Source organism: Cupressus sempervirens, chromosome 6, assembly GCF_028749045.1.
Source record: "Cupressus sempervirens isolate cs-2001-9-10 chromosome 6, ASM2874904v1, whole genome shotgun sequence".
In the NCBI taxonomy this organism is placed as follows: domain Eukaryota; kingdom Viridiplantae; phylum Streptophyta; class Pinopsida; order Cupressales; family Cupressaceae; genus Cupressus; species Cupressus sempervirens.
Genome location: NC_143123.1, coordinates 549,967,110 through 550,039,198, shown reverse-complemented (window position 1 = coordinate 550,039,198; position 72,089 = coordinate 549,967,110).

Sequence of the window (72,089 nt, the reverse complement as noted above, 5' to 3'; positions counted from 1 at the left end):
AGAATGCTTGGTGTGAATTGCAAGGCTCAGTGTAAACTGCTTAAGTGATGAATGTACAAGGTAACCATTGAATGCTTGGTATACATTGTAGACTAAGTGATGAGCTTGGTAGCTATGCTGATATAGATAAGTGTTGTCACTAATGGCAATAATAACTTAATGCCAACAATCTCCCCCTTTGGCATTAGTGACAAAACACTTATAACTCAAAACATATGTACACAGCCTGACTGAATGAATTTAGGTTTTTCAAAATTGGTCTTTGTAGAACTACTGCATATACAAATATACTTATGTACACATGCAATATTTATTGTGTGCTAACTCCCCCTATCACTTATAGTGATACCTCTCCTTATTTATTATGTTGAATCTCTGAATCTCTGAATCTCTCCCCCTTTTTGAGAATAATGCCAAAGGATTGCATATATACAATTTATATGGCTACACCAAAGTGAGATAGAAATTCTTGATGTACCTTAAGAATGGTTGCAAAAAGTACTATCCCAAGTCTACTGCAAAATTTGACAACTAGAGAGAGCAATTTGAACTTCTACTGATAATTGGATCAAGTGATCAACCACTGAGAAGTTCTGATCTTGGACCAATGTTTTGCAATGTACAAGATGTTTTTGCATTGTGTCCATGATAGGAAGGATCATTTTCTAGATGTCTATGAGTTGTGACCTAATCCTAGCTTCCTCCCTCAATAATTCTGCCTGAACATCTACCAAATATCTAATATTGGTGTGATGGGAGGTTGTGGAGGAGGAGTCCACCTTTAGCTTGGAGGCACTTGATTGCATATCAATGTCAATCTTATTTAACTTATCCTTTATTTCTTTAGTAAATCCAGAAACATCACAAAGTTTAGCAAAAAGTGATGCTGCATTATTAAAAGAATTTTCAAAATTTCCCAAAAATGTTGATAATTCAACTTGCTTTATTGCTATCTTTTGAGCAATATACTCTAGCAACTTATTATCAAATTTCTTTTCAACTTTCTCAATAATTTTTTCTTGTCTAGAAGAATCCTCGTTAGATTTCTTTACAACCTCTTCTAACTAAATCAAAATGTGTTGAGTAGAATCTACTTCAACACCTATAGCATCTGTAATTATATTTTTGGCACTCTCAATTATTCTATATTCCTTATCCCTTTTAGACCTTAACTGCTTCTGCCTAGCTTTCATCTCTATGAGTTGACTAGCTAACCTCATCTCTTCAATGGTAGCATTTTCATAGTCAATCTTTGGAATTACTATCTCTGTGTCTAAGTCAATATCTTCTGTAATTTCCTTTCTAGTGATCAGAAGTTTTAATGGATGCTTTTGTTTGACTTCTATGATGATTGGTTTGACCTTAGGAATAGACACAATAGTGGAGATGGAAGGGCTAGCAGTAAAAACTGGGATAGGACTTGAGGATTGAATGCAAATAGAAGTATTAACTGGATCAAAAATTGGAATACTTCCGCAAAATGATAATATACTCAGTATAGCAGTATCTGAACTATTTGGATTTAAAGTAGATGTAGATAATGCTGACAAAACTATATAACTTTTTGAAATCAAAATTGTGGAACTTATTGGTACACTTATTATTGATGGAGGAGCTAAGGAGGCTAGCTTGGTAGCTGAAGAAGTAATAGTCAGCTCGGTAGATGAAGTGCTTGGCACATCTATTTTAGACACTTGGAGCTGGGAGGTGGCCGGTGAAGATTGAGCAATTGATGTGGCAATTGTGCTCACAATCTCACTTGTAGAAGTTGTCTCCATAGTGGATGTAACAATCTTTGGTGGAGAGTCAAGAAGGGATGCAATCACTTTTGCTGCAATTTTAACCGGATCTTCTTCTTCCTCCTTGTCTTCTTCCTCTTTTTCTTCCATAAGTGCATGCAACTCTCCTAGAGTAACTGTGATGGATGGAGTGCTATCAAAATCATCATTGTCACTACTATCATCATCCTTGATCTCAACTGGATCTTCACTGGGCTTTTGCAGATGATAGATGTTCTTCCACATGTTTGTTGCATCATTTCCAACATGCTCAATGTCTTTGATTAAAATCAAACATGTGTGAAATCTAATCATCATTTTACCTTCATGTTTCTTCATTGTAGCCTTTATTTCCACTCTAGTGAGACTTGGTAGAAGATTCCTCAGAGATTGCTCATATATGTCTTTAGCCATTTGGGTGACTGATTCCCATCTCAGTTGCAATCTCTCCAACAATTCTTTGAAGATTTGAAAGGCAAGCTGGTCCAGGGAGTATTTCCATTTACCCATCTTATTGAGTACCAGTTCCTCAATCTACATTTTTGCAACATCAGTTCTTGTTTCAAATTTCAATGCCTTGAAATTTGTGATGCTAGCTCCCTCTTCCAATTGTTTAAGTCTTTGCTTGAATGTGGGTGGAGGCTTGACCAGTATAGGTTCCTCCTTGCCTTTTCTGGTTCTTTTGGGGAATACTGCAGTAGGCTTTATTTTAGGTTTGGTAATAATTACTTTACCTTTCTTCTTTGGCTGTTCCTCTTCAAATTCATGTTCTTCTTTTTATTCTTCTCCTTCTTCTTCTTTATGATCTTCTTCATCCTCACCTTTTCCCTTGGTAAGCATAAGAGGACCTATTGTAGTTTTCAATTTGGCTATCTTCCTCTTCCCTTTGCTTATGGCCTAGGGTAGCTTGATTTCAAGCTCAATTCTGGCCTTTGCCTCATCATATGTCCAAAAATTGGTTGCTTTAGGTCTGCTAGCTCATTCACTAGTGCTTCTATAATGTCCCTGACCTCATCAATATTTACCTCATAAGGAAGAGGTTTTACCGATGCAACTCAGGATCTAACTGCCTGAATGTATACCTTATCACAGTCAACCATAAAGCATACATCATCTCTGTAATCTTCAACCAATTTTGGAGGAATTCAAAACCTATTGTTCATCCTTTCCTTGAAATCTTCAAAATAATTATCCAGGATGCTATTAAAATTTTCACCCATTTCTTATACAAACTCATTTATCTGATACAAAATTGGAATGTCTTTTCTCCATACAACTGTTCTTTTTGATGGAAATAATTTTTGAACATAGAAAAATAAATAGATCAATATAAAGCTAAATTTGCAAGGATTATTCTTCAAAGTCCTTATACTCTCCATATTCTTGTTTAATTGTTTCAATAGTAATTCAAATAAGTCAAATTCAAGGTTCTTCTTTAAAATTTTGAAGGCCAAATCCACAGCCTCACAAGGTACACTATTCAGTTGACTAGAGCTATAGATTTTGTGGGCAATGACATGAATGCCAAATCTTAGTTTGACATATGATAAAGTGTTAAACTTCAAACCTCTACCATCCCACTCGGCTAGGGTTACCTTCTACAACTCATCTCATCCTAGGGTTTTGGTGATTTTTGCTTTGCTGAGCATAGGGAGACCCATGATTTTGTAAATCATCTTCTTTGTAATTAACACTGGCTGCTCTATCCATAGTTGCCCATTGTGCACCAAACTCAAAATATACCTAATCCACTTGGTTTGGAAATTTCTTGGCATATACGAGATATGAGTCAAGCCTTTGGTTTCAAGATGCTTGTATTCGGGTTTTAGAGAGCCATCTACACTCATTTCTCCTATGGTATTATCCATCTCTAGGTTTCCAATTTCTTGAATAGAACATCTAAAATGAGTACAAATATCATTGATAAGAAGTACCTTAGGTGGAATTTGCGATTGAGCTCCATTCATGTCAAGTGATTCTGCGATTGCTGGAGCTAGCTTGAAATTTGGTGCCTTCCACTCCACACCTTTGACTAGCATTTTTGAACCTCTTTTTGCCTTGGCGTCACTGCTACTCCTGGATGCCATTACTACTCAGTAAGTGTAAGAAAATTTTGAACAGATTTTTCACTTTAAAAATCACTTGAATTTGCTTGGAGTCGCTTGGAATTTGCTTGAAATTTCTTAGCTCTGATATCATGATGAAGAATGAAATCAAATTTTGCCCTTTTGATGAAAATTTTGCCATAAATGCTTGGTATGAAGGTAGCTGAGATGACATAGTGTTTGATAGGCTATCATTCACTTGCTTGATAGAAGCTTAGAACACAGTGGTTGAATAAAACTTTTGTTGCTCCCAACCTAGCTCGATAAGGTCTATAACTGACTTTCCTTGGTAGATGCAACTCGGCAAAAGATATGCTTTCTTTGATTCTTTGTGTATCTAGAATACTAATTTGATCATTTTTCTTTCTTGCATTTGGAACTGCTCTAGATATAGCTTGATGATACAGTTCCAGATCCTTTATGAATCTAATTGGAAATGATGGAGTCACCCACTTCTTGAGTGACATTACCATCACTTGAACTATCTTGCTTGGTAGATTTTGGAATCCACTGATGCCTCATTTGCTTTTGAATGTCTTTAGCTTTAGCTTTCTTTTCATCTTCAACTCTTCCTATATTCATGCAATTTTTAGCTATATGACCGAGTTCAGTGCATGTATAACATCTTACTATTGTGTCTCTTTTCCTCAAGTGATGCCTTGAGTAGTCTTTACCAATGTGTCCATATTCTCCACAATAATGACATCTACACCAGGTATTGTAATCCCATCCAAAGATTGCTTTAACAAGTTGTTCAGCTAGGTTGAATGATTTGGATCTGCATTGGAATGCCTTGTGACCATGCTTCTTGCACTTGTGACAATTGCCTTCAAATTTTGGTTTTTCCTTGCATTTATTAGCTTTATGACCATGCTAACTGCAATTGTAGCATTTACCATTGAATTTACCTTTTCCATTGCTCCAACACTTGTTTGATGTGTGACCTAGCTTACCATAGTGATTATAAGTAGGTCTTTGATTCCTTTGGGCACCTTGTTTGGAGGTTTCACCTTCTTCCTTGTAACCAAGTCTAGCTTTGCCTTTTTGTCTATGAAGATTTTGCTCACTTTTCTGATTTAATTGAGTCATGTTTGCTTGAGATTTCATCATTCTCTCATTGATTTTCTTTTCAGTGATCAAGTCTTTTTCTAAACTTTTGTTGAGTTGTCTTTCAGATCTCAAGTCATTTTTTAAGCTTTCATTGATTTGTCTTTCAGTGATTAGATCATTCCTCAAGCTTTCATTTTAAAATCTCAAGTTCATAATTTATTCATCTACATTAGATAGTTGATCTACAAGATCTTCATGCTGAAGGGATTGATTATTTCTCACCTCTAAGTCTTCATTTGCCTTGTTTCTTTGTTCCAAGAATTCACATAGCCTGATTGATTGGATTTCTTGTTCTCTTTTAAGCTTTCTTACTTCTTCCTATAGAGAACCATTCTTTGCTAGAGTTCCTTAATAGCCTTATTAGCTTCATCTAAACTGTTTGATGGTAAAAGGTCTTCTATCTTTTCTTCAACATACTGATGATCATTCATTTGTCTTGCAAGTTCCTTCCTTATTTTCAGGGATTGAGGAAGATGCTCCTTTGCTTCTTTGAGTTGAGTCAAGGCCATTTCCAGATCTAGCTTTTCATTTTCAATAGCTTTGTCAAGTTTGAATATCTCCATTGTCCTTGATCTTTGCTCAAGCTATCAAGCTTTGTCTTGAGAACCAAAATGCTCTAATACTAATTGTTGGAAATATTCAAGATATGATAGGTTGCTAAGAGGGGAGGGGTGAATCAGTAACATCAAAACTTTGAACAATTCAACATTTTAACTATTCACCATTCATTCATCTAATCTACTACATATATGAGAAATCAAACATCCATAACACATGTACACAGTGATTTGGTGACCAAGAAACCTTCCAAATAGAAAGTAAAACTGGGGTGGGGATGATACCCAAAAAACTTCATTACTATAGTATGAAGTTGGCCTGTTAAGGCTTACATTGGCCACTTCTAGTGATCTTCCCTGTTAGGAGCATAAAGGACTGCTAGGTCCACCTTGTTAGAGGATTTACAAACATACACTGAAGTATGCACTATGTTAGGAGATTTATAGAAAGATTTTTAACTCTACCCTGTTAAAGGATTTACAAAATTGATCCACCTATTAGGATGAAATAGTAGATCTACTTACAAACTTGATTTTCTAATTAGATCTTTGAAGTATAGATCACCTCTTGTGATTGATTGTAGACCTTGCTGAATATTCTACTCTTCTACTGATTCACATTTATACTTTTCAAAACATTACATATCTCGGATCCATATCACATTCATCTTGCAAATGATATAATACATTACATATATACCATTCTAATAATTACAATTTCAAGGTCGACTAAAATACAAGTGAACAAAATATTACTGAGTTGTCCAAATAGTAAATAACTTGGGTTCACTGAACTAACTCGGTGACCTTCTGATACTCGGCATCCATTGCATTACTCGACATTGTCATGCACTCGGGAGAAGTGAAGGCTCGGTCCATACTAATCACCTAACATAGTTCTAAACTTAGCAACCATTGGAGACTCTGTGGATATAGTATCACTCAGTAAAAATTGAACCCTTCATTTACCTTGCTTTCGCTTGGTAAACATTATACTTTCATTACTTGGTAAACATTGTGCTTGCATCACTCGGTAAATACTGTGCTTCCATCACTCAGTAGGCACTATGCTTCCATCACTCGATAAACACTGCAAAGCTAGGTGAACACTGTAAAATTGGTAGACACTGCTGGATTGCACATTCACTCAGTAGCTATACTCATCTCGGTTAACACTAGAATGCTTGGTGTGAACTGCGAGGCTCGGTGTAAACTGCTTAAGTGATGAATTTACAAGGTAACTATTGAATGCTTGGTATACATTATAGACTAAGTGATGAGCTTGGTAGTTATATTGATACAGATAAGTGTTGTCACTAATGGCAATAATAACTTAATGCCAACACTTGTGTTATCATAGTAAATGATAACAGGTTCTATGAATGCAATTCCAATATCCTTCATCATCTACTTCATCCATGTGACTTGATTATAGTTTTTTGCTACTAGAACATACTCTACCTCTACAATACTTTGTGAGGTACAATTTTACTTCTTGCTGAGCCAAGAAACTAGTCTTCCTCCAAGGAAAAATGCTCCTCCACTAGTACTTTTTATGTCATCCCTATCTCCAGCCCAATCAACATCTATATAAGTACAAAGAGTAAAATCATTATTTCTATCATACCAAATGTCATAGTCCAATGTTCCTTTCAGATATTTGAATATCCTTTTTACCGCTACTGTGATATTGCTTAGGATCAACTTGAAATTTGGCCACAATTTTGATTGCATTAGCTATATCTGGTCTACTATGAGTCAAATACTACAATCCTCTAATCATAGATCTATACTTCTTTTGTTCAACAATAGGTGTCTCATCCTTGCTTGATAACTTGTGATGAGTTACCATAGGAGTTCAAACAGGTTTATAATTTTCTAGACCAAATCTTTTCAGAAAGTCTTTTAAGTACTTGGTCTAAGAGATAAAAATACCTTCTTTGTTCTAAACAATCTGCAATCCTAAGAAGAATTTCATTTCTCCTATCATGCTCATCTCAAATTCATTCTTCATGTCTTCTAAGAATTTGTTACTGGCTTCATCATTTTCACAAAAAATTATGTCATCAACAAATACAATGATTATTAGCAAATCATCTCCTATTTTCTTCAAGTAGAAGCTACAATCTATTGTTCCTTTAGCAAATCCAAGCTTTGCTAAGTATTTTTCCAACCTTGCATACTAGGTTCTTGGTGCTTACTTTAATCCATACAATGCTTTATTTAGTCTCCAAGCCATATCCTTCTCTTTTGTTAAAAGAAAACCCTCTAGTTGTTTAATGTAAACTTCTTCTTCTAGTTCTCTATTCAAGAATGTTGACTTAACATCCATCTGATATACTTTTAAATTCTTGTTTGCTGCTGTGTGCTAGAAAATGTGACCTATTAGGAGCATGAGTTAACAAGAAAACATTAGTTAAAAACCTTGAAAGTGCATCAAAGATTCATCAACATGAAAAGAACAAACATTAACTAATGCTTTCTTAGGTTTTGCAACCCTAAGCAACTAACAAACCCAATCTTCCAGCCATCTTTACAGCTTAACAAAGGCACCCATAAGAGGCCTTTTTGGTGTGTTAAGATGGGGGTATGTTTGGTGTGCTCTCCCAAACACAAGAATAAATAAATCTCTTGAGTGATGTGAGTGCAAGTGAGAATGCAAATGTGAATGAAAATGCACTAAGATCCTAAGCTATGTGGGATGAAGAACACTTCAAGAAATGGCTATGGAGAAAGCCATTCTTGAAAGCATTCAATAATTAAGATGATATGCAATAAAGGAAACTAACTAAGAATATAAGCTATGGAATGGAAATGCAAATGTATGAAGAAAACTAAATGAACAATGCAAGATGCAAACTAAATCATCTATTGAATGATTAGTATGATCTTTAGAAATCTCTATACAAATCAAGCTACAATGCAAAACTCTAAGCATGAAAACTCAAAACTCAAAATGGCATGGTAACAATGCAATAATGGGAGATGCCAATGCTTGAGACAATCCCTCTATTTATAGGCTCAAGAAAGGGCTTGGTGAGGTGGCATCCATGTAGATGCCACATAAGGTGACATGCAAGCCATGCAAATGGTCAAGAATTCAAAGTTTTCTCACACATGTGTGAGCAAACTTGAGAAGAAGAGTGGGAGACAAGAGTGTGTAGGCATGCCATCTCACACATGTGTGAGCACACTCTTAAGCTAATGAGGGGGATTAGGGAGATGATTAGGAATGATTAAGTGAGATTAGAGAAGAACTAGGCTTAAGAGGATGAAAATGATGGTTATAGGCTAGGCTCTAGGTTAGGCTTAAGATTAAATTAAATGAAATTTAATTTAATCATGGGTTTAGAGGAATTAATGGGATGTGAGGGTTTAAATAAATAAAATTTATTTAAAAATGGGGAAACATGGAGGATCATGTGTTAAATTAATTTAACACATTAAGGCTAGAAGTATTTAAATTAGATTTAAATACTTAAGAGAATGAAATCATTTAATTAAATAAGTAGAAGAATGTGAGCAATATAATTAATTAATTACAAAGTCACAAGAAATATTAAAATTAATTTAGTGTTTAGGGATGATTTTAAGGTCTACAACTGCATATGCTAGGAACATTCTAACTACTTCCATCCTTGCTATAGGTACATATTTTTCCTCATAATAAATTCCTTCTTGCTGAGAGTAGCCTTTGCATACAAGTCTTTCTTTATTCCTTATTACTTCTCCTTGTTCATTCATTTTATTTCTGAATACCAATTTTGTGCCAATCACATTTTTGTCCTTAGGTCTACGAACTAATTCCCATGCATCATTTTTAATTATATGTTGAAGTTCTTCCTCCATTGCTCTTATCCAATGATCATCTTTGATTGCTTCATCTGTGCTTCTTGGTTCTACTTGAGATATTAGACAAAGTTCTTCGTTAGTTTTGCTCCTTGTCATTACTCCCTTTTCTTTACTTCCTATTATCTGGTTAGTAGGATGATGTCTTATCATGTTCCTATTTGGAGTAGGAGTTGTTGCTTCAACTCTTATTTCAAGCACTATGCTCTGTTCTTCTCTTACATCTTTAATTTGCACATTATTCTACAAGTCATTGTTAGTCTTGAGAAATAATTCATTACTTTTGTTAGTCATTCCACAATAATCATCTCCATTAAAGTTATATCCATTATCCTTTCCTTGGTGCCAAATTTTTCATCAATTTTAACATTTGCACTCTCTATTATAGTTTTTGTTCTATAGTTGAAACGTCTGTAAGCTTTACTTTTTAATGAATAGCCAAGAAATATACCTTCATCACTTCTTTGATCAAACTTACCGATATCATCATCTCTTTTGATGTAACATTTGCTTCCAAATATCCTGAAATACTTGACTAATGGTGAGTGACCAAAACATAACTCATAATATGTTTTGTCCATACCTTTCCTAATCTATACTTTTTTCAATGTGTATACTATTGTATTAACTGCTTCTCTCCAGAAGGTCTTTGGTACATCATTCTCAAACAACATAGCCCTTGCTACTTCAATGATTGATTTATTTCTTCTTTTAGCAATTTCATTCTTCTCAAGTGTATGGTGAAGATAATTGTCTCCTGATACCATGCTCTTCATAATAGATATTGAATTCTCTAGAGGTGAATTCTCCTCCTCTATCTAACCTTAAGCTTTTCATTTTGACTCCAAATTTATTCTCAACTTTATTCTTAAATATCTTGAATTTCTCAAATGCTTCTGATTTTTTTTAAAGAAAAGCCACCCACATCATTCTAGTTAAATCATCAACAAAAATCATAAAGTACATTTCTCCATAGTATCCTCTTGTTCTTGTAGGAGCACTCAAATCTGTATGAATCAGTTCCAACTTTTGTATAGTACAAAACTACTTGCTAAGAAATGAAACTCTCGTCTGCTTAAGCCAAAATATATTCCTTACAAATAGTATCAATGGGCTTAGTGATCTTAGGTAAATATCTTACAGAAAGTGTATTACTGGCCTTCACAATGTTATCAAAGTTAATGTGACAAAATATTTTATGCCATAGCCAACTAATGTCAATCTTAGCTACCAAACATGTTATATCAGTGGAGTTTAATTGAAATAAATTACCACTAGTTCTTGTGCCACTACCAAGAATTTTTCCTTCCTTTTTTTTGATAATGCATGTGTTATTACCAAATTGTAGTTGGTAACCTTTGTCCATAAGCTATCCAACACTCAACAGGTTATGCTTCAATCCATCAACAAAGTAAACATCATTAGTGTATGTTTTACCATCAAGTGTGATAGATGATATTCATGTAATATGACAGGCTACATTATTCTCTACTCTAATAATTCCTCCATCATGGCTTTTGAATTTGACAAATTTACTCATATCACTAGTCATGTGATGTGAAAAACCACTATCAATGATCCAATCTTTCTTTTCAACTTGTGAGATTACTGCACTTTCTTCTTTGATTTCTCTATCAAGAACATCCTCCTTTATAGCTATGAATCCTAATACATCTTCACTCATGTTTTTATCAAATTCCTCTTCTTCTTCTTCATTAGCATATAAACAATTTCTAGGTCTTCTAGACTTAAACCTTCCCTTATACTTTCTTTCTCTTTTAGGACACTTTGATGCATAATGACCATACTCATTACATGTCCAACATTTCAAGATGTTCTTACCATCATTTTCTCTTTCCACAAGAAGAGCTACTCCCTCTTGGATCTTTTCTTCAATGGACTTGTTTCTGCTAGCAATGTCTCCCTTTTCTTTTGTGCTCCATGCTAAACCAAGCTTGATGTTTAGTGTAGTGAATGCTGTCTCAACTTTTACCAATTCTCCAAACTATTTTAGATCAAATTCTATAGCTTCCAATCTACCAAGAAATGTCTCTTTGGTGAAATTAATAGAATAGGGTATCATCAATTGAATCATTTGTGCTAATGTCTTGAAAGGTGGTGTCAAAATTTTCAAAATCTTCCATATTTCTTCATCGTTGGATTTCTTTCCATCAAGAGATGTGATTCCTGCAACAATCTTAGATATTCTCCCAATATAGCTTCTTGCAGATTTATCATCCATCATTCTAGCTTCTTGGAAAGAACAATACAAATTTTGAAATCTTACCCTTTTTGCATGTGTATCACCCTCATAATTAGCCTCTAAAATTTTCCAAATTTCGTGAGATGTTTTGAGTAGTTTTACCTAACTGTACTCACTTTTAGGTAACACTGATAGTATTGCTTCTCTTGCCCTTGGGTTGCACATAAACACTTCTCTATGTTCCTCAGTACAGGTTTCAAGATTGTCTTCTTTTACAATATTTTTAGATGTCTTGGTTACAAGCCAATATCCTAGACCCATGCACAAGAGATGAGTCTTCATCTTATCCTTCTAGTTGTTGTAGTTTGTGCCATCAAATCTAAGACTTTCCTTTCCAAATAGATTTTCCATGGATCTCCCAAAGTTGTTAAACTTCCCTTCAAGGGCCTGAAGCTTTGATACCAATTGTTAGAAATAGTAAACCACCAATATAACTAAGAGTGGGGGGGTTAATTAGTTATATATTAATCTTGAGCAATTCTTAAGTATTCAACCAAGTAAACAACAATCCTAAAGAAATGCACATACACAATAACACTAGATATGTTGACTAGGGAAACCCTTGATCAAAGGGAAAATCTTGGTGGGAATGATGCCCACAAAATAATGTACTAATCTGAGTATTCCTTATTAGAGGATGGACCCTATTAGGTGTCTATTATAGAACTTAGTACAAAGAGTCCTTGTTAGGAGACTTTTAATCCTTGTTAGAAGATTCCAACCATGTTAGGAGTTATAGAAAGTAGCTAAACCTATTGTCCAAATAACTTCAGGATCAAATCAATGAACCCACTGTCCAATTGATCTAGGTACTATTCCTTTGAGAATAATAGATGTGAAATAATCTTTAGCCTCTTCCTCTTTCTAGTACATCAAACTTTTTCACCTTCAGATCATGCAATCAGATCTAGAACTCCAAACCCATTAATAGTAACCCTTGAGGGCACACATTAGTAGATTACTTTACTCTACTTCATAATTTTCAAGTCTTCTACTTCTTGATCTCCAATATGATATCGAAAAATCAAAAAAAACTTTCCTTTATACCAAAATCAATATTAATTCCTTGAGTCAGCTAACCAATCTTAATATTAACTCCTTAAGTCAGCTCCATACTTTATTATACATTAATTAAATGAAATACATATTTAATTAATGTTGTCAACTCATAGTTATACATAATCCTTCACATGTGCAGCTTCCATACCTGTGCACTCACTGACATCATTAGTGGTCAATGTACTACCTTAAGTTAACTACACAACCCTTCATTCCAAATACAATGTGCTATATCAATCATATAATATAAATTGTTTTTCCAATACTCTATTTCCCTATGGTTCTCTGTAAATCATTAATAACTTTCATATGCTATCAATTCAGGTTCTATGTACTTTGTTAGTTTGTGGTGACTAATCAGGGAAGTACTATAAATACTTCATAAATTCTTTAGGGTTTGGGGCCATGGCCAATGTTGTGGCTGATGTTGTGGCCGACATATGATTGAAAAGTTGTAGCCTTAAAGTAGCATAAAATTACTTGTATAAAAGGGCTTAGGGTTAGTTATTTTTATTATGTGGTGATTCAAAATTAGTTCTTATGGCAATATTGAGCTATAAGGGATTATAGATTGTAATCAGGTTGTAATTACTGGATCATAATAATATTAGACTTACTATTTGGTGGACGTAGCCTAGGGATTAAGTGAACCACATTAAATCTTGGTGTCTTCCATTCTTTTTTGTGTGTTCTATTATTTTATGTTATTAGTTATATTTGCATGTAATTGTTATTTATGTCTGTGGTTTAATTCTAACAAGAGGTATCAAAGTGAGGTTGTTTTTTAGTTATCCTCTACAAGAAAGTCTCATGGTTGAGTGGGAGTAATGGTAGATGAAAGTAAGCTAAGGGTTGAAATGGTTTAATGGGGAGAACTTTCAGTTATGGAAGATGCAAATGGAAGACTATCTTTATCAAAAGGATTTATGAAAGCCATTGGAAGGTAAAACCAAGAATCAAGAATCTATGTCAAATAATGAATGGGATCTTTTAGATAGAAAGGCACTTGGAAGCACTTGATTATTCCTAGCACCATCAATGGCATTTAATATTACAAAAGCAAAGACAATAGAAGAGTTGATAAAAACACTAGTGACACTATATGAAAAGCCCCCTGCTTCAAACAAGGTATTTCTCATAAAGTGTTTATTTAATATGAAAATGGTAGAAGGTGGATCTATTCCAAATCATTTAAATGAGTTTAATACTATTACTAGTTAGTTATCTTCTATGGGTATCAATTTTGATGAAAAAATTAGGGCTCTATTGATTTTGTGTTCTTTGCCTAAAAGCTAGAATGGCTTGGTAATGGTTGTGAGTATTTTTTTTCTTGGATCTAATACCCTAAAATATGATGATGTGATTGGTGTTATTTTGAGTGAGAAAACTCGTAGGAAATCCTCAGGTGGATCTACATCAGGAAGTGCTTTGAACACACAAAGTTGAGGTAGAATTACTAAGAGAGGAAGTAATTTTGAAAATCATGGGAAATCAAGAGGAAAGTCAAAGGGGAGGAGGTCTCAATTGAGAGGACCAAATGACTGCTAGTACTATAGGAAACCAAGTCATAAAAAGAAATATTGTTGGAATAGAAAGAAAAATGAAGGAGATAGACCAAATGGAGATAAGGAGGAAAATGTGGTATGTAAAAAATTTGAAGAGGATGCTTTGCTTCTATCTTCAGAAAGTGTTGATGATTCATGGGTTTTAGATTCTGGTGCTTCATTTCATGCTACACCTTATAGAGGTTATGTCATTGATTATGTCCAAGGGGATTTTAGACTTATTTATTAGGGGGATAATGAACCTTTTCAAATTGTTGAAAGAGAAAAATTAAGATTAAGTTTCAGAATGGGAATCATTGGCTACTACATGAGGTAAGACATGTTCCAAGGCTAAGTAGGAATTTAATTTCAGCAGGGCAACACAGTGATGAGGGTTGTGTAGTTACTTTTAATGATAAAAATTGGAAGGATTCAAGAAGTTCCCTTGTAGTAGAAAAAGGTATGAAAGTAGGCACCTTATATCTTTGTACAAGTCATATTGTTCCTTCTGCTTTGATTGTTTCAGAGAAAAATGGATGTTCAAGAACAATTGTTGCAGTTGAGCAAGGAGAACAAATAGCTGCTCTAGATTTTGATACAGTGTTGTGGCACAACAGACTTGGGCACATGAGTGAGAAATTTATGAAAGTACTTCATTTAAAGAAAGTTTTATGAGGTCTAAAATGCATTAATATGGACTTTTGTGAAAGTTGTGTACATGGAAAATAAAAGAGAGTGAGTTTTGTGAAGATTGGGAAGGAAAACAAAAAGGAGAAATTAGAGCTTGTGTATACCAATGTATAGGGACCAGCTCAAGTATCTTCCCTTGGAGGCTCTCATTATTATGTTACATTTATTGATGATGCAACTAGAAAGGTATGGATTTATTTCCTTAGACAAAAATCTGATGTATTTCAAACTTTTAAGAAATGGAAATGCTTGGTTGAAAATGAGATTGGTAAGAAATTAAAATATCTTAGATCTGATAATGGTGGTGAGTATTACAGTCTTGAATTTTAAGATTATTGCTTTACTAATGGAATTCATAGATAGAAAACTATTCCAAGGACTCCATAGGAAAATGGAGTCTCTAAACACATGAATAGGACTATAATGGAGCATGTAAGGAGCATGAGGTTGCATGTTGGGTTGCCCTTATACATGTGGGAAGATGTTGTCAATACTATTTTATATTTGATTAATAGAGGTCCTTGTACTCCTTTGGGTTGTGGTATTCTAGAGGAAGCATGGACTAGTAAGAAGGTGAGTTATTCTTTTCTCAGAACCTTTGGTTGTGAAGCATTTGCTCATATAGATTCTAAAAATAGAACCAAGCTGGAAGCTAAGTCAAAGAAATGTGTATTTGTTGGATATGGCAATAATGAATTTGGTTATAGTCTTTGGGATTTTAAAAATCATAAAATTGAAAGAAGCAAGGATGTCATATTCAATGAGAAAGTTTTGTACAAAAATCTATTGCAGCAACATGAGAAGAAAGAAAATGGTTATGTAGTGTTGGATGATACTCCAAAAGATAATATTCTAGCCATTCCTCATGATGTGAAACAACCACAACAACAAATACCACACACACTAGTGAATGTTAGATGATCAACAAGACAAATTAGAGCTCAAGAAATATTTTCTCCCTCTTTGTATTCTATTTTATTAATAGATGCTGGTGAAACTAAATGTTATGATGAAGTTATGCAAGTGGATACTAAGATTCAGTGGGATTTGCAATGAAAGATGAAATGGACTCTTTGTTGAATTATAAGATATGAGATTTATGCAAGTTTCTTGCAGGTAAAAGAGCTTTACAGAGTAAGTGGGTTTATAGGTTAAAAGAAGAGGATGGAGGTGAGAAAAGATTTAAAGCTAGATTAGTTGTAAAAGGACTTACACAGAAAAAGGGCATCAATTTTGATGAGATATTTTCTCCTACTGTTAAAATAACTTCTATTCATACTATTTTAAGTCTTGTGACTATTAAAGATTTGCATTTAGAGTAGCTTGATGTTAAAACAACCTTCCTTCATGGTGATTTGGATGAAGATATATATATATAGCTCAGCCATAAGGATTTGAGGTCAAAGGTAAGGAGAACTTAGTGTGCAAATTGAAGAAAAGTTTATATGGCTTGAAGCAAGAACCTCGGCAATGGTATCTAAAATTTGACAATTTTATGCATGAGCATGGATACAATAGGTGTGGTTTAGATCACTATGTTTACTTTAAGAGGTTAGATGATGATAGCTACATTATTTTATGTTTATTTGTTGATGATATGCTTGTAGCTGGGTCTAACATGGATCACATTAAGGGGCTAAAATGCCAATTAGCACATGAATTTTCTATGAAGGATTTGGAAGTAGTAAAACAAATCCTTGGTATAAAGATTTGTAGAGATAAGAAGAATAAGAAATTGACATTATCTCAAGCTGATTATGTTGAGAAGGTGTTGCAATATTTCTCTATGGAGAATGCTAAAGTTGTTAGCACACCTTTAACTAGTCATTTGAAGTTGACTAAGGAGATGTGTCCCAAGACACAAGAAGAGGAGGATAAGATGTCCATGGTACCCTATGATTTAGCTGTAGGAAGCTTGATGTATGCTATGGTATGTACTAGGCCAGATATTGCACATGCAGTGGGAGTCATTAGCAAGTATATGAGTCATCTAGGAATTGAGCATTGGAATGCAATCAACTGGATTCTTAGATATTTAAAAGGAAGATCCAATAAGTGTTTACACTTTGGAAGCTGTATTACTATTCTATAGGGCTATGTATACTCAAATTTAGGAGGGGATATTGATACCATGTGGAGTACTATAGGTTATGTCTTTACTATTGGTGGGGTAGCTATGAGCTAGGTTTCTAGGTTATGGAACGTTAATCCTTTATCCACTATAGAGGTAGAGTATGTTGCTACTCCAGAGATAGCCAAGAAGATGATATGGCTTTAGTTCTTCTTGGAAGAATTTGGACATCCTCATAAGGATAATTATTCATTTACAGATAGTCAGAGTGTCATTCATCTTGTGAAGAATTCAGCTCTACATTCAAAGACAAACCACATACAGTTGTGGTACCATTTCATTCGATTAGTTTTGGAGGATGGAAAGTTAAAGTTGGAAAAGATACATACAAATGAAAATCCAATGAATATGTTTATAGTCTAGGGTGGTTTGATCCTTTGGGAGCCCCATGTGGTAGCAGTATTGCTACAAGATCAATCTCCAAGTGGGAGATTGTTGTCTAGTGTGGAGTTTGATTAGTCTCCAAGTGGGAGATTGTTAGTTTATCATGACTGATCAGGGAAGTACTATAAATACTTCATAAATTCTTTGGGGAAATACTAATGTTGTGGCCAATGTATAGCCAACACATGGTCGACATGTTGCAGCCCTAAAGCAACATAAAATTACTTGTATAAAAGGCCTTAGGGTTAGGTATTTTTATTATGTGGTGATACAAAATTGGTTCTTGTGAAAATATTGAGTTGTAAGGGATTACATATTGTAATTAGGTTTTAATTATTGGATCGTAATAATATCAGACTTGTTGTTTGGTGGACATAGCCTAGGGATTGGGTGAACCATGTTAAATCTTGGTGTCTTGTGTTCTTTTCTATGTGATCTATTTTTTTTTATTAGTTATATTTTCATGTAATTATTATTTCTATCTATGGTTTAATCCTAACACTCTTTCCCACATCTCTCATACATGCTATAGTATATGCTAGTAATTGCGCATGAGAAGATACACAATGTATTGTCCTTAGTACAAAAATCATAATCTGCTACTCTTCCAATTTTATTAACTTATTACTATGTTGTCATCAATTACAAACATAGTTATACATCATGTTAGTATTCTACAATAATCCCCCATAGCATCAACATACATGGTAACATCAAGTTCATCACACCAGGCATAAGATTCCTTTCTTCTATTGTCCATATCTTGATTGGATTCTTTAACTTTCTCAGAGTGAGTAACATTCTCTTTGTCCTTAGATGTATCATATATCTTGTTTAGATCCTTATTGACTTTAGGAGTATTAGGTTCTTTTCTCTAAATAGATTTCTTGGCAGATTGTCCAAGAAAGAATCCAAGTCCAATCTTGTAATAACTAGGTCTTTGTGCACATATTTGTTCTTCAATCTTATCATTGCTAGAATATAATTTCTCAAGTTGTTGTTTGGTTTGTACCAACTCACCTTTCAAAATAGTGTCATATTTATCTAATTATGCATGCTCTAACTTAATAGATTCCATTTCAAATGTTACCTTTCTTAACTAGGATCTCAGATCTGCATTTTCAACTTTAATTTCAGAGTCATTCTTTCCTCCATTTTTCTTAAGACTTAGCTTAAGTTCAACTATCTTTAACTCATGTTTTAGGATCTCATTTTCTTTCTTTAGATCTTTAATATCAGCATCAATAGTTTACTTACTAGATCCTTTTTTCTTCGGGTCATCTATTTTGTCCTTTAATTCACCAATGTAGGCTTTTACATCCTTCTATCTGTCTTTAAGGCCATCTCTTTCATCAGTAAGGAGATCAATCTATTCAAGTGCTTCTTCAAGATTCTTCTTCAATTGTTCCATATCCATAGAGATCTTATTCAAGTTGTTAAGCCTCTTCTAAATAACTTGGCTTTGATACCAATTGTTAGAAATAGATAATACTGAGGGGGGGGGGGGGGGGCGTGAATTGTTATTTTTAATTTTTTTACCCACAACTGAATTTTGTTAATTACTTTACCACATGCATGAAAGAGAATACCAATAGTGCTATAAAAAAATAATCAACCATACAAGAAGAGAACTCATAACACCATGTTTTGTTAACTAGGGAAACCTTGGCAAAGGGAAAACCCCAGTAGAGATTAAACCCATAAGATGATTCACTATATAAAGGATCTAGTTAAGGATATTGACCCTATTAGGAGTCTATGAATCATCTATAGTGTCTCAAGTCCCTGTTAGGAGACTAGGCCTGGTTAGAAGCCTCAACACTATTAGGAGTTGCTTCAAACTTTTTAGGAGTTGGTAAATCATATACAAATGTGTGCAAGAAGAGCTCACTGCCCTAACATGCAACTATACAGTAAGATCTTCAAGAAATAAGTATACATACAATATTGAGATACTTGTTGTACTTCACAAATCTTCTGACTAACAATTCTTCATACAAGAGCGACTGTGCACATATCAATCTACATCATATCCCGCATAACAATTCTTCATATCATAATATCACATTCACTTGTTACTCTCATTTCACAAGATCATATCAAGTTCACAATTAGTGATTACACTTTTTTGTACTTTTCTCATTTTCCACTCTAACTTCACAAATGAAGTCCTTTACTTATACCAATCATATTGATAAATTCTTCCTTAGTTAGCTCACATAACATCCTTAGAGTTGGCTCATTATTAAATAGTAATTAAAACAATAAATCAAGTTGTTTAACACATTCTGTTGATATGCTCTATTCTACAATGTATCATCATTTCATTACTAATTCCTTCATAACTTGGACTCAATTGATCGTATGGGCATGCACACTAATAGAAATCATCAGTATGATGTCATGCAACTTTGGTTAACTACACAAGAGAATATTCCACTATCATCAAAGCTGTCATGTTGCTATGATGTTGTCTAATACTTAGACAATTTTCCTTCAAAAATAAACATGACTAATCTACAAAACAAATATGTTTCCATAAATGAAAACCATATCACTTACCTTATTTGATTGATTAGACATATTGCCAACAAATTCATGATCAATATTCAAAGTTATAATGATATAATACTAACTAATATTTTGTAGTCTAATCTTTGTTGAGAAGGAGATTGGAACACACTCAAATATGGATCAATACACAATAATTGCTTTTAACAATATTGGACAATAAAATTAAACTATAACTAAGAAAGAGCATGTCACAAGAAATTACTTATAAAAGTTCAAGAGAGAGATAGTGAGAAAAAATATCACAAAAGAGATTAATCTTGTCTTACAAAAACATAATATGGTTGTAGGAGAAGATAAACGTCTACAAAATAAAGATTTTATTATAGCATAAGAATTGACAAGATAGAAAGGAAGGAGCCTCCTCATTACATCAATAGAGAGAGAATATACACACATAGATGAAAATAAAGATAAGACACATAAAGATACAATAATTTTTCCTTAGATAATTCTCCAAATTGAGGGGAAAAACCTAGCCACATTAAAAATATCTCTCTTTTATTAAATAATAGAGGTTTGAATATAATGCTTCTAACTGAACATCCTTCTTATCACACAAAGAAATCATTCGTATATATATGATTGAAAGACTCTTAATATCATAACTAAAAGTCTCTTATTTTTAAAAATGTGCGTCTCTTCATATTTCCAAATGCACGTCTCTTTGAATGTTGCATGTCTCTTCTTATAATAAAATCTCATATGTTTAGGACGAGATACCTAGCATAACATGAAAGCCACATTGTGTTCACTTGGTTAAATAAAACATACAAATGAATATGATGGAAATATCATCATAAATTTCTTCTATAGTAATATCACAAGAAAATATCTCCATCATAGCTATAATATTCAACGCTTTGGATTAAAAAAAGTGTAATCCCAAACTAACATGTGTATGATACCAACAAGACCTACCATTATTCATCAAATCATAAAAATGCACAAAATCATAAACAATTTTTTTATCTGCGAACTAGGAGCTTCTAAGTGAAAAATGACAAATGAGAAACCCTATTCTTTATATATTGTATTAAAATGGAATCAATTTCTTTTAAGACCTTTTATCCCTCCTTAGTGTGGTTTGGTACATAAGGACCTCCTACTACATTTAATTACTTAAATAAATATCATTTCTTCTTCGAAACTTATTCAAAACTCTATGTTGGCACTAATTTATATGATTGGCTTCTTAGTTATTCATCCATCCACACAAATCCTACTCTAGACACATTTCTCAATATTTTCCCCACATGTCATTATTTTAAAGTATGAAATCACTAGAAAATAATATTGGACCTCCTATTTGGTGGATGTAGCCTAGGGATTGAGTGAGCCATGATAAATCCTTGTGTCTTCTATTATATTATGTGTCTTTTATTCCTTTGTGATATTGATTATATTTTCAAGCAATTTTTATTTATGTCTCACTATTACTAACATAGGTATGAGGTTTTCCCTAATCTCCTAAGTCACCCTTATCTAGAGGAAAATAGTTATGGTGTAATTAAATATTACTAAGTATACTTTACTTAAGTTTATTTAGGATAATTCATTTGTGTATTAATTGTTATATAGACACCTAGGAGTTCACAATTTATTTGATAATGGGTTGTCTCACACCTCACTTTGTGTTCTTATCCTCTCATTATTATGCATACTTTCATTCACAATGGTGGATAATCCACCTTTGGTGGACATGTGCTTAGTTTTCATGATTATCACTTGCATTACTACTACTTATCTTGCACTGCCTATATATTAAGGAGCATCTATATGTTTTTGATAACAATTATTCAATTGTATATTGTTATTGATGTTAGAAAAATGTGATACTCTAACCGAGAATTACTAGTTGCAACCAAGCTCTAAAGACTCTTGTATCAGCCAAGCAGAAGATAAGTTTAGTAATCTAGTTGAAGCCAAGCTAGGTCAATCACCAAAGGAGTTTAGTTGTGATAGAGTCAGGTCGATTACCAAGGAACTCAATGGTAATTGGGTGACTTAGTTTTCAATTCAAGCCAACCTACATTAGAATAATTTTCTTTATTTATTTTGTTTATGCAAGCTAAATTAGTGGATGCTATTTTTTTAATTGTAAGGATATTCAAACTGACTTGACATTCTATTTCATCTATATGAAAGGTCAAGATGTGGATTGAATAGTGTAAAAGAATTAAAAAAGATAAGATGCAAATAGAGAAGGATATCTTATTAAAGGAAAAATATCCAAGGAGCTGCAAAGAATATTCTAATCAGGAAGGATCTAGAGGATAAGCCAAAATAGTTATCTAAATTTGTAATCTAGTTTCTTCATAAATTAGGTCAATCATTGTTACTCTCTAACAATCATAGCAGTGAAGAAATCTTTTAATAGAGTTAACTTAATAGTTAGTTTGTAAATCCTCTAATTAGGTAGCATTTCTAGATTGAAGTTTCTTAAGACCTCTGAAAAGGCCATTCCTAACAGGGTGATTTAAATACTTTAACAAGGTCACACCTAACAAAGTGTTTTGTAACCTTTAATAGGGTTGGCTCCTAATAGGGCTCACTTCATAAGAGTGAAAAGTTGTAACTAGTTGCATTGGTGGTTTTCCCAAATTGGGTTTCCATGTTAAATCTTGGTGTCGCATATGTTCATGTTATTTTATTATTGCTTTATCTTTCTACAACTAAATTACTAAAAGTTAATGCACATTAATATTTTAAGATTGCTTTGTTAATCAAGTTATAATGGATTTCTAGTTCTAACCAAATTGCATGTTTCAAGGAAGTTATTATTGACATCTAAGGGATTTAAAATTGTTTTAGTGGAAATTGATTCACCACCCCCCCCCCCCTCTTAGTTACTCCTCTTATATTTCGAAAAATTGGTATCAGAGTTGTTGGTGGTTAAAGAAAAGAGATTCCCAAGCTAAACAAAGATAGCTTCAAAGCATGGAAGGATCTCATGAAGCTACATTTGGGAACCATTGGAGACACACACCTAAAATTCCTAAACACCAAATATATGTCACTTCTTGATCATTTGACTGTGGACCAAATGGTAGAAAAGAAGAATAACAACACAATGATGATTGATGTTACTTCTACTCGAAATTATGTTTAATTTGATGAAGTCAAAGATTTTCCTACTGCTCATGAAATGTGGAACAAACTACAAAAGATCTATGGAGGAGATGACAATGTAAGGAGAGCCAAATAGAAATTTTAAGAGGTCAATTTGATTAGATGAAATGAGAGAAGATGAAAACATTGCAAACTATAGTGATCAAATCAACTCAAGTGTGAGTGCAATTAGAGCCTCAAGAGGAAAAATAGAATATTAAACTATAGTTACCAAGCTATTAAGAACTCTTCTTCCTATTTATGCAATCAAAGTTTCATCTATTCAAGAGATGAGATGTGATCCCAAAAATGATATAACTTTGGATGCACTAGTGGGAATGTTGACAATATTTGAGTTGGATAACTTTGATAACTATCATCCTGGATCTTGGAACATGGAATCAACTTTCAAAGCCAAACTAAACCTTGGCAGAAAGGGAGGAAGCTCTAAAGAAAAATAATATGACAATGAAGAAGAAGAAGAAGAATCTGATGATGATCTTGAAGCCATTGAAGGCCTACATACAAGGAGCTTACCAAAAGGTAAAGGTAAATATAAAGACAAGATTTCATTAAAAAAAAAATCTTGTGAAGAAGTTGGTCACATTATTGCAAGGTGTTCAAACAAGAAAAGTAAAGATGATAGAAAATCTAGTAAGTTAAAAGGCAAGAAAGATTTCAAAAGCTACAAAGACTACAAAGACAAAGGTAAGAAATGTTATTATATTGCTAAAGATTTTGACAATGATAATGAAGATGAAATGGTGTATATTGCTATTAAGGGTGAATCAAATGATGATGAATGAAATGATGGAACTTATTTCTCATGTAAGTGAGAATGACACATGGATAATAGATAGTTGTTGTTCTCATCACATGATTGATGATAAAACAAATTTTGAACACTTGGAGCACTATGATGGTGGAAGCGTCAAATTTGGAAACAATGAACCATGTTATGTCAAGGGAAAGGGCTGCATTGTGTTGACTGATGGAATTAGATGTGATAATTCCTAATGGGTTGAAGGACTGAGTCACAATATTCTATGTGTGACATAGTTGAACAACATTACATTCAAGGTAGAATTCATGAATGGGAAGGTCGGGCTTTTGGATGATAAAAAGGAAACCTAGTTGGAACTGGAAATTAGACAAAAGGTAATCTATTCTAACTTGATCTCTTTGAAGTTCATACTTCTTGGTACATACATTGGTTATGGCATAAAGGGATGTGTCATGTAAACTTTGATAATCTAGTTACTATAAGCAAAAAAAGAAGAGTAAGAGGTATTCCAAATTTGAAGAAACCTAAAATAGAAATATTCAAACAATGTTAGATTAGAAAGATGGGTAAAACTAGCTTCAAAAGTAAGAATTAAAATATTGAAGAAGTCTTGGAATTAGTTCATATAGATATTTGTGGACCAATAGATATAGAGAGCTACATTGGAGACAAATTTTTAATTTTTTTTTTAATGATTACTCCAGGATGACGATAGTAATGTACTTAAAGAATAAATTCAAAGCTTTTCAAGTGGTATCTGGCTAAAGTTGAGAAAGAAATGGGAAAGAAGTTAAAATTCCTAAGATCAAATAGAGGAGGAGAATGGATCTTCAACGAATTCAATAAATTTTGCAATAAAAGAGGAATCAAAAGACATGTATCTACACCTAGCACACCTTAGTAGAATGACATAGTAGAGAGAAGAAATATATCCATCATGAATTGTGCAAGGACACTGATGATAGAGAAAAGTGTTGCAACCAAATACTAGAAGGAAGTAATCAACACATCAGTTCATACCTCAAACTGAGTTCAACCGAGGAATGGTATAGATCAAACACATTATGAATTATGGTATGTCTATGAACTAAATGTTTTTTATTTTAAAGTATTTGGGAGAAAATTGTATATCTTAAAAGAATCAACGAAAGGAAAGTTTGATGTGAAAAGTGATGAAAGAATTTTCTTAGGATACTCCAACAAGAGAAAGCATAAAAATGTTTGAATCTTGCTACTCACAAGGTCATAGAAAGTGCACATGTAAAAATTGATGAGTTTGTACAAATAGATTGAAGAACAACATAATAAAGAACTTGAAGTTTACAGAATTTTTTTCTACTTTGAACATGATACAATACCCAAAATTCATTGGATTACCCCAACTGAGTCACCCAAGTCTGGAGTATCAATCGAGTTCCATCTAGTATGAATTGAGTTGTAGCCAGTGCAACCTAAATTGGAAACAATTCAAATCAAGTCTCAGACAGAGAAACCCAAGTGACAGTCTATGGGAACTAAGTCTCAGACAACAGAACATAATCTAGAAATTCATAGAAACATTGAACATGGTGAATCAAGTGAGTCTAGTCCAAATTCTAGATGTAAGATACCTATACTTGCTAGATATGCTAGAAGGCATCATGCACCTAAGCAAATAATTGGAGATCAGACAAAAGGCACAATGACAAGGAACAAACTAAAAGATACATGTTTTCTTACCAAATTTGAACCTAGAACTATTAATGATGCATTGAAAAATGAAATTTGGATAGAGTAAATGAATGAAGAGATTGAGAAAATTGAAAGAAACATTACTTGGACTCATGTTCCTAGACCCAAGGATAAAAATGTAATTGGTACAAAGTGGATATTTAGAAATAAATTGAATTAAAATGGAGAAGTCTCAAGGAATAAGGCAAGGCTAGTGTGCAAGGGATACACTCAATAAGAATGCATAGACTATGGAGAAACATTTTCTCATGTTGCTAGACTTGAAGGTGTAAGGGCACTATTTGCATATGCTACATTTAAAGGATTCAAAGTGTATCAAATGGATGTGAAATCATCTTTCTTGAATGAAATTCTAGAAGATGAAGTCTACATTGATCGACCCGAAGGTTCCATTGATCCAAACAAAAGAGACATGGTCTATAAGCTACACAAAGCTTTATATGGTCTAAAGAAAGCTCTTAGAGCATGGTAAGAGAGACTTCATAGATATCTGATAAAGATTAGTTTTCAAAGAAACAATGACAACAACAGTTTGTATAGTAAAGAGGGACCATAGAACACAATCTTGCTAGTAGAAATATTTGTGGATGATATCCTATTTACAGGTCATTATGACTTAGGCAAGTCATTCTCTAAAGAAATGAAGAAAAAGTTTGAAATGTCAATGTTTGGAGAAATAAAATCCTTTTTTGGTTTACAAGTTTATCAAATGAAGGATGGAATTTATATTACTTAGTCAAAATATATCGAGGAGATATTGAAGACCTTTGGAATGGAAGGTTCCAAACTAGTTGGAACACCTATGTCTACTAGACACAAGTTATCCAACGATGATGATTTAAAAAAGGTAAATTAGACTACCTATAGATATATGGTTGAAAAACTTCTGTATTTTGTTCACACAAGACCTAATATTGCATTAGTAGTTGGTATAGTTGCAAGGTTCTCTGTAAATCCCAAATAAAATCATATGATGACAATTAAAAGAATCATGAGATATCTAAAAGGTACTCAAGACTATGGTCTATGGTATAAGAAAGAAGGGAAATTTGAGTTGAAATCCTTTATTAATGTTGATTGGGCTGGAAGCATTGATGACAAAAAGAGCACTAGTGGAGGATCATTCTTTCTTGGAAAGAGTTTGTATCTTGGATAAGTAAGAAGAAAATTGCATTTCTCAGTCTACAGTAGAGGCTGAATAAGTTGTAGCAGTAGTTAATTGTTCCAACATAATGTGGTTCAAGAAAATATTATCAAGAATGAAGGAAGAAATCAAGAATCTATTGATTATATATTTTGATGAAACAAGTGCAATCAATATATCCAAAAATCCAATGATGCACACCAAGAAAAAACACATTGCAATCACGTATCATTTTCTGAGAGAATTGGTTCAAGATAAAGAGGTTAGAATGAAATATTTTAACACAAAAGAGAATGTTTCTAGCATATTTACTAAACCTTTACCTAAGGATTCATTTTAGTATCTAGGAGGAAAGCTAGGGGTCATTCCCCTATTTGGTGTTCACTAGGCTATATATTAGTGATGCATCAATCGAGCTTCATTGAATAACTATCAAATTGATGCAAGAAGTCATAGCTCATTGCATATGAATCAATACATTAGGTACATTGCAAAAACACTATGTCAAGTCTTTGGCATGTGATGTCAAAGAGGGAGAGATTGAGTCATGTCATATATTCATAAAGGGAGAGATTGATTAGAGGAAGTGTTCTACATATTAGAAAGAGAGAGATTTTGATCTGGTGGAGTCTGAAGATAAGATGGCAAAGGGAGAATCTTAGAGGGAGTTCTCATGGATAAATAGAGAATTAGAATGAAATTAAGAATATTATAAAATATTATAAATCATTTGATTTCTCTAAGTTTTCTTTGCATAATGACATGTTGTGTTGCCATCAATGCCAAAGAGGGAGATTGTTGATAACAATTCTTCAATTGTATATTGTCATTGATGTTACACAAATATTATACTCTAACTAAGCACTGCCAGTTGGAACTAAGCTCAAAAGACTCTTGTATCAGCCAAGAAGAAGACAAGTTTAGTAATATAGTTGAAGTCAAGCTAAGTCAATCACCAAAGGAGTTCAATTATGATCGAGTCAAATTAGTTACCAAGGAACTTAATGGTCACTGAGTGAATTAGTTTTCAGTTCAAGATGACCTGCATCAGAATACTTTTCTCTATTTATTTATTTTATGCAATCTAAATTAGTGGATGTTTTTTTTTTTAATTGTAAGGATATTCAAGCCAACTTGACATTATTTTTTATATATATGAAAGTTCAAGATGTGGATTGAATTGTGTTCAAGAATTGAAAAAGATAAGATGTAAATAGAGAAGGATATTTGATTAAGGGTTGAATATCCAAGAAGCTACAAAGTGTATTCTAATTAGGAAGGATCCAAAGGATGAGCCAAAATAGTGCTCTAAATCTAAAATCCAGTTGCTTCATAAATTAGGTCAATCATTGTTACTCTCTAACAATTATAGTAGTGAAGAAATCTCTTAATAGTGTTGACTTAACAACCATTTTTTAAATCCTCTAACCAAGTGAAATTTCTAGATTGAAGTGTCTTAAGACCTCTGAAAAGGCCACTCCTAATAGGGTGATTTAAATCCTTTAACAAAGTCACACCTAATAGTGTGTTTTGTAACCTTTAAAAAAGTTGGCTCCCAATAGATCTCACTTTAGAAGAGTGAAAAGTTGTAACTAATTGCATTGGTGGTTTTCCCAAATTGGGTTTCCACGTTAAATCTTGGTGTCTCATTTGTTCAAGTTATATTCTTATTGATTTATCTTTTTTAAACTAAGTTACTAAAAGTTAATGAACATTAATATGTGAAGATTTCTTTGTTAACTAAGTTATAGTGAATTTATAGTTCTAACCAAGTTGTGTGTTTCAAGGAAGTTATTATTGACATCTAAGACATTTGGAATTGTTTTAGTGGTAATTGATTCACCCCTCCCCTCTTAGTTACTCCTCTTATATTTCTATTACCCATTATTATTGTATATGATTTGTGCATCCATTACCCATTATTATTTTGATCATCAATGGATAGAGTCATTTGAGGATCATATCATTTTGTCTCTCTTGTGCTATCAATTAGGTTTTTTAGATCTTCAAATTTCCATTATTTTCCTTAGGAAAATTCTTACATGGTATTAGAGTTGAAGGATCATTCATTGGTTAGCCATTGGAGAGCATCTTTGTCTCACATTTTCAAGGTTTGTAATTTAGATCTAAGATATCTATAGTTATTAGGTTTAGGTGGTTGATTCCATGAATTTTGAACATAAATTTTTCCTATATTTGGCAAAAGTCTAAATCAAGGGAAAATCTGACTTGGAAGCTCAATTTCCCCATTTTGAAGATGCATCCATTTGTTTGAGGATTTATATTGATATTGAAGATTTTAAATGAGTGGAAATTGAAAGGTAGTATAACCAACTCTAGCCCACCCAACCACAAATTTTACACTCAGTAGTGCCAATACTCTTTGGCTCTTACTTGATCTAACTATTGGTTTACAAGACATGGACTAAATTTTACTATGCATCTAGTATTAATATGTCCCACCTTTGGCCCCTTATGTGATTCATTTTCTCTTAATCAAATTTATTGATTCATCCCTCATTCTTATGCTTCAAGCAAGATCTTCAATAGATTGTAATTCTAGCGATATCTAGCATACCTCTACAATCTTCCTATGACTTGCAACAACATCCAAGCTCTTAAATTTGATCCAAGTGTTAGCAATAGGAATTACTAAGGGGGGGTGAATTAGTAATTTACAAAATTTAGTCACCAACTGAATATTATTTATTACTTTGAACCATACATAAGAAAGTAAACAAGTAATGTTGAACAGTAATAGTAACCATGCACAAAGATAACTCATAACACCATATTTTGTTAACTAGGGAAACCTTGGCCAAGTGAAAACCCTAGTGGGGATGATACCCACTAGATAATATATTGATATATATGTTCCTTGTTAGAGGATGGACTCTATTAGGAGTCAATGAGAAAATTCTATATAGAGAGTCCTTGTTAGGAGACTTTGAATCCCTGTTAGGATATTCCAACCCTGTTAAGAGTTGTAGTACAGTAGATGCAAGATGATCCCACTACCCAAACATACACTTCCAATTACAAGAAGAGCTCACTACCCAAACAAGTAATTAGTATTTAGGTATATAGGTGTTGTAACTTCTTTCTTGATTGATCTTTGACCTTAGTTCAATCTCAAATTACAAAATCAACTTCACATATATCACTTTATAGAAAATTCACATATCACAATTGCACACTTAATACACACTTGAATTTGCAAGATGTCCTTTGCATAAATACCATGCCTCTTCAAAAAAAATCTCTACATCAACTAAGACCAGAACATACTTTTCCAACTTAAAGTAAACTTCTAGGATGTCAACCCTAATTGGTCAAGTAATTATTTTGTAAACAAAATAATTCCTTTCCTTTAATTTCATTGTTCTATTTCACTGGTAAAAAGTGATTCTCTTTTCTATATAGTCCATACTAATGTCTAAGGTTATACACATCATCATCAACATGTATAATATCTTTATCTAACTTCTCTAGTCATAATATGACGTCAGTAACAAGTTACATACAAAATAATACATTATTGTAAACCAATTTCATGCTTAGAAATGATATTCTTCATGTCCATTCTTCTTACAATATGCCTAAGTGGGAACTCCCTCTTGGATGATTTCCCCTTATTTTTTCCTTTCTATGAGGAGGTGGATTTCTCTTTCTCATGTTGCATCTTGTGTTTCCAATTGTTCTACTCCTTTTTTCCTTGATTCCATTAATACGTTACCATAGATACTCTCAATTTTTCCCCAAGCTTCCTTGTGGTGTTACAGGGTGTATGTGAGACAAAAGATATTGTGAGACCTCTTTTCTAATGATTCTGAAAGCCTTAGAGTTTTTATTTCTCAAATAATTTATATCTATACAATCTACATCAAGACACGAGTGAATTGAAATTGTTCTAATCACAAAGAGAATAAAACCTTTCTTCATTAACTAGGTCCATACCTTTTATTTCCATGTGGCATAGTTATGTGGAGCTAATTTTACAAATTAAAAAAAACTCATGGTGCAAAATTGAATAATAGTGGGCTTCTAATTTTGATGATTATAATAGAAAATATGAAGCTATAGGAGACTAAATAAAAGAAGACACAAGATATCTCAAGCATCTAATTAATTACATGTTCCAAAATGGGCCAAAATAGACAAAATATTGAAAGTACTATGTGCACTAACAATTGCTCCAAATTGATATCCTATTTGAATCAAACTTGATTATTGACTTTGATCTTCCTATCTCATCATCTTCTAACTTTTTCTTCTAAGATGTCTAATCCTTTTATGAATGCCTCATTGAGTTCGTATTGAAGTTCATTGACTACATTTCTTTGTTCCTCATTATCTTTCTTAGTTCCAAATTTATTCTCATGATTCCTTCTATCATTTTTGATGTTTCTTCCATCGTTCCTTCTATTTCTAAAATTTCTTCCATTGTTCCTTCTATCTCCAAAGTTTTTGTCCATTCTACAATACTTTTTTGTATGTCTAAAGTTGTTGCATAACTGACATACTGGAGTCTTGCTTCTAGGATTTTGTTGATCAATAGGTACATGACAATTCTAAGCTATGTGTCCAAAGTTGTTACACTTATAACACATGATCTATCTTCTTTCTTCATAAGATCTTGCTTCTCTTGATGTCCTCTCATTAGATCTTCTTCTATCTACAGGATTAGTATTTCTAGACATTCTACTATTCCTTCTATCATTATCATATTTAGGTTTCCTACAATTTATTTATTTATAACCCATACCATGAAAATTATGACAATAAAAATTTGTAACATGATTAAATGACTTATTTGTACAATCTCTTTTCATATGAGCTATTCCATTACATGAAAAACACTTATCTCTAAATTCATACCTAGTTTCTTTAGGAGATTCTACTTGCTTTGGTTCATCCAATTTCAAAATTTCCTTGTCTTGTCCAACTTCTTTAGTTTTATCAGAGGATTGACTAGATTCAATTTTATCATTAGATTTATCTTTCTCTTTTGGATGTGATCTATTTTCAAGTTTCTTTGCAGACATGTTAAATAGATAACCAAGACCAATCTTATCATAGGTAGGTCTCTGTACTGACATAGAATCATCAAGATTTTCAAGTTGTTACTTGAACTGAGTTAGTTCACCTTTCACAATAGTTTTGTACTTATGAAGTTCTTCAGGATCTTCTTTCAATGTCTCAAATTTAGATGTCTTCTTTGCCAAACTCACTCTAAGAACTATATTTTTGGTCTTTAAATCAAATTCAACTTTTCTAGGACCATTCTTCAAAGTCAACCTTAGATTGGTAATCTTCAATTCATGTTTCAATATCTTTTACTCTATCTTTAGTTTTGAATAATCATCATCACTGGTTTTAGATTTAGTGGATTTAGGCTTGGATTTGAGATGTTCAATCTTTTCCTTCAATTGTTCAATATATACTTTGGAGTCTTCATATCTATCTTTTAACTTATCTATTTCTTTAGTAAGGAGGTCAATTTTTTCAAGTGCCTCTTCAAGGTTCTTCATCAACTATTCCATATCCATAGGGATCTTACTCAAGCTGTTAAGCCTCTTCTAAGTAACTGTGCTCTGATACCAATTGTTAGAAATTAGATTTTTTTTTTGGGGGGGGAGGGGTGTGAATCAATAATTTACAAACTTTAGTTTCCAACTAAATATTATTTATTACTTTAAACCATACATAAGAAAGTAAATAGGTAATACTAAATAGTATCAGTAACCATGCACAAAGATAACTCATAACACCATATTTTGTTAACTTGGGAAACCCTAGCCAAGGGAAAACCCCGGTGGGGATGATACCCACTAGATAATATACTAGTATATGTGTTCCTTGTTAGAGGATGGACTATGTTAGGAGTCAATGAGAAAATTTAGAATAGAGAGTCCCTATTAGAAGACTTTGAATCCCTGTTAGGAGATTCCAACCCTATTAGATGTTATAGTACAGGAGATGCAAGATGAGCCCACTATGCAAACATGCACTTACAATTACAAGAAGATCTCACTACCCAAACAAGTAATTAGTCTTCAGGTATATAGGTTCTATAACTTCTTTCTTGACTAATCTCTAACCTTAGTTCGATCTCAGATCACAAAATCAACTTCGCATATATCACTTCACAAAAAGTTCACATATCACAATTGCACACTTAATACATGCTTGAATTTGCAAGATATCCTTTGCATAAATACCATGCCTTTTCAAAAATTATTGCTAGGTTTGCTAAGAACATAATATACTTTTCCAACTTAGAGTAAACATCTAGGATGTTGACCCTAATTGGTCAAGTAATTAGTTTGTAAAATAAAATAATTCCTTTCATTTAATTTTGTTGTCCTTTTTCACTGGTAAGATGTGAATATCTATTTTTTGTATAGTTTGTACTAATGTTCAAGGTTATACACATCATCATCAACTTGTATAATATCTCTATCTAACTTCACTATTCATAATATGATGTCAATAACAAGTTACATATAAAACAATACATTGTTGAAAACCAATTTCATACTTAGACAATTTTCTGAGTACCAAAAGCTAAGTATCTTTATTTCTGAGATTTTCTACAAGCATGTACATCATGTGTTGCCATAAATGACAATAATAACATATCTTCATTAGCTAATTGTCAACACCAAGTTGATGGAGATTTGATTTGCATTGCACATTTTTCAAGCATTGAGTTGATATTGGTATCACAATGCACATTGCCCTGACATCCCATCATCAAATATTAATTGGAGACATTTTATCTAATTTGCCTCCCACTTGATGCATGTTGTGTGTTCTATTTCCAAGTACATTATTGCAATAGCCCCATTACCTTTGGCAACAATCTGATTGATTAGACACTCTTTGCCCAAAACCACCCATATTCCCAACACAAAGGGCAGACACACCAATTAATCCACTTAAGTGAATCATTTTCAAACATTAAAGTTCTTATTGGACTAGGTAGCTCCTATCAGACATTGTATCTAATATTGGCATTCTTCCTAATCTTAGTCAAGCATGAGTTAAATCAACAACACAGACAGGTCAATCTTGTCTTCCTATGTGGATAAATCATGACTGCCACCAAATTACCAATAGAAAATGTGGTATTTTTTCATCAAAATTTTTCATTTTTCACAAAAAATCACTTGATTAAATTAGAAACATGTCTAAGCTTCATCGAGGGCATTTTTCTTTTTCTTTGATAAAATACTAAATGTCAAAATAAATATACTACATGCATCAACACTGTGCTAAGTCTATTTTGACACCCTTCCAATTAAATTGAATATTTTTGTTTTGCCTCGACAACCATCTAACAATCAAATTTAGTACACTATTCTTATAACATCATCACAGTTTAACAATTTGGACCCCTCACTATATTCATTTTTCATTTGGTTGTCCAACTTTTTGAGGCTATAACTTCATAATATGGACTCCAAATTGAGTGCAATTTTTTTAAATTCTAGCCTACATTTCCTAAAATTTTCATTAGTGAAATTAGATTCTGGTTTTGGTAGACAAATTGAGTAGAATTTGTAGATTTTGGTGACTTTAGCTATCTAATCTTGGTTTTTGCAACTTTAGAGGCTTGGTTTCCACTCATACAGACATATTTGCACATGTACTTTTTTTTAAGTACATGATTTTTTGTCTACATTTCAAATATGATATCAATTTGAAGCAATTGTTAGTGTACATAGTACTTTCAATATTTATCTATTTTGGCCCATTTTGGAACATACAATTAATTATATGCTTGAGATATCTTGTTTCTTCTTTTGTTTAGTCTCCTATAGCTTCATATTTTCTATTATAATCATCAAAATGAGAAGCCCTCTATCTTTCAATTTTGCATCATGAGTTCTTTTTTTTTTAATTTGCAAAATTAGCTCTACATAACTATGCCACATGGAAATAAAAGGTATGAACCAGGTTAATGAAGACAGGTTTTATTCTCTTTGTGAATGGAACAATTTTAATTCCCTCAAGTCTTGATGTAGATAGTATAGATATAAACTATTTGAGAAATACAAACTCTAAGGCTTTCAAAATCATTAGAAAAGATGTCTCACAAGATCTTTTGTCTCACATACACCCTTCAACACCACAAGGAAGCTTGAGGAAAACTTGAAACTATCTATGGTAAAGTGGATGAAGATAAGGGGTTCACAATTCAAGAAAAGCTCCTCAAATTTGATCCAAAAAACTTTGACACAATCCAAGATTTCATCAACAAGGCTAATGATTTGAGAGAACAACTTAGGGATTATGGTATCATTGTTCAAGGATTCCCAATTAATTCATCATATGATGGACAATCTTTTTTGAGAATATGCATCATTTTTTTAATCTACAACACTCACAAATTGACAATCGAAAGTGCCTTCACTACACCTTTAATTGAGTCATTTAGAGAGATGTTGACATTGGAACAATAAAAAATGATGAGAATGGAAATTATTAAGTCTTAAAAGTCTAAGGCATTGGTAGTTAATCAATGGAATCAAGAAAAAAAGGAGAAAAACAATTGGAAACACAAGACACAACATGAGAAAGAGAAATCCACCTCCTCATCGAAAGGCAAAAATAAGGGGAAATCATCCAAGAGGGAGTTTCTCACTTAGGCATATTGCAAGAAGAATGGACATGAAGAACATCATATCTATAAGAAAGAAATTTATGAACCAAACTATCTTCTCAAGTAGAACCAAATAATTCTACCTTTAAAATGACTGCTAGGCTTCTAGGTGGGATTTTTACAACACCTTTTCAAGAGGAACGAGTTTTCCAAGATAAAATGATGTCATCCATGGGAGATACTACCATAAAACTAATTGATTTGGGAGGAATGAATCAACCTGTGAGATCTAGAAGTGTTTATTCAAGTAGATTTCACCCTAGACATGTCCCTTTCACTGAGAGAAACCTCATTGACCTAAGTGATCCCACTAAATCATAGACAACCATTGTAAACCCTAATGATCTATTAAAAGAAGTAGAAGCCCTTAGGAAAAGAGTTATTAAATAAGATTCCAAGCACATATGTTTGGAAAAAGAGAAAGAGAAAATTACTATGAATTCTTTGATTGAAAGATATAACCAGCTTAGAAGAAAAGTTGCATTGTAGGAACAAAGCAAGAAGTTAGAAGATAAGTCTACTTCTTTACACTTAGGCATATTTGGAGATATTGGGGAAATGAGATCCAAATTTCAAGAGTATGAATAGACTGCACAAGAAAATAGGGGTCATTTGGTTGAACAAATCCATCCATATAAACCCATTTTGGGCAAGACTGAAACAAGTATAATAGATCTTACCACCAAAGTTGTTGAAAGGGTAAGTAGAAAGTAACTGGTGTTAAGATAAATAAACTAGTTGTTGCATCCAAAAATTTCCCTACCATGTCCAATATACATTTAGAATTGGAAAAGGCTAAGAAGGAGTAAGGAGACTTAGATAAAGAACTTGAGAAGGTGTAGAATGAAGCTCAAGTGACAGAAATGAGGAATAAGATTCAATTCATAAAGTTTGTCTCTAGTTTGAATACAAGCCAAGGTAAACCTTCATTAGGAATTCCTTCTAGTACTTCTTGTGGTCCTACAATGAGTAATGTCACTACTTCTCAATCTAGCCCATCTTCTTCCTTTGCCATAGTAGCCTAGCAAACTAGGGATCAGTAAGGAAAAATAAATGTCAAAAGTCAAGTTGCTAGACCTATTTCTATTGGTGTTGTAAGTTTCACAAAAAGCCTATGTATATGGAGAGATATAGAAAAATGTATTTCTTAGGGATCCCTACTCATCTAAATCCCATCTCAAATGATCTAAGAGATAAGGCTACTAAATTTTTAGGAAATAATGCTATCAGTGGTGAAGAGCACTGTAGAAAATTTAAAGATATGTTGAATGATTATGAAGTTGTTTGTACATTCTCTCATAGAAGATGTCAGGGATTGGTATAGGAGATTACATAATGATAGCATTAGTTCTTGGGAAGTTCTTGAAAAATGTTTCAAAGAGCAATGCAGGGATAATACTAATGCTAGTTTTATATTGAATGTATTCAACTATATAAAGAAGAATCAAAATGAATCTACATTTGATTTCAATGTTAGATTTCAAAAGAAAATGTACAAATTGTTCCAAGTGATGAGGTTGGAGGAAATTTTTTTTCTTACAACATACTTCAATGCTTTTGATAGTAAGATGGATTATTTGAGGGGAACCTAGAACATTAAGAGATGCCCTCAGAATAGTTGTGAATACTGAGAATAATAGGAAAGTTTCTGAAAAGCGAGGGAGAAGAGATGACCCAAAACTTTTCAACCCTTGTAGAAACAAAAAGGAAGATGATAACCCTACTACAAATAAAAATATTGAAGAGGATAAGATGGATTAGATGTTGAATTTGTTGAAGAATATGAATCAACCAACTATAAATGCTAACAAAGCTAATACTGGTGATAGGTCACAGTTCAACAACTTCAACAAGAAAAATAGAATGTAAAATAATCCCTATACAACGCAATGGAAGGATGGGAAACCTATTGTTCCTCCTGCAAAGAATACTAGTGAGAAGAATATCCTTAATCCCCTCCAAAAGGCCTCTATTAATGTGACATATGATTCTCCATGTTGTTCAGTATTTCAATTGTCCCATTCACTAGAATACTATGTGGTTGTTATGTCTTTCTCCACATGTCAAAATGAAGATGATGAGAAGTCTAATCATGAAGAATATAGATGATGTGGGATATAATATTGTTGAATATTATTATGATGATATTTCTAATTGTGATGATATTGGCAATGATGTATATGAAAAAAGGAAGATGCATAATGTTATGCATCTGCAAATTTTCTTAGATGAAGATGAAATAAATGATACTACTTGTAACATGATCTCCTTGAATATTGATGAAGTAGTCTTGTGAAGGCACATCAAGGAAGAAAATAACAAGATTACTATTAATATGGTTGCACAAGTGTAGACTCATGGTATGATATCTAAAGATGATGCTAGTAAGATGGTTGGTGTTGGCTCCTAATTTGATAGTTTTGAAAATAACCAAGAAACCAGACCAATGCATCTAAGGCTAGCAAATTCCTATGATGGATGCACTTGACTAAAATCTTGGGCCAACTATAAGGCATAACTCCTTATTCACTTGAAGCTCTACAAGACCTAAGAGGATTAACCTTGAGGTTCTAATATATGGTACCAGTGCAATTAAACATAAATCTAAACCTAATAACAATAGATGAAACCCTTTTGTCTCCTGATACTTATGCAATAACATAGGAACAAAATAGCTACAAATCATAATCTATGAACTCATTAGCTAAGAGATAGTTAATCCTTTTTAGCCCACTATAAAACATGAAAAAATAATTTTATTTGATTAAAATGATCTGTGCAAATGAACTTCATATCATCTTGCATCTAATCTAGTGATCAGTGCCTTATCCATTGAAACATAGAGTCATTACCAGTAAGATGACCTAACTTGATTGCCTTAAAATTAAGTTTGTTAATTGAAATCCCCAAATTTCATTCTTATGAGATATCCCCTCCATACACCCAAAAACCCTATCAGATTGTTGAAGCATTTACTTAACTCTTTGAATCAAAAGAAACAACAAATTGGATCTACAACTCATCCAAGATGTCTTAAATCAAATGAACTTTATTCACTCAATCTCAAAGCTAATAGCATATGAAGAATCAGGAGATAATAAGAAAACCAAGATAATTCATTGTAAATACCCTTTTATATTCATCCTCAGAAAGACTGAATACATAAATTGGTAAAACCAAATGAAACTCTAGACATTTCACATAATCTATCATAAACTTTCCATTATCTTAGAATAACAACACATGAAATGAAAAGAAATTTGCACAAGAGTGGATGTGTGGCCTTCACTACTAGAGCTTAGCTCAATATATAGGAAGTAAAACCAACAACAACCTTGGTTTCACAATGAAAACTAGAACCCTGTTGGTATAACGGAGAAAACTGCCAACCCCTACAATGAGAAAGAAAGAGAATGATATAGAAGAAATGAATTCCCATATTTTTTGTGCATCCAACATGTATCCACTTGGAAAACCTCCTCAACAAGTTAAAATCATCTCTCTAATCTCTTTATGCAACTACATATCAAATCCCCATCATTTTGGCCTCCCAAAAGCATAAAGTGATTTAGATATTTGACGGAAATCATAACTAATTTTGATGCCAAATTTGAACCCAAGGCAACAACAAAAATTAGTTAAGAATAAACTCTAAAGAAATTAAAACCTTTTCAAAATTCCTTTAGGCTTCAACAAAATTCAATGTTGGCCCCTCGACTAATTTTGGTGCTTCATGATGAGAACTACCCATTCTACTAAGAATGCCCCAAAAAACACAAATCTGCTTGTAGAGTGAACCAGTGAAGACTTGCTAAAAAATTGACACAATATCTAGAAAATTTAACTCCTCCTCGTTCCAAAGGTATGCTACACTGCATATTTTAGATTAAAAAATGTGCCTCTGAGACCAATTTGAAATTCTAGCTCCCAGGCCATGAACAGAGCTTAAAATGAAAAATTTAAAAATTTATATAGTCAAAACTATACAAAAACTTTAAAATAATTTAAATCTTTCATCCTTTGAATTTATGCGTTGATTCATCTTGAATTTGATTATATATTTTAATTTTCATTACTCCTCCAATCTGCTGATGCCAAGTGTCAAAATCTAATTTGTAGACAACCTGGGTGGGTCCCACATCCCCTTATGCATTTGATACATTTTAAATTTTCCCTTAAGTGTACCACCATGAACCTCCAAATTTTTCCTTACGCTCTTACAAGAAGCTTCAATTTTCATAGCAATGTAACCCTCCAAATTTTACTTTACACTCTTACAAATTTCATAAGAGCATAAAACCTTTATGTTTTACCTCCTACTCCTATGACATGAGCATAACATCAGGGCCCTTTTAAAAACCTCCTTCTGACCACACAGGGTACTCATAGCACCATAGAGTTTTGAAATTTTCTTCTTAGGCATATGACTTGGTCACTACGTGGTGAGTCAAAACACTTTGACTTTGCATACTACTAGTCACGATGGGACCACCATGGATTTGTCATGCTATTCATGAACCAACATGTCTTTGAAGACACTTGACTATCACATGATCAAGTATAAAAATATGCCCTTCATCCCTCTCACCAAGCATGTGGGATCATGCCCTCTGTAGCTATGGATTTTTTGTACTATGTAGAGGTTCAATCCCTCATCAATTTGCAATGGTCTACTCTATTCTCTTGCATTTTCATGCTACATGGACGTGGGGTTGTGATTATGATGTCATCACTTATTGGTCAATGCACTTTCTCCTAGCTGTGGGATACCATCTCTGGTCCTCATGTGATCTGCAAATCAAAAGATGCATCCTCTTTAAAAATGTGGATCTCCCCCTTACTTGGCATGGGAAACCCTGTCATTTTGTGGCCATTGTCTGTATGCAGTGGTCTCTACTTCTCTTGCTATGGGCCTCTTGCCTTTTTCACATGGGTCTGTAAATCTTCCTTGATGTGGGGCTCCATTCTTCTGCTGCCAAAAGCTCCTTTTTATGCCATGGGCTCCCTTGTATGCCTCCAATAGTTTCCACTAATTGATAATTGTTCCCTAATATCATGCCCTATAGATTTTCTCACCCCTCCTCACTTTCTGACATGGGAGCTGATTTGCAATGGATTTTTCCCCACCGATGCATGGGTTGGGGTTATCACTTTTCATACATGAATCTCCCCTTATGCTACCACTATGGTCTTGAATGTGGGTTGTCCCACCCTTTCTTCCATGCCAACTTCATCCATAGTCAGCCCTTTCTACTTACACTACTCTCTACATGTGGAGCTTTCCTTGAAACCCCCTTTTGAATCACATGGATGCTCCTACAAACAAAAATCTTCTTACCACCCTTTGAAATGAAGTCACCTGTTGATGGACACCCCTAAAGCTTTTCTAAAATTAAGGTAAGTTTGAAATTTAATGGGAAGTTAACCTGAAAAAGGTTTCAAATCAACATGTCGGCTCCCCTTCAACATGCCTTCATTTATTCTTATCATATATGTGGGCGTGATATTCATGAGAGGTGAGAGCATAAGCTATTATGTTTATAGGCTTATCATCATAAATAACAATAATTATGTCATCAATTCCAGGAACAAGGGATAACCTTACTCCTCCTTGATCACCAAACTAAATAATTGATGATACAAATGGGGGAAAATGATTATCAAGGGAATTAAATTGGGGAGCTAACCCAGATAGAGATCCCTAAAAATTCTTACTGTAGGCCTTGTACAAATCAACAAAAGAAGCTTCAATCCAATTGCTAAATTCCTCTGATATGTCAGATTTCACTAGTGAGGTGGGGGCACTAACTTGTAATTGCTCTTGTTCACTTTTATCTTGTACATTTGTAATGTAATCCATAGGTTTTGCTTTTACTGCAATTGGGGAGGTATATTCTTTTTTAGCTTGCAAAGGATCATGCTTATTTCTAAAAGCATGTTCAATGTCAGCACAAGCATTTCCAAAAGCTATGCCAATACTAACCTCCTAACTATGAGATGTTATTTCACATCCTGAGCTTCAATTGATTGACCCTCACCTTTCTAATTAGTCGAACGCAATTAATCAGGCCCCCTAAAGTGGGTCCGACTAAAAAAATTCATTTTCGAACAACTAATCTATCAAGTTGGCCTATTGATCATCCGACATCGACTGAAAAAAATTTGGATCATTGATTCAACTTTCAAAACTCATTTTCACCTCTTTATGCAAACTGTCAATTTCATGCCAAGAGGTCCTTTGACTAGCCTTAAAGACTGACCAAAACACCTAATCGAGCTCTAGTATTGAATAGATAGATTCTCTATTCTACATTCTCTTACCCTGTTGAATCTTGTCTCATGATGAATTCTCAGTCAAAAGATATTGACTATCAAAGTTACCTTCTTAGAATTGCCTACAAGAAAACATGTCAGTTTACAATAAATTGTGTTTGGATTTAGCTTCAAAAACTAGGTAAGTTGACACTTGGGGAAACAAAAGCTGGGGAATTGGTTCACTATCATAAGGAGAGTTTAAATCTTTGATTTGGGCTCATGAAAAATAACTGGGCGCGTTTGGCAAGCAGTCAAAGTGGGCTACTCAGAATTTCCAGACTGAAAGCACTGGCAGAAAAGTGGTTTTTGCAAATGGAATGGACCTAGGAAAGTGTGCAAATGGGTTTGTCAAAACTTGAAAATTGGCACAATTGGAGTATTTTAGGAGTATAATGTAGGGGTACAAACCATTCAATCTCACCTATCACAAATTTCAAATTATAACATCATGAACAAGGGTACTAATCAATCTATATTGCATCACACCAATGAAATTTTATAAATCACAAACATAATTGCATTTGAAAACTGACCAAATGGATTCTTCATAAGCTCAAATTAGGAACATAGGAATTATTTGTCCCATAGAATATGATGCAAAAGGAATTTTCTCATTTTGGTCAATTGGGTCAAAGTTATAACAAGTTAAACAGGGCTTCCTAGAATTCAGAACAATTCATATCAGCATGAGATCAGTAAATAACCAACTTTGAGGGATTCAAAACCTAGTCAACTAGATTTGAAACAACTTGAAATCTGAAAAATAGGCTCTTTAGTATGGAAAATAGACATTCTCAAAGAAGAAACCAATGAAACATTATTGGGTGTAAGATAATCACATGCAAACAAGGCTTCCTATCGCTATTTGACACTTGGGCAAAAATGCAGAATTGGCAATTGCTCAAAATGGGACTTCACAAAATGGCTCAAAATGACAATGTATCTTCATGGATCATATAGATGCACTAAATGCATGGTGTTAGAAACATTAAACACCTCATGGGCCTCAAATGGATAGAATGATACACATGCACAAAAAGTATTCATAGGGGACTCAAAGTGATTCAAAATTTGGAATAGACACTCAAAATGGGAATGCAATTTTGAGTGCCATTAGTGGCTCTATATCGGGATGCATGCCCCTTGCGGGCATGGAAAGGATTCAAATCTTTGGATGAAGTAGACCACACACCTGACTTCTCTCAAATAGCTTTATTGTAAACAAGAATCAACTCCTACTATGTACAAAGGATGGCCCCAAGCCATCAAAAAGTTTCAAAACTCCTTACCTCTATCATACACCTAATTCTCATTATCATCTTCTTGAGGTAAACTAAAACCTTCATTTACATCAATTTCACCACATACATCAGATCTTCTCATTAACAAATTAGGTGAAACAAAATCATTCTTATAGTGCATATAAAAACTTGAATTATTTTCTTCATCTTGCTCACTATGAAAAAATGAATCAGCGTGATCATAACAACTGACATCAAACTAAAACTAATCATCACTAACTAAATCATGGATACCTTCAGCCAAAAAAACAAAAGATTGGTACTCTACTCCATTCAACAAGTTACATGAATCATATTGTAACTCACCTTGTGCCTCCGAATGCGAAGAGTATGTAAAATCTTATTTCCCCTCATTTGCAACATCAATAGTCCATAAATCAGACTAAAAATTCACTACAACCTCTTCAAACTCAAACAATTTATTAGATACCAAATCACAAGAATCATCATGAAATTACATGTTCACAATATGCTCATCGGTATCAATGTTTTCTTCAAATAACTCATTAGGGTAAACAAATCATTACTATTACTTTCCTCATCACATGAGTAATCTAAATGTATCTTGACTTCATGAAAACAAGAAGAAAATGAACCAGCAATAGACCTTATTGCTACATCTCTCTTCTCAACATAGAATTCATCATGTGTATTGATATATGAACTACCATCACATACACCTCCAAAACTTGGCATAGTATATTCTAAAACTATATCTTATTCAACATCAAATTTAGGGGAAATGACTTCATCATATGAAAAGGAAAAATGTAGCAAAGCATAAACATCCTTAGATAAATTTTCATACCTTTCAAAATCATGAGCCAACAAATCTGAAATCTCATCAACACTTAACAAGACTTTATTACTAGTTTCTTTCCTTGATTGTGATTATTATCTAGATAGCTTGAAACATTTATAATAGCATACTCATTAGAAATATTTTCTAAAAAATTAGAACTCTGATCATCACATACATTTTCCTCTTTAGACAATACCTTAACAATTGGTATCTTAGCATATTTACATTCATCACTAGAAGAAAAACTCTTATTGCTGTTATACTTTTCCTCTTCTTTACAATCATCATCATACTAGGCTGAATCCACATTATGCCTATCATCAAACTGCTGATTATTATCCTTTGATTCATAAAACTAAGACTCTTCATCTTCAATATTATTTTTAGTGATTCCTTGCATTCATTAGCTTTAGATTCATTAGCATTTAAAGCACCTTCAATCTCCATGATAAAATCTTGGAATTCAAAAATATTATCTAACCTTGACTTTGTTGACCAATCAATTGAATGTGGCATAAAAAATTTTAAGAGTAACATTGGCCATAAAGACATCTTAGGTCTAAAGGACTCATCAAGATTCATAATTACTAATTTAAACTCCATGTAAATTTAAAATCCATTAAGACCCTTAATATCACCAATTGTATTTCTTATCATTATGATAGTCTTATCATGAATTATTCTTTGCAACTTAGCAATATCTGCACAAACACTTTCAAGAGTTGGCACATCACTTTCAGACCTAGATTCTGAATCCATCTTATAAACTATTAAACATCTACCTCTATTTTCTTAGTGCTAAAACCACTAGATGGAGGAAACCATTTTATTCATTCAACTGTCATGAAGGACAAATACATGAAAATTGAAAATATTTTTATGTGTTGCTACATGAAAACTCTGATCTGCTGATTGGCACTATGTAAACATGAAATCCTTCACACCATAGATAAAATCCTTATAGAGCTGCCACCTCCTTGAAGAGGAAAATGAAATCACAGTAATGATCCACATTTTGAAATCAATTAATTTAGTAGATACAAACAACCACATAAACTATTAATCAAGAACTTATACTTCCTCTTTTCACACAAACTAGATCTGCCCATAAATACTAAAAGTTTTTGATATTAAAATAAACCATGCACTAGCATAGAGATTTAGACTAGAATCGCCACTCACAATTAGTGAGAAAATATTTTGAAACAATTTACCACTTGTAGATTATGAACCAAACTTTCAATATGAAAACCTTGCAAATCATTTACACCTTGAAAAAAGAATGCACTTCATAAATCAATTCTTGACTCTGGAACTTTCTCAACAACATATGCAAAAGCTGAACTAATTGAAGATAGACTTATAATAGTCATAGAACACAATTTACATCCAATTCTCACAACATACTATTTTCCATGAACAAAGCTTAACTGGGGAACAAAAAATTCAGCAAAGATATGGAAAACACCTCACAACCCTATTGTTGTAGCAAAAAAATTATGTTGTATTGAATCCTTTTCAAATTCTCAAGGTTTGTCTATCACACAAAATCAATACAAGTACCTACCAGAGTCACCATCTTGTTGGCTGCTAATTTAACAGTTTTTAAAATAACCAAGAAACTAGACCAATGCATCTAAGGCTAGCAAATTCCTATGATGGATGCACTCGACTACAACCTTGGGCCAACTATAAGGCATAACTCCTTCTTCACTTTAGGCTCTGAAAGACCTAGGTGGGTTAACCTTGAGGTTCTGATATATGGTACTAGTGCCATTAAACATAAATATGAACCTAATAACAATAGATGAAACCCTTTTGTCTTTTGATACTTATGTAATAACATAGGAAAAAAATAACTACAAATCATAACCTATGAACTCATTAGCTAAGAGAGGGTTAATTCTTTTCAGCCCACTACAAATCATGAAAAACTAAATTTATTTGATTAAAAAGATTTGTGCAAATGAACTTCATATCAGCTTGCATATGATTTAGTGAACAGTGCCTAATCCATTAAAACATAGAGTCATTAGTAGCAGGATGAACTAACTTGATTGCCTTACAATTAAGTTTGTTAACTAAAATCCCCAAATTCCATTATTACAAGATATCCCCTCCATACACCTAGAAACCCTATCAGATCGTTGAAGCATTTACTTGACTCCTTGAATCAAAAGCAACAAAAAATCTAATATACATCTCATCCAAGATGTCTTAAATCAAGTGAGCCTTATTCACTCAATCTCAAAGCTAATAGCATATGAAGAATCACGAGATAGAATAAGAAAACTCAGATAATTCATTGTAAATCCCCTTTTATATTCATCCTCAGAGAGATTGAATACATAAACTGGTGAAACTAAATGAAACTCTAGATATTTTATATAATATATCATCAACTTTCCATTATCTCAGAATAACAACACATGAAATAAATAAAAAATCTACACAAGAGTGGATGTATGGCCTTCACTGCTAAAGCTCAACTCAATAGACAGGAAGCAAAACCAACAACAACCTTGGTTTCACAATGAAAATTGGAACCCTACTAGTATCATAGAGAAAAGTGCCAACCCCTACAATGAGAAAGAAAGAAAATGATATAAGAGAAATGAATTATTGGATCTGTTCTGCATCTAACATGTGTCCTTTTGGAAAACCTCCTTAACAAGTGTAAATCATCTCTATGGTCTCTTTCTGCAACTACATATCAAATCCCCATCATTTTGGCCTCCCAAAAGAATAAAGTGATTCAGATTTTTCATGGAAATCATAACTAATTTTGATGCCAAATTTGTGTATATGTGAAAATGCAAGCTATGCTAACACACACACTTCAACATGGTCCTTATTTGCGGATTCATCCTGGAATGAACATTGGATTGTTCATCCAAAAATCAACTGACAAAGCGACCTGTTTCCTTCTATCTAAAGGGAATTGCTTGTTAGATATCCTTAAATTTGAGGTGTTAAGCAACTAGACCCTCTAAGAATGAAGGATTTAAAAGAAAATGTGATTAATCTATATCATATGCAAGTAAATGAAGTGCAAGCAACTAATCTAGGAAATAGAAGGCATTAATCTAAATGTATGCATTTTTATTTTAAATGAGAATTTAAATGCAATAACAATATGAAAGCTAGAAAGTTGAGTACTCAATTTGACAACAATTCAATACTATTCAAATTCGAACCTCTGTAATGAGGAAATGAGGGTCTCTTAAATAGACTTTCCTAGAATCCATCAACGGTTGAGATCGATTTCAATCAACGATCGGGATTGAAAATGAAGTTCAGTCATAAAGGAAGATTCCCAAATCAAAGGGAGTTAACTGTCTTGGATATGAGTGTAAGAGTCAATCAACTCAGATAGACTTTAGTGTAAAAGCAAGTGATTTGGGTCACTTCTAATTTGATCAACAGTGAATTGAGAATTTCCTTTTTGAACTGAAGAGAGATTTTGGAGAGATATTTAATTTAATAAAATGAGATATGCTCTCATAACTGCCTTTTTTATTTAATTAAATAATTCTATTTAATTAATTAGAGGCACTTTTCTTATTTAATTAAATAACTTCATTTAATTAATTAGGAATAACTTCCCATTTAATTAAATAACTTTGTTTTAATTAATTAGAAGTAAGTTCTCCATTTAATTAAATAATTTTGGTTAATCAATTAAAATAGGCATATTTATTAAATTAAATAAATTTAATTCCATAGTAAATTAGCCATAGGATATAATTTAATTTAACTAAAGTATAAGTATTTAATAATTAAATTAAATATTAATCAATAAGTTTAATGTGACTAATATAAGTAAATACTATAGGAATTAAATAATAACCATGATGAATGCAGATTAGGGTTTTCTGCATTTGACAATTAAGTCAAGTAGCAAGTAGCAGAATAAGAATTTTCCTAGTGAAATAGGACTTTAGGATTGATCAGAAATAGACCAGAATTGGTATCATGGCAATGAGCCAATTTTGGGGTATTACATTTTGCCCCTCTTTGAATGAATGTGCAAACAACATGTTCAAGTCAAAGAAAAATCAGAAAGCATGATGCGAAGATGAGATTGGTTTCGAAGTTAATGACATGGAGACCAATTGATAAGCTTTTAAGGACCATTTCTATAATAGAGCTTAATCCTAAGGGATCCAAGTAGAGCACTTAGATACCTAAGATTGATAGCATTTAAAAGACTATCTCTAGAACAAAGTGTAATTTTTAAGGATCTAGACAAAATGTCTAGATACTTGAAATTGATAAGCATTTAAAAGGTTTCTTCAGAAAAAAGTTTGACCTTTAAGGATCCAGATAGAACACCTAGATACCTGAGATTGAAAGCATTTAGAAGACAATCTCCAAAACATAGCATAACCTTCAAGGATCCAGATAGAACACCTAGATACCCAAGAGTGATAAGCATTTAGAAGATTATCTCCAGAAGGGAGCTTAACCTTCAAGGATCCAAGTAGAACACCTAGATACCTGAGATTGCAAGCATTTAGAAGACTATCTCTAGAATGGAGCTTAACCTTCAAGGATCCAAATAGAACACCTAGATACCCAAGAGTGAAAAAAAAGATAACAAGGTCCAATCATGAGTCACAAAATCATCCCCAGAATGAGGCTTGATCCTCAGGAGTCAGAGTTTAGACTGTGCCGATACCTATCCATCAAACTCTAAGAAGAGTTATTATAAGGTTGATCAATTGATGAAAAGATAAGATAGATAGCAAAGATACCAGATAGAAGGGGACAAGATGCCCTGAGTGATGAGATGCCTTGAATGATGAGGACATAAGATGGGAACGAGATGCCTCAAGCAATAAGTATTTAATGATGTAATCATCTTTCCCCCTCGAGAGAAAAATCAAAAGATGACACACCAGAAATATGATATGAAGCAGTATATCATGAGATATAGAAAAATTCTGAGAATTAATAGAATGTAGAAGAGATCAGAATGATCTAAAGAAAAGAGAAGAGATCAAAACAATCTAAAAAAAATTCAGAGTTGTTATGTAATGATTATGAGGTCTGAAAGACCAAGTTTGACCAAAAATTGACCAGATTTAGCCATAGTTGACTTGAGTTGACTATTTCAAAAATGGATTTTGAAAATATGAGGAATGTGTAGACACCTAAATTTGATTACATCACTTTGGTAATCCTATTTAGCTATCTCTAAAGGCATCATTAATTAAATTCCTATTTAATTAATCCTTTGCCATCCCTTAGCTGATTAATTTAATTAATCATCTATAGTCCTAAATTGATAAATCAAATAACCCATTATTTATCAAATAATCCTATTCTCCTATCTAATTCCAAATCTCAAATTTATTAAAATCACTTTAATAAATAAAACCCTCAAATCTAATAGTGCCTAAGCTATCCTAAATGCTCCATTTAGCCTAATCCACCCCATACACCCATATTAACCTAGCTTAGCCACTAACTCACCCACCCTCATGAATGCCATCCACTTGCACATCTCTACATCCTTAATCTAATCCTAACCCAAGCCTAATCCCCCCTAACCTTGTCACATTCCCTAAGTGAGCTTAAGACTTTCCTAAGCCAAACCAAAGTCTCCTCCCTCAAAATATCCCAACCATGAAACTTTATCCCAACCACAAAGCCTTCAATTATCTTACATAGTCTTAAAAGATCTTACAAGCCATTATGAGGACCATTTAAGGCCTTGAGCCTCCTTTTTTGACTCATCCATGCCCTTTCCTCCACCCACTCTCTTTGTGACATGTGTCACTCTCTGATTGGCTATAAGGAAGCACAATCCATGTGCTCTCCCCTCATTCAATCTAGGCCTTCCTTAACCATTTTTCCATTCTTGCATCCTAGCCCTTGATCCCTCAAGCCTCTTGCCTATAAATTGAACCCTCTCTCTTCACTAAAATGAATCCATCCTCCATGCAAAGTTATAATGCTATTTTGAGAGCTCATAAACTACCAAAATACCATTATAATGGCAAATCACTCCATGACTCCATTGTTGAAACCTTGCCTCATTCACTCCATCCATCCATCTAAGCTTGAGCTATAAGTGTGAGCACACATGCCTTAAATCAAGGACATATATATTGCATCATTGTGTTATACCATTTGGAGCTTACCATTCTTGGTTTGCCTCCATTTGTGGTGATAACAAATCGATCCTATCTTAAGTGTTTACTCATTTTAGTATTGTTAATGCTTTCCTTAATAGTTAGTGTTCATTTTACTCTATAAACTAGGTGATACAGAATGTAGAGTTGAAAGGATGCCAAGAATCACAAAGTATTAGAAAGATTTGGGCTGCACAAGTGTTCGATCGCATCGATCACCAAAATTTTAAAACACATTTTTGAGGCTCTTAAGTGTGTTAGATTTCAAATTTGATCCCAAAAATGGATTCAAAACGATCAAATTAGCCAAGGGTGTGATTTTTGGCAAAATTCAAGCACTTTGAAAAATTTGGTCAATAGCTATATAAGGGCCCGAGGGGTCAATTTCAATTCATTTGTGCTTTTTGTCTTCTATTGATTTGAGCTCTAAGAGAGAAATGATAGTGAATGTGAGATATCATCGATTCGAGCACTCTAGACAACACAACCAGCCAACAGACTATGGACCATTGGTGAGTAATTGATTCCCTTCCTTCGTACTTTCACTTTCACGTATTTTGATATCATTTATTGCATTTATTAGCATGTTTTAGGATTGTCCAATTGGTCTTCATGTGAGACCTATCTCTTTTTGCACGTAGATCTTCTTTCTTCACCTGTAGTAGGGAGGATCTTTGCATAGGAGTCACTATGTTTCACTTGAAGAATGAGATTCTTCATGTGAGGCAATTCATTTCTCATGCAAATAGCTCTTTTCTCATGCAAATAGCTCTTTTCTCACACAGACAGCTCTTTTCTCGCACGGATAGCTCTTTTTTCACGCGATGACATGATTCTGCACACGAAGAAAGAATGTTTTCATGTGAAAATGGAAGAACTTCTCACGAGATTTCACAAATTTTGCATGAAATCTCATGACAGTCATGTTTACAAGTTTTATTTTTGCACTCAAAAATTGCATTTTAATTTGTTTTGATGCATCGTTTCGACTTGATACTGATTTTTTTGTGTATCGCTTCTTGTTGTGCATACAGGAGGTCTTTGGTGACGTTGAATTTAGATTGCATTACCCACCATATGGGGAGTTATTGCAGAGTCTTGGTGATGCTGATCGAGCACACATTGTGCGATTGGGTTTGTCTTCACTATGCCAGATTCCAGCCATGATGGTGAATCACAACCTTCTCACTACATTAGTAGAGCATTTCCATTTAGAGATGAACACATTTCATTTGCCAATGGGTGAGATGATGATTACTCTAGAGGATATATGGAGGATCCTGAGGATCCCATTTCATGGTGCCTAGGTCATCTATGATACAATGCCTCAAGCAAGGACAAAGGCACTATCTATTGTTTTTGAGAGCGAGCTACCAAGGGGTAGGCCCATCAACTGGGATGAGCTGATGCACACCTATGGACCAATGCATAGGCTGGCATCTATGATAACTATATTTTTGAGTTGTTTATTATGTCTTGACATAGGACAAAATGGCTTGGAGTGCAGGTGGGAATTCATGCTCTGTAGGATGCTAGAGGCACCAGAGATCTTGGGTGGGGTTAGTGCATGTTGGCTCACCTTTTTCATGAGATGCATGAGGTCATCTTCCACAAGAATAATACCATGGTAGTAGGAGTATATGTGTTGTAGATCTAGGCCTGGGAACATTTTCATGTATGCAGGCCAATTTTTGAGGATGCCAGAGAGCCCATGGAGTTGTATATATGCAGATATCAAGGGTACATTACCCAGGTCCACCTAGGTAAGACTGAGCACTGGCAGACACATCTTGATGACCTTGTGTCTATTGTATGGTGACCCTGGAGAGAGATAGAGGACTAGGATGATGCCCCCAAAGAGCTACCATGGATGTTTACTTCTTGACCTCTGGCAGGTAGGACTACATCAATTATTAAGAGATTTGTGATATCACGAGTGTGGCGGTAGTATGGTTGACCATAGGAAATTTCTACTGAGTATTGTGCCTATGCTAGGTTGCAAAAGGAGATTGAGTGGGGATGCCCAGCATGGATGGACCCAGGGTGGTCCATGATAGATATTCACAGCCTAGTTGTAGTTCAGTGGGACTACCTACCAGAGTTATTAGATGTAGGGATGATGCCTACATATCAGGCATTTTTGATCAGCCATATGTTCCCACATTTTACAGATCCACTAGGGATGGCAGGGTAGGGACAAAGGCAAGTGCCCCAGCAATAGCAGGCACAACCACAGCTGGCAGGTCAGCCACAACAGCAACCATGAGTCTGGCACTAGGTACAGCAGATGTCGATTCCCCCATGTCAGATGGGATGAGACCCAAGTGCTGGGGATAGTGAGAATGGATAGAGTCAGCATTGTAGGTAGAGGATAGAGGAGGAGGCCCCTTAGTAGGAAGTTCCATAGTAGCAGGAGGCACCACCACAGTGATAGGCACCAGAGATGCTAGATGAAGATATGTTAGATCAGCCAATAGGTGGGGTGTAGGACACTGTATGATGGTATTGAGAGCAGATCTATCAGGCCTCGCGATAGTTGGGGGACCTACAAATTTTAGTGGCAGTCTGAGATGAGAAACTGGTGGAGAGATAGCGAGAGATAGAGAGATTGAGAGAGTGCATAGAGATTGCAGAGCAAAGATTAGAGTTAGTATAGCATGAGGTTTGCTTCTAGTCAGCTTAGGCATCGTACTATTATGCTACATCTTTGAGTGCAATACCTAATGAGACACTTTAGGTTCAACACTTTTCTTAGTATGCTTGAGAGTCTAGAGGTGTACGACCTCCTGTTAGACTAGATATGCCACCGCCACTACCACCTACTACTCTTGCTCCTCCTAGAGGCAATGGTATAGGATAGAGTTATGCCTGATCTTTGATTTTAATCCCTAGCTATGTATCGATTGGTGTGCTAGCACAACATGTATCATCTTTGATCGATTGTACTCGAGTAGCGCCCATTTCTTTTGTACTAATCCATTCATTTGATATATATACGAGATCTTGAGCCGAGTATCCCTGTGTACATGTCATTGTCTATTTTTGCTTTACTTTGATTTACATGAGATGTATTTTGTACTTGGATAGAATGCATATGTATGGACTAACATCTCACATAGTGTTGCATTTTCTTTACTTGATAGTGACAGGTATTCCGTTGAGGAGCATAAATTGATGAACCAAATGCTTGTGTAGCCATGGAGGAAACTGATACATGTGGAGATGCCCCCAATCCTTCATCAAAAAGGGTAGGAACAGAATGACCATTGAATTGCATGCTTATGCAAGTGAAGAATGTAATGCAAGACTAGGTAAAATGCAACCCTAGGTCTAGTTACCAAGCCTCAATATTTAATCATCACCAAATATAAAACAAAGCTCGCATGTCATACAATTCCCACTGACATTGAAATCATAGAAATATGAATATAACATACTTTATTGGTTTGTCAGGATGGAATGTAAGCGTTCGAGGCACAAGAAGCCAGAATGACTTGAACATTTGTCCCTTTTAATATAGCAAGTTAACATAAGCATCACAGTATAAATGCTAGGATGACTTGAATGTTGCTTGCATGATAGACACACCAAACATACATGAGATCCCTCTTAAGCTAAGTATTTAGTATTCACTCTGTCCGCAATGACCTTTTGCGTTCATAACCTAAGACAAAAGTGTGCTAGATATACTCGCAGTGACCCGTACGTTCACTTAGCAGGACGAGTATCAGTATTTACTATAGCATGAAGAGTTCACTCCAACAAACAAGGAGAAGAATTGAGGTACACACATCCATCCAATAGAAGATGGAGGCTCTTATAGTGGAAACCCCTTTTATAGGAATAGATCAACTTATTGGAACTAAACCGCAAACAGAAAGCAAAGAAAAAGATCATGCCCCCAGTCATTGCTTCTCTAGTCAAAGATGACATCATCGAGTTGCTCAAGGAGATATGATAAAGCAAAACAAAGTAAACAAAGAAAATGATCAACATATCCAAACAATTATATCATTTTTAAGTTCAATGTTTTGGGATTGATGTCAAGTGCCAGTGTCTAAAACATGTTTGAAAGAAATCTCTTCAGTAGGGTGATGATAGTAGGCAGGCACAGTCAAAATGACTGGTGACTGAAGTCAAAGAGGAATCTTCACAATGAAGAACCTAAGAAGGACTGAGTGACAATAGACAAACACAGCCAAGATGATTGGTGATCGACGCAAGAGAGATTTTTCATAAAGGAATTTGGAGACATAACCTCAGCAACAGTAGGCAGACACAACTGAAATAACTAGTGACTATTGTGAAAGAGATTCTATGAGGAGAATCTTGAAAAGAGTGACACTAGTGACAGTAGGAAAATGTAGTGAGGACCACTGGTGACTATCACAAAGGAGATTCTATGAGGAGAATAAAAAATAGTGACAGTAGGTAGACGCAGTGAGGACCACTAGTGACTATCGCGAAGGAGATTCTATGAGGAGAATCTCAAAAAGAGTGACACTAAGGGGGAATGCCCCCGAGCTGTGACAAGACTCAATCCATGGATACATGAGCAGAAAGTAGGAAAAGTAGGAAAGTGAAAGCATGAAAGTGACTGTACAAAATAGCTAGAAGATGCACTGCAAGATGGGGCATTGGGAACAAGAGATGCCTGTTTACCAAGTTTTCACCTTCTTGGCAAGATTCTCTTTTTTGCTACCATGATGCCTATTTCCACGTTTTCACCAATGGCACTTTTTTTTTCAATTTTTTTGTATTTTTCTCTTTTTGATTTTTTTTGTATTTTTGAGAATTTTCACTTTTTTTGGTGTTACCAAAGCGCCTATTGCTAGGTTTTCACCAAGGTAACAATTTTCTCAAGACTTTTTTTGATTTTTAGGTTTTTTTTTTCAAGACATATAGATATGTACAAAGAGCTTGCTAAGATTAAATCAATTGTTAAACCAATTCAGGTGGAGAGTGTTGATAGGCTCTTTAAGCACTTCTACTTCAGTTGTGGAAAGCTGATAGGTGCCAGATCCATATACTGTAGTAATGATGTATGAACTAAGCCAGTTTGGTTCAAACTTTCCTTATTCTACTTGCTATTGTTGATTCTTGGGGTTCTCTCTCAGGACAAGATCACCCAGTTGGAAGTCACATGGCCTGACCCTTCGATTGTAGCTTCTGGCCATTATTTGTCGATATGCTTGCAAATGATCACATGCCACTTGTCATCGTTCATCCAATAATAAAAGCTCTTGAAGTTGAGCTATCCTATAGTTATCATCAGTGATAAGACCTTTCATAAAGATTCTTAAAGTAGGAATCTCGATCTCTATTGGAAGCACATCATCCACCCCATACACCAATGCAAAGGGAGTCATGCCCGTTAGAGTTTTGATGCTTGTCCTATATGCCCACATGGCTAGATTGATCTAGAGATGCCAGTCTCTCCCTGACTTACTGACTGTGCGATGAAGAATTTTGAGCATCACCTTATTGGATGCCTCAACTTGGCCATTACCCTGGGGGTAGTAAATGCAAGATCAATGTTGTGTGATTTTGAATTTTTTGTACAGTTCCTTGAGGTCTTTATTCTTGAGTTGTCCTCCATTGTCAGTAATGATTGAGGATGGTACACCATATCTATAGATGATGTAGTTTGTGATGAAAAGTGCTACAGTTTTTCCATCATTAACTATGAGAGGTACTGCCTCTACCCACTTCATGAAATAATTTGTAGCTATGATAATGAACTTATGTCTATTAGAGGAGGTTGGGTGGATTTGTCCCACCAAGTTGAAGGCCCATTCTTGAAATGCCCATGTTGTAGTAGAGGGAATTAGCTCTCTGGCTAGAGTGTGAATGAAATTCCCATGTAGCTGACATTGCTTGTAGGACCTAGCATACTTGATAGCATCTTCCTCCATTTTAGGCTAGTAGTAACCAGCACGAACGAGTTTATGGGCTAGTGTCAGGCCATTGGAATGAGATCCACAAATGCCCTCGTGAACATCAATTAGTGCATGTTTGGACTCGTCAGGTTCTAAACACCTAAGGAGTGTTTTGTCAAGACCTCTCCTATACAGATCGTCAATAATAATGACATAATGTGAAGCATTATGGATTAGGTAACATTTCTCATTTTGGGTTAGATCTTCTAAAATGGTTTGATTATGAAGGTAGGAATAGATGTGATGGTAGTGGGATGATTCTTGTCCTATAATAGAATAGATTATCCTAGAATCAGGGGTCTCATAGGCTAGGTAGTGTAACGCTTCCACCAAGAACTCATGTCAGAGATCATTTTCTGGCATTTGTAGCAGGGAGGCCAGAGTGGACATGGCATCAGCGACTTTATTATCTACTCATGGAACTTGCTAAAAGGTGATGTGTGCAAAATACTTCTTCAAGTCATCAACCATGCACTTGTAATGAATTAGTTTCTCATCCTTTGTTTGATACACATCATTTACTTGGTTGATAACAAGCTGAGAGTCACCAAAGATGTCTAACTAATCCACTCTCCATTCAGTTGCAATTTTCATGCCATTGATCAAAGCCTCATTTTCAACAATGTTATTTGTACAAGGAAATAGAATCTTGTACACTTTGGGCAATGAGTATCTCTATGGTGTAATAAAGAGTAATCCAGCACCTGATCCCTGTTGCATGAAGGACCCATCAAAGAACATAACCCATGTATGGTGCGTGAGTGTCAGAATTGACTCATTTGGGAAATCAATGTTCATTGGTAGAAGACTCTATATGGGTGCCTCGGCCAGCTGGTCTGTAATTGCATGTCCCTTTATAGCCTTGCGTTCAACATATTGGATGTCAAACTCACTGAGTATCAAAACCCATTTAGCCAATCTTCCTATGAGAGCTACCTTACTGAGCAAGTACTTTAGTGGATCTATTTTAGCCACAAGCCATGTAGTGTGGGCAAGCATGTAGTGTCTCAACTTCTGGGAAGCAAAGACAACTGCCAAGCAAGCTTTCTCAATAATGCTATAGTTCTTCTCATAAGAAACCAATGTTTGGCTCAAGTAGTAAATAGCTCTTTCTTTGTTGTCTTTATCTTCTTGAGCCAACAGGATTCCAAAAGATGTTTCAATGGCTGAAATGTATAAAAGAAAAAGCTTCCCATGAATAGGAGGCATAATAATTGGAGGATTGACAAGATATTGTTTGATCTGTGTTAAGCTTTTCTCACAATCCTAGCTCCAACTGAATTTTACACCCTTATTTAAGGTATTTATGAAGGGTTGTGATCTATTCACCAATTGTGAAAAAAACCTATGAATAGATTGAAGCCTTCCCTATAGTCCTCTCATTTGACTAATGTTTCGAGGTGGTGGCATGTCCATTATTGCTTGTACTTTCTCTGAATCTACTTCAATTCCTTTTGCAGAAAAAATGTATCCCAACAACTTCCCTGATGTGACACCAAATGCACATTTCTTAGGATTGAGCTAAAGATTGGATTTTTTCATATGATCTAGGATGGGTCCCAAATCTTGCAGATGAGTATTGTGTTTAGCACTTTTGACCAAGGTATCATTGACGTAGTCCTCCATGGTTCTATGCATCATGTCATGGAAAATTGTAGTAACAGCTCACTGATATGTAGCACTAGCATTCTTCAAACCAAATGGCATCACGTTCCAAAAAAAGGTTCCCCATGCACATGAGAAATCCATTTTATCCTGATCTTCTGGTGTAATTTTTATCTAATTGTATCCAAAAAAAGCATCCATAAGTGAGTACATCTCATAGCCAGCTGTCGTGTCCATGATCATATCAATATTAGGGAGCAAAAAGTCATCTTTAGGACATGCCAAGTTAAGATCACAAAAGTCTATACAAACCCTGATAGATTTATCATGCTTGGAAACATGAACAATATTGGATATCCATTCAACATAATCAATTGCATGGATGAAACTAGCCTTTATAAGTTTCTCCAATTCTACTTTGATGAGCAATGCAATGTGAGGGTGCATTTTCCAAAGCTTTTGTTTAACTGGTTTGATGCCTGGTGCTATGGACAAATGATGCATGATAAGATCAGGATCCAATCTTGGCATGTTAGAGTATGTCCAAGAAAAATTTATTTTATTTTCTTTGAAAAAGGTAATGAATTGTTCCTCCTCTTCAGGTGACAGTGACTGTGCCAGATGTATCATATGAGGATGTTCTTTTGTGCCTAGGTTAATTGGCTACATCAGCTCTATAAACATTGATGATCTCTCATGAAAGTGACTAGGAAGGACATCAAATATCTCATCCGTAGGTGCCTCAAAGAGGTTTTCACCCTTGGATACGTCCTTTATTTTTACTTTTTTGGGTTCTGACACTGCCACAATGTGGTTTTCACCATTGGACCTCTTGCATTTTTTCTTTTCAATTGTATGACTGAGATATTTGATGTCGGCCTCAGTCATGTTGATACCTTACTCATTGGTGGAAGACATTATAGGTTTGATAGTGTTTAGGTGACAGGCGAGAGCATAGTCATTCTGGAATGTGGGGACTTCATTAGATGCATTGGGGTTCCAGTCTATAAGCTTGGGATGTGTGAGTGAGAGAGTAGTGGCTGGTTCAATTGCATTCATAGTATAGTCATTAAGTGCGTGGACCAGCAATTCGAGACCTATGATGACTTTCTCCACAAGTGTGTTCAAACACCTTGGAATACGAATGTCAGTAAGTGATGACTCTAGGACACTAGTTGGATCAAACCCATGTGACCTAACCCTAGACATTTCACCCACTTCAATTTGGTTTTCATAGACATACACTTGATCAATATCTTTATCAGTAGTAGCTTCTGAAAGAGAGTCAAATTCATATTCATGAGAATCAGTGCTACATGGCAAGAAATTATAGAACTCCCCAATAGTGATAGGGACATACTCGCCTTCATCCTTTGGATTCTTACACAAATACTCAATATGGCATGATTAACTAGATTCTCCATTTTCTGAATGATATTTGAGTTGCTCAGTATTATCCTCAAAAGAATCATTAGTATCATCCACAGTGCTAACATGTAGCACAAAGTCATCTGGCTCAGCAAACAATTTAGCAAGATCATAAGGGATAGGATGAGGATAGGAATCCTCATCATTAGGTTCTTCCTCTTGATTACTTGACTCAGATTGTGACTCATTTTCAGATGAACTCTCAGGTATGGGTATGAATTTTTTTGATCCCAAATGGAAAGGGACCTTCTTAAACCCTAGGCCAGTTGTATCACTATTGCTTTGAGCTTTCGCTTTGATAGGATCAATTGGGCCATTGTTATTGCACCCAATAGGGCTGGTTCCCTTGTAACCAAAATGCTTTATAAGCCTAAGACTAGGCCCATATTTCTTAGGAGTAATTTTTTGAGCTTGTTTTGTTAGGTCCACTAGAGCCTCTTCTTTGTAAAGCCATGCAACAATGGCTCTATTTTCACTTTCATCTTCTAAGGGAACTATAGCCTTAACAAAAGTGTCATTATACTTGGTCTGAGGTGTTAGCACAAACAACTTCTTTGCCTCTGAGGGTCTCCCATAATGTCGAGGAGACTCTGGAAGAGATGTCAATGACATCACTGGTTCAATGTGATACTCTCTCATGCCAGTTTCTTTCAATTTGAATGATTGCTCAATTTGTTTCAGCTTATTGTCGTGATAATCAATGGACTCGCAGTTAGAAGGGACAAAAGTTTCAGCAGCTTTGAGCATATTGCAAGTGTAGCTAGTAGTGGCAAGGATAGTAACTTCAGAGCCATGAAATGGGAACTTGATGCATTGGTGGTATGTGGATGGTATAGCATGCATCTCATGTATCCATGGCCATCACAAAAAAATGTTGTAAGCCAAGGGAATGTCAAGCACCTAATAGGTGACATCCCTCTCTACAAGACTGAAAAAAATGGGTAAAACCACAAGGCCTAGAGACTTTGTTCCACTTTATCATACACTTAGATAGTGATCTTTCATCAAGGATCGATAGAGTCCTCAAAATAATTCAATTGTCAAAGAAGAGCAACAGAGACAATATTTAGGCTAGCGTCATTGTCAATGAGTACTTGACAAACACGTGTGGATCATAACCTCAATGTGTAGAGGTTGATTGTGTGGGTGATTCAACAAGTTTTCATCCTCCTCAGAGAAGGTCATAAGATAAGGTGAGGTCAGGTGACCTACCATGGATTGGAATCGCTCAAGATCAAGATCTTGAGAAACATTTGCCTCAGCGGGGGCTTTGTCTAGAATCTACCTATGAGCAAGCGAGATTTTAAGTAGCTCAAAGATGGAAATCTAAGCATTAGTTTATTTTAGCTGATCGAGAACACTATAACTAGTTGCAGTCAAGTTCGTTGTGGGTTTTGCACCTTTACCGGATGGACCAGAAAGGGCTTCATCTTTGTGTTGTTCAGGATTTGAAGTAGGAGGCATAGGGCCTTTGAGCACCAACTTGGAATGAGAGTGAGTAACAACACTAGCACAGTGTTGTGAAGGTGTATTATCCATTTTATCGAAAGTAGGGTCCCTCAAGACAAATGGTGTCTTGGGTTTGTCGTTATCTTGCTTGCCCTTAATGGTAATATTGTCACAATATTTAGAATCCATAGGTTTGACCATGTGAATGACATTTTCATCACTGGAATATGTATAGTTGACCTTGTTATAGGGTTGTGGTTTTGAATTCTCTCCTTTTTCATAAGCTGGGAAAGGTTCTTTGAATGCCTTGTGATCCAAATTTTTGTTATGTCCATCTACCACAAGATCACTAGCATCAATCATGTCCTAGACTTTATGGCACAAGTTTATATAGTTGCTAGTTTTGTGTCCCTTGTTTTGATGATACTCATACAATGAGGTCTCATTCCACCATGGTGGACGTGGTTTTGCATCATAGGGATGAGGGTTATCCATTGGTGAAATAAGCTTATGTTGTAGCAATATTTTTTAAACCACATCCAAAAGTTCTCCCAAGGGCGTATATTCTGGCTTGGGGCATGTTGCCCATGAGCTTCTTGGTTTTTTCCTAGGTGTCTTATTGTCAGGGGGAGGTTTCTCAAAAAATTTGGTCGCTTTGAGGTAGTCTATTAGATTAAATGCCACTTTAGCAGGTTTGGGTGTGGCATTGTCAACAACTCCATCATGTACAATTTCTCAGTTCTTGTTGACATGTTTGGTTTTATCCCTGTTGGAAGTGGAACCTTGTTTTATGTCTCTCTAAAGAGTGAGTTCACCTTTCTTGACCATAAATTTCTCGATATGGATAGCCTGTGTAATCATGTCCTCAAAGGTACATGGACCTTGAAGTTGGACTCTATATCCAAAATCAGGTAGGAGGTTATCATTGAAAATATCAAGCTTCTATGTTTCTATAATTTTGCGAGAATACTTAGTATATAGTTGTCTCCACCGTTGGAGAAATGTGAGAAAAGTCTCACCAAATTTCTATTTAAGGTTGCATAGATCTCGAATATTGACAGGATGTTGAATGTTATGAGAATATTGTTGAACAAAGAGATTGGAAATTTTATCAAATGTCTTGATACTAGGAGGTAAATGTGAGAACCACTCCAAAGCCTAAACACCTAGGCTTCTAGGGAATAAATGCATGAGGTAGGTTTGATCATGTATAAACTCCATAGAAAAAGCACCAAATTCTCACAAGTGATCTTGGGGATCAGTAGTACCAAATTACTTGTCATATTTGGGTAATTCTATGCCTTGTGCGAAAGGTGGCATGTTAATGCTTTTGTCAAATGGAAATGGACAAAGAGCATCCAATGTGTATGTATTTGTGGGTTTCTCTTTCTCATGCATCATCTGAGCCAATTACTGTTGCATAATTTTCAGTTTTTTTTGGAGTTTAGAAGTCTCAATTTCTTCTTCAGGCATGATAATGGTTTCCACATTAAAATGAGAGGGCAGTTTAGCTCCCTCTTGGGAAAGTTTGAGAAAGTACTTTTCTTTCTCTTCGTTGACTAGGATTCCCATGAACTTTTGGAAGTTTTTGTCTCTTTGACATTTTGCTATGTGTTTAGGGAGTATTTCCACCTCTTCTTGTTCCTCATTGGTGTCATAGTCTTTCTCTTTCTCTTTGTCATTCCTAGATGGTTCTTGATTTTGACTATGACTACTATGTTTAGGTTCACGATTAGTCATTATAGGAATGTGTTCAATTTTAGTGTGTCATGTTTCAAAAGGTCCTCTAAAAAAAGGATTAGACATTGTGTTTGGTAATGTAGGACCTCTTCATGTCTCAGTATCCTCTTGGTACAAAGGATTCCTAACTTGTTGCAGGTTTATGGAAAATGTTTGCTAAGTTTGAGGTGACCTGGCAAGTGAGGGGGATTGTGAAGATGCCCCACTAGCCCAACTAGATATAGATTATGTAATGAAAGGTAAGCGACCTCTGCCATGATTATGAACATGTCTAAGTCTAAGAGGATAAAACATGTTTCTGCTTCTAGTTGTGATAGTCATAGACAAGGACAAAAAGCTAGAACCTGGACAAGGACTACACTAAGACTGAGTCTCAAAAAGGATGAGATAATAGCAAGAATGTTGTCCACCAAGGCACAAATGGTCTAATTTAAAGGATAGAACAGCCAGAGATTATGACCAATGTTACACAAGGTATGACAAGCATTAAGAAATGAAGACAAAAGGTAAGTTAAGAGATAAGACTAGTCAAAGTACAAGACACAAGTCTTTAGCTAAGCGAAGTGTCACTATTTTAGGACTATTTGCAGATAGAGAGTGATAAATAGACATAGAAAAAGATAGTGTGTAGGTCGTAGATAGCTAAAATAGACCCAAATTGGTAATGTTGACATAAAGTCTCATGCAAGAAACCTTTACAGGCCATGAGAAGAAGTTCTATAGGCCACGCGAAGAAGTTTCTGGATCGCGCGAAGGTCAGTGATAGTGTTTTAATTTCACACAAGAAAGTTCATAGGGTTGCGCAAAGACTCATGACAGAAGTTTAATTTTGCATGAGGAAAAAATGATTTCGTGCAAGGACCAAATGATTTCATGTGAGACTAAAAAAAATTTCGCGCGAGAAGGCAAACCAATTTTACAATAGCGATTGAATCTGACAAGGTTTCTAGACTTTTTAGATGGATTGGGTAGATTTATTAGGAAAATTTCATTAGATGGATAGCAAGGTTGACCTAGTAAAATGTTTGGACAATGTTTTGAGTTTGCAATTTTAGGCAAAGTGTTCAAAAGAAGATAGTGGGAAGCAAGCAGTAGTCGAAAATAGTCCTATCGAGGACAAGGCAACTCGATAGGATAGGGGAATCTTGACTTTTATTTGTTGTAAAAGGGTTTGGACTTTGTTGATGACTCGATAACAAACATGCTTTATACCTAGAAAGAAAAATTGGTAGAGAAGGTAAAACCTTTGTCCCACATCTTATGCACATGCGTGTACCTCACACAACCGTGTCAACCCCTAAAGGGTGCCCATGTTTTTGGTATATTCAAAGGACTCAATAGTATATGTTGAACGAGCACCCTTGTGGTAGGGGATGAGCACATAAACCACCTTCAAATATCTAGTAGCATGCCTATGGTGAGTTCTATAAGAGAGATTCTTCCCCCTCCTTGCACAAAGATTATGCCTCCTTTCGGAGGTGAATCGAGTAGCTTCTAACTAAGAGGTTTTTACTTGGCTTCCGTTAATATTAATTCCCAATGGCTCCACAAGCGGAGTTGAGACCAGCAACCCACACCAGCATCTGAAAGTGCACACTACTTGCTTAACAAGCCAGGGGCCGATGCTGACCAATGCATAGATAGAGCCTCCCCTTGAAATGCGATATCAAGAATCAAGGGGAAGAAATTAATCCAGCTTTGGAGTCTTTCACTCTACAAAGCATCTTGATTATAGTGAGTTGGAATCTCCAGTGAAAGGAGTGTGCTCACTTGGGTCATTCCCTAAGGTTGGATCACTCTAGCAAGCCCTCTAAAGGATTGACACGAACTGGTGTTTTAGATCTAAGGGTCTGAGTTTCTAATTTCGCTCAAGGGGATAAAGCATAATCCTCTACCTTATTTCCTCACCCAAACATGCAAGACAAGTTAATTACCGACTTGGCTTAATCAATCCAAACTCATTCTTCCTTAAAGATTTTGATTCCCTAAAAGGAAATCATTGTCTTATCATAGAAGAGAATAAGCGTTGGAGAACCACCAAGCTGCTTGCCTCCCTCGAAATGTCATCTTTCGAAAGCGTCTAAGTTTCTGATTCACTCTTAGTCATGACCTCTGAGAAGTGAAGAGCATATTTCCCTATTCTTCCATCTTGCATCCTAAGAAGTTCACAAGCCCTAGTTAATCTAATTTTGAAAGTAAGAAAAGAAGACACACATTGTTTTGTGGGTTTGAAAATATTGATCTTTGATAAGCGTATCTTTGGCAACGTCTTGCAAGCAAATCGTTAGTCTATTTTTGAGTGGGTTTTAAAAGGAATCTTTGGCAATACGTCTTGCAAACAATGGTTAAGCTGCAAGAAATCTAGAGAAACAGATCACGACAAGTACATTAGCAAAATCAAATAAGCTGAAGATTGAAAATGCTCAAAAACAAAGCTGTTGTTACAAGATCTCATGCGAGATCTCTGACAGAGCTACATGAAATTATTTTAGGCTCGCACAAAATTCTGTTATGGCCCGCATGAAGAAAATAGATGCCACACAAAGTTTCACACACTTAGGCACTTTCTCATACGACATGAAAGAATATTCGCACAAAGATTCAGAATCCTCGTGCAAAAATAAACAGTCTCATGTGAAGATTCCAAATTCTATATGGAATCATATAGATAGAGAACTTAAAATTTGATTTAAAAAATGCAGAGAAGCCTTGAGAAATTTATTTTCTTGGGCCCCATGGTGGGTGCCAGAAATGTATATGTGAAAATGCAGGCTATGCTAACACACACACTTCAACATGGTCCTTATTTACGAATTCATCTCAAAATGAACATTGGATTGTTCATCCAAAAATCAACTGGCAAAGTGACCTGTTGCCTTCTATCTAAAGGGAATTGCTTGTTAGATATCCTCAGATTTGAGGTGTTAAGCAACCAGACCCTCTAAGAACAAAGGATTTAAAAGAAAATGTGACTAATCTATATGATATGCAAGTAATCTAGATGAAGTGCAAGCAATTAATCTAGATAATAGAAGGCATTAATCTAAATTTATGCATTATTTTAAATGAGAATTTAAATGCAATAACAATATGAAAGCTAGAAAGTTGAGTACTCAATTCGACAACAATTCAATACTATTCAAATTCGAACCTCTGTAATGAGGAAATGAGGGTCTCTTAAATAGACTTTCCTAGAATCCATCAACAGTTGAGATCAATTTCAACCAATGGTCGGGATTGAAAATAAAGTTCAGTCATTAAGGAAGATTCCCAAATCAAAGGGAGTTAACTAGCTCAGATCTGAGTGTAAGAGTCAGTCAACTCAGATAGACTTTAGTGTAAAAGCAAGTGATCTAGGTCACTTCTAATTTGATCAATAGTGAACTGGGAAATTCCTTTTTGAACTGAAGAGAGATTTTGGAGAGATATTTAATTTAATAAAATGAGATATGCTCTCATAATTACCTTTTTCATTTAATTAAATAATTCTATTTAATTAATTAGAGGTACTTTTCTTATTTAATTAAATAACTTCATTTAATTAATTAGGAATAACTTCCCATTTAATTAAATAACTTTGTTTTAATTAATTAGAAGTAAGCTCTCCATTTAATTAAATAATTTTGTTTAATGAATTAAAATAGGCATATTTATTAAATTAAATAAATTTAATTCCATAGTACATTAGCCTTAGGATATAATTTAATTTAATTAAAGTATAAGTACTTAATAATTAAATTAAATATTAATCAATAGGTTTAATGTGACTAATATGAGTAAATACTATAGGAATTAAATAATAAGCATGATGAATGCAGAATAGGGTTTTCTGCATCTGACAATTAAGTCAAGTAGCGAGTAGCAGAATAAGAATTTTCCTAGTGAAATAGGACTTTACGATTGATCAGAAATAGACCAGAATTGGTATCATGGCAATGAGCCAATTTTGGGGTATTACAATTTGAACCCTAGGCAATAGCAAAAATCAGTTAAGAATAAACTCTAAAGGCATGCAAACCTTTTTAGAATTCATTTAGGTTTCAACAAACTTCAATATTGGCCCCCCGACTTATTTTGATGCTTCTTGATGAGAACTACCTACTCTACTAAGAATGCTAGGAAAACACAAATCTGATTGTAGAGTGAACCAATGAAGACCTGCTAAAAAACTAATCCAATATCTAGAAAATTTATCTCCTCCCAGTTCCAATGGTATGTTGCACTGCATATTTTGGATAAAAAATGTGCCCCTAAGACCAATTTGAAATTCTGGCTCACGGGCCATGAACAGAGGTTAAAATGAAAATTTTAAAAATTTATATAGTCAAAACTATACAAAAACTTTAAAATAATTTAAATATTTCAAATTTTGAATTTATGTGTGGATTCATCTTGAATTTGATTTTATACTTTGATTTTCATTACTCCTCCAACCTATCGATGCCAAGTGTCATAATCTAATTTGAAAAAAACTTGGGCGTGTCTCACATCCCCTTATGCATTTGAAACATTATAAATTTCCCCTTAAGCATACCATCATGAACCTCCAAATTTTGCCTTACGCTCTTATCAGAAGCTTGAATTTTTGTAGCAATGTAACCCTCCAAATTTTAGTTTATGCTCTTACAAATTTCATAAGAGCATAAAACCTTTATATTTTACCTCCTGCTCCTACAACTTGAGCATAACATTGGGGCCCTTTTAAAAACCTCCTCCTGACCACACAGGGTATTTGTAGCACTATAGAGTTTTGAAATTCACTTCCTAGGCATATGACTTGGTCACAACATGGTGAGTCAAAACACTTTGACTTCACATACCACTAGTCACAACGGGCCCACCATGGATTTTCCATGTTAGTCATGAACCAATGTGTCTTTGAAGACACTTGACTATCACATGATTGAGTATAAAAATATGCCCTTCATCCCTCTCACCAAGCATGTGGGATCATGCCTTTTGTAGCTATATATTTTTTCTACTGTGTGGAGGTCCAATCCCTCTTCAATCTACAATGGTCTACTCTATTCTCTTGCATTGTCATGCTACATGGATGTGGGGTTGTGTTTATGATGTCATCACCTACTAGTCAATGCACTTGCTCCTAGCCATGGGATACCATCTCTGGTCCTCACGTGATCTACAAATCATAAGATGCCTCCTCTTTAAAAATGTGGATATCCCCCTTACTTAGCATGGAAAACCTTGTCATTTTGCAGCCATTGTCTGTATGCAATGGTCTCTACTTCTCTTACTATGCGCCTCTTGCCTTTTTCACATGGGTCTACAACTCTTCCTTAATTTGGGGCTCCATTCTTCTACTACATGAGCTCCTTTGTATGCCATGGGCTCCCTTGTATGCCTCCAATAGTTTCCACTAACTGATAATTATCCCCTAATATCATGCCCTATAGATTTGCTCACCCCTCCTCACTTTCTAATGTGGGAGCTTATTTGCAATGGATTTTTCCCCGCTGATGCATGGGCTGGGTTATCAGTGGTTGCCCCCCTTTTCATACATGAATCTCCCCTTATGCTGCCACTGTAGTCTTTAACATGGGTTGTCCTACCCTTTCTTGCATGCCAACTTCATCCATAGTTAGCCCCTCCTACTCACACTACTCTCTACATGTGGAGCTTTCCTTGAAACCCCCTTTCAAATCACGTGGGTACTCCTACAAACAAAAATCTTCTTTCCACCCTTTAAAATGAAGTCACCTAATGATGGATGCCCATAAACCTTTTCTCAAATTAAGGTAAATTTGAAATTTAATTGGAAGTTAACCTAAAAATGGTTTCAAATCAACATGTTAGCTCCCCTTCAACATGCCTTCATTTATTCTTATTAGATATGTGGGTGTGATATTCATGAGAGGTGAGAGCATAAGCTATTATGGTTATAGGCTCATCATCGTAAATAACAATATTTATGTCATCAATGATAGGAACAAGGGATAACCTTGCTCTTCCTTGATCACCAAATTGACTAATTGATGATACAAATGGGGAAAAATGATTATCAAGGGAATAAAATTGGGGACCTAACCCAAATAAAGATCCCTGAAAATTCTTACTGTAGGCCCTGTACAAATCAGCAAAAGAAGCTCCAATCCAACTGCCAAATTCTTGGCAATGAATATTTTGGTAGTTGACATTTTGCCCTAGTATGGTATGCTATTATCAAGAAAGTGGAGTGCATAAATGGGTAGAAACATGTAATGTGATCTATCTTATGCCACTTTTCAAATTGAAGATAAGCTAGTCAAAATCAATAGAGAGCCCTTGAGTGTTTACATGATTGAACAAGATATTGAAAATGAAATAACATGTTTTATAGATACTGATATAAATGCATTCAAGGTAGAAGTTTTAGTGTTTAAAAGGGAACTAATTAAATCCCATATTACAATGGAAGTTGATTCAAAGTTAGAAAGGGAGATTTATGGACCATGTATTTTGATAGAGCCTATTGTAAAGATGGGTTAGGAGCAGGTATTATTTTAATTTCTCTTGAGGGGTTCACTTACAATTTTTCTTTCAATTTAAGTTTCCCATGTATAAACAATATTGTAGAATATGAAGCTTTATTGTTAGGATTTAGTTTGGCTCATAAACATTGTATTAAGTGTTTGCATGTTGTTGGTGATTCTAAGTTACTCATTTCCCAAATAAGAGGAGTATATGTTTCTAAGAATAAGAGATTAAAATAGTATAGGAATTTTTTTTAGGACATGATAGAGGGCTTTGATGCATTTGGAATAATATGGAAAGATAGAAGTAACAAAAGGATGGCTGATTTATTGGAAAATATTTCTATAAAGCCTAATGATGTGACTTTTGCAAACTTATCAGAAGTGGAAGTGCAAATTAGACCATCTATCCCTAATAATATCCAAAAGTGACAGGTCTTTGAAGATGACAAAGCTATTGTGAAGACCAATTTTGGGAATAAGAGATTGATTGTGAAACACTTTTGGAAATAATAGATGGCAAGGATACCATTTTTGGTGAAGTTGTCCAATTAAAAACAAAAAAGAATTCCTAAGGGACTGGTAGTGTTAGAAACTATTTTTAATAACCATGATATATTTTTAAAAAATGAAAAGGAGCATGATGCAAAATACTTAGAACAAATAAATATTGGAACCAAAGAAGCACCTAAGAAGGTGTATATGGGGAAGAATCTATCTCCTAAAATCAAGAAGACTTTGATTGATTTACTTGGAAAGTATAGAAATTTATTTTCTTGGTCATATGATGATTTAAAAGCCTATAGAGAGGATCTCTTTAAGCATGAAGTCCCATTGAAAGAGGGTTCTAAACCTTTTAGACAGAAGCAAAGGCCCATCAATCCAACTCTAGCACCAAAAATGCAGGAAGAGTTGGTAAAGTTGAGGGATGTAGGGATCATCAAGCCAATTAGGCATTCTTCTTCGGTGTCAAATTTGGTTCCTGTCAGAAAGAAAAATGGTGATATAAGATTATGTGTTGATTGTAGGAATCTAAACCTCTCTTCACTGAAGGATAATTATGGTATGCACAATATGGAGGCTATGTTGCAAAGAGTCACTAGATCAAAATTGATGTCCATGATGGATGGCTTCTCTGGATATAATTAGGTGGTTGTGAAAGAATCAAAATAGTACAAGACTACATTCACAACACCTTGGAGAACATATGTTTAGAGTAGGCTGTCATTTGGTTTGACCAATTCTGGTGCTACTTTTTAGAGAGCCATGGATGTGGCTTTTGCAGATATCAGTGATAAGTTTCTAGTGGTATACCAAGATGATTTAATATAATATTCAAAAAATGAGAATGACCACTAGGTACATCTAGAAAATGTATTTGTCAAATATTTTAGATATGGTATTTCTCTGAACCCAAGAAAATGTTCCTTTGGGGTCACTGAAGGTAAATTGTTAGGTCACTTGGTTGGAAAACAAGGAGTTAGGATAGACCCAGAGAGAGTAGAGGCTATTGACAAAATTCAAAAACCTAAGATTGTGAAAGGCATCCAATCTTTCTTTGGGAAGATTAATTTTCTCAAGAGATTTGTTAGAATTTTTGTAGAAATACATAGACCCATTTCATAAATGTTAAAGAAAGGTTCTAAAATTAGATGGGATTATGGCATGGCATTTCAAAAGATAAAGTAGGCAATAAAGGATGCTCCTATCTTAAGGGCTCCTAATTATTCCAAACCAATGCACATATTTTCCTTTGCCTCATTCCACAATGTTGTTATAGTTCTGCTATAGAAGAATGAAGATGGATTTGAACAACCTATAGCCTTTTTCAATAAATCTTTGCAAGTTGCAGAGTTGAAGTATGATATTAATGAAAAATAGACTTATGCATTGGTTAAGTTTGTAAATGAATTTCGATGTTATTTAATGGGAGCCATTGTGATTGCATTTTTACCTAGTGCAATTGTGAAAGATGTCTTCTCACAACAAGAAGTCTCAAGGAGAACATGCAAATGGATTAATAGGATCCAATAATTTAACATAGATATCCAAATTACCAAGTTGATAAGAGGATGGGTACTTTCCAAGCTGATGATAGAGGCTAATCTTGAAGCAAACCAAATAAACCAACTTGATGATGATTGCATAAGAAAGTTATGTGATATGGATGCATGTGATTAGTACAAAGGAATAATATTTTACTTACAACATATGAAATCTCCACCTAGGCTGATTGATAATCAAAGGAGAGCATTAAAATTTTAATCTATTAGATATGTTATTGTAAGAGGGTAGTTATGGTGGAGAGATATGGAGGGTGTGTTACTTAAATGTGTTGATGAAGAACATTCAATGAAAGCCCTAAATGAGATACATAGTGGAGTATGTGGAAGCCACTACATGGAAAAAAAATAGTAGCTCATAAGGTGATTAGAGAAGGATTTTGGTGGCCTACTCTTTTTAAAGATAAACATGAATTTGTAAGAAAATGTGATTATTGTCAGAGGTTTGCTGGTAAACTAAAGTTCTCTGATAATTTAGCATTAAGACTAGTGGAGGTGCAAGAACCATTTCAACAATGGGGATATGATTTTATAGGTGAAATTGCAAATAAATCAAGTGGAGGTCATTCTTGGATTCTAGTAGCAATTGACTATTTCACAAAATGGGTAGAAAAAATCCCTTCTAAAAGGTATACCAACAAAGTAGTGATGGAATTTATCTTGAACAACATCATTGTTAGGTTTGGCTACCTTGAGAAAATAGTCATAGAAAATGAAATGTGTTTTAGATCTGAAGAATATAATATTTTTTGTGGAAAGTGTGACATTACCAGTTCACTTCATCACTGTATCATCCCCAAGGGAATGGAAAAGAAAAATAAATTCATAAAAGTTTATTGAAGATCATTAAGAGGGTCCTAGATGAAAACAAGAGGGCTTATGATTCCAAATTATCATTGGTATTATGAGATTATAGGGTAACAGTAAAGTAGGCCATAGGATCTGCAACATTTGATCTAGTATATAGAATACAAGATACATTGCCTGAAACAATTTAAGTGGGATGTACAAGTTTGTCCAACAATATGATGAAGATATCACTAGTAAAATGTAGATCAAGATGAATGATATTTTTCAACTAGATGAGACAAGGAGAGATGCTTCTGTTATAAATGCTAAGTTGCAAATTCAAGTAAAGCACTTATATGACAAAAATACATTAGCAAGGAAATCTAAACCAAAAGATCTTGTGTTGCTATGGAATGCTAGGCAAGAAGAAAAGGGAAAAGATAGAAAGTTTGATCCTATTTGGTTAGGTCCATATTTGATTCATGTGAATTGGGGTGAGGATTCCTATTTCATAAAAGAACTATCAGGAGATATTATTGAATTGCTAGTTCATGGACAAATTCTTGAAA